The sequence below is a fragment of the Scatophagus argus genome, chromosome 16, assembly GCF_020382885.2.
Source record: "Scatophagus argus isolate fScaArg1 chromosome 16, fScaArg1.pri, whole genome shotgun sequence".
In the NCBI taxonomy this organism is placed as follows: Eukaryota; Metazoa; Chordata; class Actinopteri; family Scatophagidae; genus Scatophagus; species Scatophagus argus.
Window position 1 is genome coordinate 717232 of NC_058508.1, and position 60948 is coordinate 778179.

Sequence of the window (60948 nt, forward strand, 5' to 3'; positions counted from 1 at the left end):
ATCCAGGACTTAAACACATTAAGACGGACTGCTTCCGGATAATATTCCCTAATGGAAGCATGTAGAGAGTGAAAAGTCTATCCATCCATCCATTTTCTATACCGCTTATCCGTCAGGGTCGCGGGGGAGCTGGAGCCTATCCCAGCTGACTACGGGCGAGAGGCGGGGTTCACCCTGGACTGGTTGCCAGTCAATCACAGGGCCAACACACAAAGACAAACAACCACACACTCTCACACTCACACCTAGGGGCAATTTAGAGTAGCCAATTAACCTAATGTGCATGTTTTTGGTATTGTGGGAGGAAGCCGGAGTACCTGGAGAAAACCCACGCAGGCACAGGGAGAACATGCAAACTCCACATAGAAGGGCCCAGACCGGGATTCAAACCTGGAACCCTCTTGCTATGAGGCAACAGTGCTAACCACTGCACCACTGTGCTGCCTCGAGAGTGAAAAGTATTGGCCCTAATACTGAACCCTGAGGTGCACCATAAGTAACTTTATTATACTTGGAGCAGTTATGATTAATGTTAACAAACTGTCAGATAAATATGATTTGAACCATCGAAATGTCATGGTCCAGTCTCTGGAGAAGAATGTTGTGATCAATGATTTCAAATGCAGCACTGAGATCTAAAAGTACAAGTATGGAGACAAGAACTCTATTGGATGCCAGGAGAAGGTCGTTAGAAACTTTCATCAGTGCTGTTTCAGTACTATGGTGTTTAAATTGGAAAGCTTCAAAAAGGTCGTTAGAGTGGAGATGTCGATGTAGTTGCTCTAGGACAACCTTCTCAAGGATCTTGGAGATGCATGGAAGGTTGGATATAGGTCTGTAATTAACTAATACACCTGAATCAAGGGAAGCTTTCTTTAATAGTGGTTTGATGGCAGCCACCTTAAAGGCCTGTGGTACATAACCTGTGACTAAAGAGTGATTGATCTGGTTCAGTATAGAAATGTTAACTAAGGGAAAGTCATCCTGAAGCAGTAATGTAAAGTAATGACTGAAGACAGATTGCATACGTCCTTATATACATCATTTGTATATTGTCTTGATAAAGCTTTTCTAAAGCAATTATTTCTGCTTCCAGCTTATTTATTTGTCTGATACTTTATTTTTTACTTTTAGATGTTTCTGCTATTAATTTTCCTCTTATATATGCCATAGATGCCTCCCACACCAAGTCAAGTCAAGTCAAGTCAACTTTATTTGTATAGCCCATTTTTACAAGCAGTTTGTCTCAAAGGGCTTAACATAACATCAGCAACATCCTCTGCCCTTCGACCCTCACATCGACTAAGGAAAAACTCCCAGAAAAACCTTTAACAGGAAAAAATGGAAGAAACCTCAGGGTGAGCAACAGAGGAGGGATCCCTCACCCAGGACGGGCAGACGTGCAATGGATGTTGTACAGGCAGGAAAGCAATTTGCAACATGAGAAATGACATTACTAAAAAGATAAGCAAAACAAAATCTCAACTGTTTAGTTTCACTTTTTGCTACCACCTCAATATGATTTTATCATTTCACAAGTTATAGGAAATTTATAGTATTGAAAATTATAATGAACTGCTGTAACATTCATGTATTCTTTTTTTTTTTTTTTATGTGATGTTGAGAATCACTATCCTATCAGTTCGATTTCGGCCCGTAGGGAGAACCACCCCGCCCATAGTCGGTACATAGAGGAATGACAGGCAGATGTCAACAATACACATTGGGTTGGTCATAGAGCCGGCTACAGTTCAACTTGAAGATCTGGATGGAGAGATACCTGCAGAAAGATACAGAGAGAGAGAGAGAGAGAGAGAGAGAGAGAGAGAGAGAGAGAGAGAGAGGGAGGGAGAGACACAAGACTACGAGGAGCACTGGACACAGTTAGTGACATAAAATAATGAACTGCATGTTAATCTGACGAGGGGAGAGGATAGAAGAGGAAAAGGAGGAGGGGAAACTGCTTGGTGGATCATGTTTGTGTCCCCCGGCAGCATAGGCCTATAGCAGCTTAGCTATGATAGAGATTTAAAGATTAACAGTTAGTCAGACCTATTCTACCTGTGGCTATATAGCATGAGGTGGGTGAAACTATGCCTACCAGCCCTACACACTTTATTTGGTGCTAACTATATGCTTTACTAAACAGAAAGGTTTTAAGTTTAGTCTTAAAAGTGGAGGTGGTGTCTGCCTGTCGAACCCAGATTGGCAACAAGGCCAGTTTCTCTGTAGTTCCTACATTTAATTAAAAAAAAAAAAATCATGGCTAGGTCCTCAGCTAACTCTTCACAGAGCAACTCGTCATTTAACAGCACAGTGTTCATTCACCATCTCCCCCTCCTTCATGTTTCAGTATCTAAGTCAATTTGAGTTTCAACTGCTGCGTGATCAGATAGTGCTGCTGGACCAACTTTACAATCTATCACCTGTCTAATAACAGATTTGGATAGAAGAAAGAAAATCTCTTTTGGAGTACAATGATTTGTGATGGTGAGGAAAAAAATATTCTTTTTCACATGGTTTCACCAGCCACCATATATCTACCAGATCTAAATCCTCTGTGAGCATATGTAAGGCAGCTCTATCCCTCGGTACCTGTCATGTACAAAATTTGCGCTTATATGTGATAGGATCCAGTACGTGGTTAAAATCTCCTGCTAAGGTAACAAGGTGTCCAAAATTTTGTTTGGCTCAGGGTCTTCAAGTCAGGGTCTTCTTTATTAGGGGCATATATGTTACACAGTACCACTTTCACCCCATTAATAAGGGCATCTGAATAAATGATCCTCACCTGTTGTGGAAAGCCTCAAACTCAGAGGATGGAAGAAAACTCAGGAGATGCTAATGTCTTATGATGAACTATTTAATGACACTTGATCGATGTTATTAAGTGGATTGCCATACCAATTTTGAAGTCTGCTCTTCCTGTCAGGATACAAAAATATTTAACTTTAGATATTACTCACACATCAACATCGCATACCTGTATCCAGTACAGATACTAGTGTCTGTACTGTTCCACATGACGTTGTCACAAAGGTCCAAACAGACTATACACCAAGACAGGTGGCGCCTCAGTGTGCTATAGCCACCCAAATGGTGGTGAACCAGTGCCTCTTGGTACTTCCCAGCACCATTGTACAACTGCAAGCAGTAAACTGATAACAATGAATTGGTGAAGGAACTCTAGGAACTGGCCTTGAGATGACCTGCCCCAGAGATACCAGGAAACAGAGGAACAGAGAAACTGAGGATTTAGTGTCCATTAGTTCAGGAAGAAATAATGCTTTATGAAGGAATGCTTCAAGGCTAAAAAAATGTTCTCCAACACTTCCTTGTCCTTTAATTCCCCAGTACAAAACTACGTTTTTTTTATACATTAGAATCATTACTCCATTTTGTTTGCTATTAAGGAAAGAATAAAAGACTTGACCCACACAGTTTCTTCTAAATTTCAGTACTTCAGCATCTTTAAAGTGTGTTTCCTACACAAATGCAACATAAATCTGTTAACTTTAAGGTATGAGAGGATATTTTTCCTCTTAGTTGAGTTACCACATCTCTTAATGTTCCATAATAAGAAATGAACCATATTCATGTCCTGAACTTCATGCACTCACTTGCAAACACATTTTATAGTAAATTACTTAAATTACTAAAAAAAAGACACATTGCTGTCTCCATGTTCAGTAATTACCAGGGGACTGCAGTAGTAAAGCAACAACAAATAAGCCTTAAACTCACCTATGTAAAAATCAAATATTCCTGCCAGATTAACTAACAAACAGAAACAAACAAAACCCACAAAGAAAAAGAAGGAAGTAAGAAACTCTCAGAAAAAAATCTGGATGTCATCTGGGTACACAAACACAAGTTGGTGAAGGAAGTCATAGAGCACATCTTTAACAAGAGACTAGAAAACTGCTAACCCAATACACAAAATGCTCCTGTGGTCCCCACCTCAAAAGCTGTCTAACTTTTTGTCGGACACTGACAAGATGATTCAGATTTTTTAATCAGAATAAATGCTTTGTTACTATTATAATTTTTAAGCTGAAGGTATTTTCAACATTTATTTTGAATACAACTATGAATACATCATCTGTTTTATTGTAATATTTCATTACATATAAATAGTATTACACTAATATAAGTAACATGTTGTCTAGGGCTTTGGTGCTTCTTTTTCGGTGTCCACCGAATGACTAAAATTGATAAAAATACATGGGTAGTTGGCTTTGCTTTGTTTTTAAAACCCAACTGATTATCAGATCAACCCTTAAAACAAAATGTCAAGTTCATAAATTAACTGACAATTTCTCACTCATTTTTCAATTCACTTACATTTAATCACCTGCATTAATTATTCATAAGGATTTTCATCACTTTAATTTTACATTTACATTTAATTTTAGATTAATTTGGCTTTACATGTACTTTTATGCTGAAACCATTTACATTTATAAAACTTACATTGTAAGTTAATGGAAAAGAAGGTGGGAGTTGTCTTTTTTGGGTTACAAAAAAAAAAAATTCTAGATTTTTTTAATGAGGAAGAAAGGGCAGCTTCCATTTTAAAGACTTTCTGTAATTTTTTCTGCAAAAACCATATCAGACATGTAAAGATATACGTAATGCAGAAGTAATTTTGAAATACTATGTACTTGTTAGTTCTAGTCTATCTAGTTAAGCAAATTTAATGTTTCCATCATTTGACTCAGTGGGTCAACATTTTATTAAATGCAATTGATTTATTTAAAATTTCATCCAGCAAAATTCAAAATTTCAGCAACAACAAACGTAAAATGGTTTTATTTCAAAAATGAGTACACAAACCAAGTGCAGAAGTTGTGAATATAATAAACACCAAATATTCACTTAAATAAATGTCATATAATTATACTATGTTCAATCTCGAGATTGTTTCAAATCATGTGATAAAAACAACCAACGCTTTTCTAATTGTAATTTGTTGAAGGTCATCAAAAGCAGAACTTTTACAGCTAAGATATCATGTTGCAGAAGAACACTTGCAGACACTACCATCAGCTTTTCAACACAGAAGACAGGATTAGGGCCTTGTGGAAACAACTTTTGAGCTGAAACTTGATTTAAAAAAAACCCAAAAATCTCACTTTATAGCCCAAAGATCTGTGAAAATCAGATATCTTCTTCTTTATAATCTTTTATATATTCTTCTGCAATGTTATCTTTAACCTTAATTTAAAAATTCTGTCCTTTCTCAGAATTCTCAACTCTCAGAAGTTTGTTTTTATTGGCTATTTCTGCAGCAAAAATATATTCCAGATCCACAGAAGAGAAAGAAAAAAACATGCAAGTTTTCTGGTAACATCCATCCCATGTGACACTATGCTAAATGAACCCATCATCCTTAACATCCCTGTATTCCATTCATAGTTCTTACACCATTAATGTCACCACCAAGTACAGCTCTTTTACATTTTGAATACGTCTTACAAAATACATGCTGACCTCCTGACGTCACATTCACAAAAGAAATTCTGCAAAGTTTCTAGTGTATGTGCACTAAATTTTGGTGCACTCTTCTGATAAACACTTTCTTATGCACATTAAACATTTTCTTTTATATACAGGTCAACTATCTCACAACTATCTCACAAGAAGGCATTTCTAAATGGAAACATAATGAAACTTGCAGCTGGATATATTCTGGGTCACAGCAGGAGGCAACAAATGGTCTGTCAAGATGACGTTGTTGTACAAAGCAAACCAGCAACGTCTTTATACATTCACTAAGCATCTTGTTTGCTCTGTACAGAAGAATAACCACAACCAACCAGAAAATCATTTTCAAGTTTCTTATGCGCAGTAAACTATTCCCACACTAGAAACTGTCGGATTTCTTTTTGTATGTTATTTCAGGAGGTTCACATATATAGTAGCTTATCAAAGCCTTTATTCAACTGAATATATCTTTATTTAGATTTCCCCCAATTTGGCATGTGTCCATTTTTTGTGAAGTACGACTTAAGAGTTGTAAACAGTTGAAAGATATGTCCTGTGTATATTCACAAAGGACTGCAATCTCTATTTTATGCAGATTCAGGACCTTATAATTTCATTAGAATTGTTACTAATGAAATTATACTTCATCTAAAATAAAACTATATTTTGCTGTAATCTATCAAGGGTTACGAACCAATGGGAAGAGATGGAAGATGGGCAAAGAATATAGTCACCTATGAAATTCTAAAAGTTTCCCTTTAAAAGGTCCAGTGTGTGGAATCTATGGGCAGAAATGAAATATAATATTGTTACAACAATTGTTTTGTGTTTCAATTGTTATGTTTTCATTAGTGTATCACCTGAAACTAAAAAGGTTTTCCTCATAATAAGCACTTTATATCTGCAGTGAAGTGGGTCTTGTTCCACGGAGTCATGTTTCTACAGTAGCCCAGAAGAGACAAACTGAACATTGGCTCTAGAGAGGGTCTTTTGCATTTTCAGCCACTGTAGGGAAAGTTGAGTATGGGGGTTTTCAGTTTTTTTGCAATATGCAGCCACACCATTGGATGGCACTATCTCCTACACGCTGGACTTTGAAAACTGCAGACTTACTGTCACAACAGTGTCTTTGGAAAATACTTAAGCTTACAAGCATTTATTACATGAGAAGCACTTCTAACCAAATCAGCAGCTTGCAATAACACATCCATTTAAAGCTGTTGCTCAAAGAACACAAACACACAAAAAAAGTCAGTGCTAGATGTAAAGTAACAGTCAAGTAGAATCTATTCATCAGATTCAGTCAGTCTGCTTTTTCCACCTTTTTCAGATGACGCTCTGAAAGGTAAAATTAAAAATAGGAAATGCTTATCTATCTATCTATCTATCTACAAGGTCAAAACATCATCTGTGCCCCAGCTCTATTGGTTTACTACTTCTGAGCAGTTTGTGCCTCTCACAGCTAGGTCTGGTGATATTTTATATTTTTCTTATACAATGCCGTTCTTATCCTTAGCATTCTGTGTCAGTATAAAATTATAAAGTATGTCGTTGTCTTGAATACCATTTGTAAATAAAAAATAGCACAGTATAGGACAAAGCATTTGTGAGTAAGGAATTCCTTACTTAGAAACATAATCCCATCTTCATGTGTGATGGTGTGAACAGTCTCCTTGATCCCAACCTTAAAGACTGTAAAGATTTGTAAAACAAACGTACATTTCAAAGAAACTTGTATATCTGAGGGCAGTGAACAGTGAACAGGAGTGAACTATTTATGATAAATGCATACTGAGACCTGGGCTTACAGGAAGAAGCATGGTTGTTCAGGACAGGCAGCACAGAATTGTGTAATTAAATAAGGACGGAGCTGTAGAGTGGGGCACATCAAACCAAATCCTTTGTTCTCATCAACTCTCATATTTAAATAGCCAACTCACTAAAATTCCCCTGCTTGATCTCCCATTTATTCTTGAACTCAGGACGTCCACAGCAGGAAGCCACAGCTGCTGGGAGGAGCAGACAATGTGAGGTTTCTCCTGCAATCAGACCAGCCCAGCATCCTTGGCCATAGAGTAAAAGTCTCCTCTTTTAGCAATGAGATTGGAGGGGGAATCAAACTCTGCCATCTCCCCCTTGTCCAACACCAGGACCCTAGGGAAGTCAGAACAGTGATTACATCCTTTGAATACAAGTAGCACAAAGAATTACTACAGCTGCTTCTTGTACATACACTATATTACCAAAAGTATTCGCTCATCTGCCTTTATACGCATATGAACTTAAGTGACATCCCATTCTTAATCCATAGGGTTTAATATGATGTTGGCCCACCCTTTGCAGCTATAACAGATTCAACTCTTCTGGGAAGGCTTTCCACAAGGTTTAGAACTGTGTTTATGGGAATTTTTGATCATTCTTCCAGAAGCACATTTGTGAGGTCAGACACTGATGTTGGATGAGAAGGCCTGGCTCGCAGTCTTGGCTCTGATTCATCCCAAAGGTGTTCTATTGGGTTGAGGTCTGGACTCTGTGTGGACCAGTCAAGTTCTTCCACACCAAACCTGCTCATCCATGTCTTTATGGACCTTGCTTTGTGCACTGGTGCGCAGTCATGTTGGAACAGGAAGGGACCATACATAAACTGTTTCAATTCAATTCAATTCAGTTTATTTATATAGCGCCAATTCACAACAAAAGTTATCTCTTGAGCAGGTCTAGACCAAACTCTTTTTGAGCATACCAATTCCATGCTCCCACAAAGTTGGGAGCATGGAATTGGTATGCTGAAGCATTCAGAGTTCCTTTCACCAGAACTAAGGGGCCAAACCCAGCTCCTGAAAAACCATACAAACCATAATCCTCCCTCCACCAAACTTCACACTTGGCACAATGCAGTCAGTCAGTCGGCACTTGGTGGCGTATGGCTTGGATTCAGCTGCTTGGCCTTGGAAACCCATTCCATGGAGCTCTCTACACAATGTTCTTGAGCTAATCTGAGGGCCACATAAAGTTTGGAGGTCTGTAGTGATTGACTCTGCAGAAAGTTGGCGACGTCTGTGCGCTATGTGCCTCAGCATCCACTGACCCCACTCTGTCATTTTACATGGCCTACCACTTCGTGGCTGAGTTGCTGTCATTCCCAATCGCTTCCACTTTGTTATAATACCACTGACAGTTGACTGTGGAATATTTAGTGGCAAGGAAATTTCACCACTGGACTTGTTGTACAGGTGGCATCCTATCACAGGATTGGAATTCACTGAGGTCCCGAGAGCGGCCCATTCTTTCACAAATGTTTGTAGAAGCAGTCTGCGTGCCCAGGTGCTTGATTTTATACACCTGTGGCCATGGGAGTGATTGGAACATCTGAATTCAATTAGTTGGATGGGTGAGTGAATACTTCTGGCAATATGGTGTATTACTATCTTTACATTTAGTACTAAAACTTCAAATCTGGCTAATGGACCTGAATATGAGCACACTCCTTCCTTCCTTGGCAATCATCACATTGCTGTATGAACTGGCATACACACATACACAACTGAATATTTGGCTCCTCACATATTAAAACATTCCTGAATGGCTGATAATATGTACTGTATGGTACCTGGTGTAGTCCATGATGGTGTTAAGGCGATGAGCTATCGTCAGGACTGTGCAGTCCTCAAACTGAGAACGGATAGTGGATTGGATCAGGTTGTCTGTCTCCATATCAACAGCTGCTGTGGCCTCATCTAGAACCAAGATTTTAGTTTTCCTCAACAGAGCTCTGGCCAGACACAGCAGCTGTCGCTGACCCACACTGGAGGGAAGACACGGAAACAGGCTTAAACAAACTGAAAGCAGCAAATTGGTAAGTAGGGTAACACTTCTTTCTCAGGATGTATTTGTGTATTTGTGAAGTTTATGTCATTTAAGCTGCTAGAAGGCTTTTAACTACCAAATATCAAGTAACTTCACAGCGAGCTAAAAAAAAGACTGCAAGAAAGAAGCAACTGTAACTGATTAGTGTGTGAGAACAGTGATAAATAGAAAAAGGGAGAGTAGCAGAATAGCTAGTGTGACATAACTATGCTATTATTGATTAGTACTGCGGTGATAACAGGAAAGCACAGATGTAGTGTTAACAGCAAATGGCATTAACATTGAATTAAATGAAGCCAGTTTATTTACTTGGCTGTTTCAAACAAAAGCCTTTTTTTGGTAGTTTACATGGCTGTATATAAAGCACTTATACCTGAGGTTCTCTCCTCCTTCACTACATTCATGGCTGAGTTTGTTAGGCAAGCTGGAAACAAAGCTCTTGAGATGGGAATATTCCAGAGCCCTCCATACTTCCTCATCAGAGTAGTTGTCAAAAGGATCCAGGTTCATTCTCAGAGAGCCTGAAAAAAGCACTGGGTCCTAAAGAGGGGGAGAAGGTTGTGTCTGTACATTAGATTACATCAAACGTGTGCCCCATTTCACAGTGTCTTCCTTAGACAGGGACTGACGCTGCACCTCCACTGCCAAGTTACATGCTTTACAGACCCAACAAAGAGATAGTTCTTCAATTAGTGTCATCAGAACTACACAAAATACACAGTGGGAACACATCATCTATGTGGGTCATCTATGTGCAACGAAGGGAGAGGTGAAACACTGTTTCAAAAAGAGCACATACGCAAACTACTTAAAGGTTAAAAAAACCCACTGCATTTCAATGAGCAGCCATTTAAAATTAGATAGACTTTGGCTGGGTTACTAATCCAAAAACAACAGCACTGATAGGTGGCATAAAATGAACAGAAAAAGAACATTAAATCAGTAATTGCAATTATTTGTCTGACGATTGTCTACTAAAAATTCAGATTTGTAACAGCTCGAACCCCATTCTGTCTCAAAATACAGACTTTAAGTAGGTGTCACTTTTCATTTGGGACAGTGTCTAGTAACATGACAACATTTTTCAGATTTTACCTGGGATAAGCATTATTTTCCATGCTCTGAAGACCACTCATATTAATTCCATGTTTTTCACGTCCCCTCTGCACTGACCTGTGGTATGATGGTGATTCTGGAGCGGAGCTCATGAAGGCCCAGTAGAGCAATATCCACCCCATCAATGAAGATGTGGCCCTCAGCTGCCTCAATGATCCGGAACAGCCCCAGTGTCAGGGATGACTTCCCTGCTCCAGTGCGCCCCACAATTCCCACCTTAAGGGTAGATGTTATAGGCCATAGTTACACTATGCTCATACACAGTCACACACAAGTACACACATCCCAAGTCCATCGTATTGAAAAGGTTAACACCTGTAATTACACTGCTGGTTTCAGTGCAGTGATATAAAGACAAACCTTCTCTCCTGCGTTGATGCTGATGGTGATGTTGCGAATGGCTGGGTCCAGATCGTCGCGATAGCGCAGGCTGACGCCTCTAATGTCTATGCAGCCATCAGTGGGCCACCCTGGGGGGAGGGTGGAGGGCTCATGTTTCCACTCTGCCTGGTGGACAGAGGATGCACATTTAAATATGCATATGGTCATCCCCTACAACTACACAGCCCACGCCAGCACTCAAGCACTTCTATTTCTATGGCCTTTTTGGCTGGACCTGAAAAGAGCTGTACATGTCCCGAGTAAAACTGCAGTGTTCAGATGTGCAAGTCTGACTGAGACTTAACCACACAGACTCAGTGCTGAGTGCTGTCAAAGGTGCATCTACTAAATACTGACTTGAAGGGGGTAAATATTCATGCAGTCATTTATTTTAGATTATATATAATTAATTAATTGACATTTTTTGTAAATTTGTCAAAAGAACCCACTACAAATTACGCTGACTATGATTCAATTTATAAAAGCAATAAAAGAAGAAAAGATCCAAGGGGTGAATACTTTTTACAGGCACTGCATATACCATGAAGGGACAACAAACTTTAGTTTCATTGTACAACTCAATGTTGCACAAGAACAAATAAATTCCCTTGGTTTCTTGATTAATTGATTTGCATCTAGTTACGTGACCACCCTGGTGGCTGGATGTCACTGAGACAAGTCAGAATAAACTTTCCAGCTGTTATCTGACATGTTGTGTAACAATAAATGCAAAGGATCAGTCCAGCACCATGAAGACAAACGGAGCAGTGAAGTGAATCATCTTCTTTGTACCTCTTTCTCTGTGTCACTGTACTCCTTCACTTTCTCCACAGCCACTATGTTGGTCTCCACGTCAGAGGACATCCTCACCAGCCATGTCAGAGAGGCAGTCAACTGCATAAGGGGCGGAGAAAAGAAAGGTGAAGAACTCTAATTTAAATTGAATTGTGCACTAGTACAATTCTTTGTACATTTTGAGCAGATGTCACAAAGGATTAGCAAATTATATGTATGCAGCATAGCATCCCAAAACTGAAATCAGGGTTGTATACACATCCCATAGGATGATGTTTCTAACCCATTACGTCTTTTCTGCCCCTGAAGAAGATATGAACTGATATGAACAAAAGTGATTATGAGCACTTACCTGGAGGGCATAGGAAATAGACAGCCCCATGATTCCTGGACTGAGGCTATCTCTGGCTATGACAGCGCACAAAGCAGCAGATGACACAATGACATTTCCCACAAACTCAAGGCGAACTGCCAGCCACCTACACAAACATCATGAGGAAAGAGGACTATAGTAATGCAACTAGAGAGGAAACTTCACTTGAAGAGAACAAAAGAACTCTTAATTATCTGTTATACTGTCCCTAACCTGTTTGCCACTATGCTTGGGTAGTAAGCCTTCTGATTGTGGTCCACTCGCTGGTCACTCACACCGATGAAGCGCTCTTGTTCACCAAATGCTCGGATGACAGAGATGCCCAGCAGTGTTTCATTGAAGTGGGAATAGATGGGTGAACGGCTAACTGACTCTAGACGCTTCAGCTGGCGAGATGATGCTACGTAAAACCTCTGGATGGAGGAAGGACAGAGACAAAATGAAATGCAATGCAGCCAGAACAAGTAGTAAGACAGTGACCCTTTTTTTTTGAAGATGTGTACATAGTCCCCATGTCGCCATAAAAGAACAGAAAAAAGTAGTTGTTTTACCTTCTGAAATTCCAACTAACCTGCACAAAAACGTAAAGTACACCCAGAACGGGAATGATAACAGCTACTATCGGTGTGGTGATCAGAATGATAGTACAAGCGCCCAGCACGGTGAACATAGAGCCCATGAACATCTTAATAATGCTGGGGATCACTGAGTCAATTGTGTCCATCTCCTTGGCAAACCGGTTGACCAGGTTTCCACTGGGGGTTCGTTCAAAAAAGGACATAGGTGAGCGCAGAACATCATACAGCATGGATTGGTGGAGGTATCGGGATGCCAGGATGCCCCCTATGGACATGGAGAGGGAGTAACCAAAGACTGCTAGACCTGCGAAAGAGCACATAGGACAAGATGTTTTGTGTATGCTGCATATAAATTTCAAATACACATCCACAGAGTGAGGTCCAAAATAAACCCTATTGTGGAGCTGTTGTAGCTGTTTTAAACGTGTCACATGAACTTCATGACAGACACAAATAAGTTGCAGTTTCAGATCCCAATCAAAAACCTGTCCTGAACTTTGTATTTTCAACTCTGAACTGTTAATTATTTTTCTGTCTGCTGGACAGCACCACCAAATACACCTCACACCACGTGACTGGCTGAAAATGAAAGGCTGATTGGCTTTCTCCCTTTTTAAAGCAACATATGTAATTGGCTTGGGAAGGGTTCCAATGCCTTTGAAGTCAGGCTAAGCCAAGGGGCAGTTTGTCATATTACCGTGAAGCAGAGACCAGTACCATAAACAGCTTGTTATAATGTAATATGTGGCAAAAGAATTGTAGGTTGGGGGTGGGGGTGTGAACAATCAACGCTCCCCACCCTCCATTATTAACAGCTGACATGCCCATGAGCAAGGCACCTAATCCCCTAACTGTTCCAGCCGGCACCTGACATGGCAGCCCGCTGCTCCTGTGCGTGCATTCACTGCAGGTAACTTGATGGGTCTTGCATGTGTGATCAACCAAGGAAAATATATATACTGCCAATAAAGCTGATTCTTATTCTTCTTAATATTTTTTTAGATTTTGTTTCCTAATCCTGTACCTTGTTACAGTGACTGGATAGGTGTTCAGTATAATTAAAGAGTTTGGTCTAGACCTGCTCTAATTGGAAAGTGTCATGAGATAACTTTTGTTGTGAATTCGTGCTATATAAATAAACTGAATTGAATTGAATTATTGTTGTCACAGAAACCATGAAAACAGATTCCATATTTTCTGAGTTTGTCGGACTGATTCCCTTCAGCTTTTTTGACTTAATGTGTGGTTTTGTTCTTTCTATATTTCTGTATTGTGTAGCTGCTTCTCATTCCCCTCACCCTGGGACAGGCCAAGAACCCCATACACCCCAAGTCTCATCAGTCTGTTAGGCTGAGTGCCATTAACCACAGGGTCATCAGTCCACAGGCTAAGCCAGTAGTTGGAGAACAGCGATACCAGGTGATGGGTGAGGAACAGCACCAGACTGATGCAGGACAGCAGCACTCCGATGGCTTTCAGATAGGCCCAAAACACAGACAGCTTGACCTGGGGAGGGAGAGGAGGCTGTGGTGGGGGCCATCACATACTGCACATCGATATGCGATAAGGAATTCTTTGCTCTGATGTGGTTAAGCATGTCAAGCCTGTACCTACCCGCCCAGTGCTGGCCTTATCAGGCTCTGTCAGTTTGCCCATCTCTGAAATCTTTGCATTCCTGCTCAGCATCTGACCCTCGTTGCTTGTCTGGGACGGTTTTGACACAGTGCTGACACCTGGACTGAAATTTACACATACAAACAATACAAAGAAACACCCAAGAGATACATGAGCATGCACCATTGTGGAAAAAATGTTTAGTAATAAGCCTCAAATTTCTTCTCAGGGGTGTGAACAAGTGATTAAAGAGAATCTGAATCATTCACCAAATTTTCATTCTAATCAAAATACTTTCATAAGTGGTTCAGACCACTCATTAATATTTGGCTTGACCCTGAATACACTGAATTACTATGAATTCAATGAATTTTTCCTTGCCACTGTGAGTTTTTCCTTGCCACTGTCTGCTTGCTTGGGGGTTCAGGCTCTGGCTTTCTGTAAAGCACCTAGAGACATTTTGATTGTATAAGGTGTTATAGAAAATAAATAAAAAAATTGAATTGAATTGAATTACAATAACCGTGATAATAACTGAGATGAGATGAGATGAGAGATGTAAATTTGTAAGTCTCTCACTTGATATCTCACATCCCTCGCTCCATTCCTATTTTCTTTATGCATGCTCCATCTGGGTCAGTTGTTCAGCAGCTTTCATATTGTGTCATATCAGAATCAGAATCAGAATTCCTTTATTTATCCCCGAAAGGAAATTCTTTTCATTAATATGCTGATGACACACAGATTTACTTCACTGCTAAACCAAATAACCTAAATCAACTGTCCACCCTCCATGATTGCCTGGCCACCATCAAAAATTGGAAGTCACCCAACTTTCTCCACCTAAATCGTGATAAGACCGACATTCTCGTAACTGGACCGAATAATTTTGCCACTGTAGCTGATCAACTTCTTCAACATAATATCAAACCTACTGCAAAACACCTCAGCATCTTCTTTGACTGTTCTATGATAAGCTTGTAGAGTCCTGTTTTCTTCATTTAAGAAAAATCACCAAAATCAGAAACATCTTGTCATCAGCAGATCTCAGCCTTTTAATGCACACCTTCATTTATTCTCATTGAGATTACTGCAACTCCCTTTACACATTTCAACCTTGATCGTGCCTTTGCTCTGGTAGCCCCAACTCTCTGGAACCAACTTCTCCAATTAATTACATCTGCTGATTCTGTGGACTGTTTTATGATGCTTTTAAAACAGACAAGCTTTCTTATAACTCTTTTCCAAAGAGAGTGTTTGCTCGTTTTATTGCAACACATCATATTTCTTTGTTTTCTTGTGTGATGCAATGTGTAATTCTGTCTTTTAAAAGGGCCATATAAGTAATGATGAAGTAATGATACTTACTAACTTACTAACAGAATAATGGAGCCTTGGGGAACACCACAGGTCAGAGGAGATCACAGAAGGGGAGACAATTCAGTGGTCTCTAGGAAAATCACTCTGACAGGTGCCAACTTTGAACAAGTTTCTGTCTAGTTTTATTCTGTTATGAAACATGACTGTGCTGTAATATTCTCTCATCTATTATGTCAGTGTCTGTCATACTCAAACTTGCTCTGATGACAGCTGTACAATTATTTATTCATTCATTATTCAATCATTTCAAGGGACAAATCTCAAGAAGATTCATCCCCCCCTGAAACAAACTGGATTTATCAAACTGAAATGAGTAAGATTCATGATAAGCTGATCCAGTTAGCAGTCAATCAACTCGGAACACTCACATGAGGACAGAAAAAAGTCAGAGATGAACAAAAATGCTCTTTACATTAGGTCTATTCGGTATTATTTTTAGTGTTACCAAATCCTGCGCACTAATATGCAATTTCTGTGTAGCCTGACTTATCTTGTTTCTCTGTGCCACTCAATTCAACTGTTGCCCAGTTTCACTCACCCAACAACAGCAGCGACACTGCCATTGTCTAGTCCTTTGGTGTCACTCTTTTCCAGAGATTCTAAATGTAGGAAGAAAACAAAACAAAGCAAAAAAAACATTCCCACCTGCAAGCCAAGATACACAGTCTGGGTGAAGTGAAGTGCAGTACATCATTCAGCTTTTAGATTATATCTAAAAGATTATATATAAAGGTTGATTGCAACCTTTCAGATATAAATCATAGATGCAAAATTCATGCAAGTATATAAAATTTCTCAAACAAGCAAACTGCTACAAATGCAGCGTTTCACCATCGTTGTCAATGTGGTCAACCGCAGTGTATGTTCGCAGAAACTCGGCAAAGGCTCCGTCTCTGGCCATGAGCTGCTGGTAGGAGCCCATCTCTGTGATCTCTCCCTCCACCATCACCAGGATCAGGTCAGCCTGGGGAAGGTAGCTCAGCCCATGGGTCACCAGCACACGAGTCTGCACACATCCATATACATTTAGCCTGCTTGTGTGTAAAAAGTAAATCATTTTTGTGTTCATTCCCAGTCAGCACATAGATCATCATTTAAAAACCTTCAAAACTGTTACCACATGCAGATATCAAAAGCAAGCAGTCTTCATCTGGCTGACATTATCTGTCCTAGCCACGTTTCTTCAATGTCTGCTGACACTGAAAAAGATCTAATAGTGTTCAACCAATCTATTGACATGGCTCTGGCTTCTGGTTTGTTATCTCTAAGGTGGTCAGTTCACACAGACTGATGTAACTCAGCAACTGGAAACAAATGATAACATGTTATGCAGATAAAACACAATTATACTCATCTATTTAAAACACATGAAACACATCAGTTAAATAATAAAATAAATAAATAAATCACATTATAATATAGATTTATTTTATCTGAAACCTGGTTCCGTCCCAAAAAATGTTAGCCTAAATAAATCCATTCCAGACACCAGTGGAGGAGGTGGAACTGCAGTCACTTTTGACTTAAACAATCAATAAATTCAAACACTACACTCAATTGTAATTCAATTGAAAGCCTTATTCTTAGTCTTTCACAGAGCATTTTTGTTAAATTCAATCAGCTTCTGACAGTTCTGACATAAACCCACTCACTGCTGTAATCACACTCTTGACCTTGTTCTGAAATATGGCATTGAAATTGAACATTTAATAGTCTTTCCACAAAACCCTTTTTATCTGACCATAGAAATTTTTTTTTTAATTTGTATTACTGGTCTACAAGCCACTAGGAAAAAATACACTACACTATGTCCATCCTATAGTGCTATAGCTAAATTTAAGGAAGTGATTCCATTGGCATTTACTTCAATATCATGTTCCAGTACAACAAAACACTGTAAGACAAAGTCAAATTGATCATTTATTTGATAGTGCTGTAAGCTCCCTGATAATGACACTCGACTCAATAGCACTGCTAAAAAAAAAAGAAGAAAACAATAAACTTGAACTGCCATAAATATTATTTATATTGTCAATTTATGTTTTCCATAATATTTTATTTAACACTGTTTATCCTTGTGACTATTTAATTTCTTTATTTAACACCTCGGCCAAGAGGAAATATTTTTGCCCCTTGTTAAGTGACGGATTTTCAACGGTGATGGTGGTGGTTGTCGCAATAAATCACCTATAACTAAGAACTGTGGTCCGTGCCTACCTGACGGGAGTGATGGCATGTGTGTGTATGTAAAAATATATATACTGCCAATGAAGCTGATTCTTCTTCTTCTTCTTCTAAAAAGCACACTCTTGATCCAAAGGTTTTGGGCAACTATAGACACCTTCCCTTTCTCTCCAAGATCCTTGAGAAAGATCTTGCCAATCAACTACGACACTTTCTACATAGTAATAGTCTATTTAATAGATTTTCAGTCTTGTTTTAGAGCCCATCACAGCAATTTTACCAGCACTGCTAAAAGTCACAAATGACCTTCTACTTGCATCAGATGAGGGACATTTGTCTGTACTCGTATTGTTAAACCTTAGTGCTGCATTTTTGGCCCATTGATCTGTTCCCTTCTCTCTCTCTGTTAAACACAATATGGCTTGACGACTATATTTGTTATTGCAGAGCTGCACCCCAATAATGTATTATATTTCTGAGCAACATACAAACCTGATTGCAAAAAAAGTTAGGATGCTGAGTAACATGTAAATAAAAAAAGCAAACATGTGCTACCTAATTTGTCAAATACACTGATTTTATGAATTGATTTTGTGAGGATTCCCCCTTCATGCACTTACCAATTACACAGTTTACCTGCGGAATGTTGCAAAAATGTTGTATCTTTTTTTTGGGTTTTTCAGCTCTTTCTTGCCCCTGTATTAACTTGTTCGAAATGTGTTGCAAATTGGTTAGAAAAATCAATGAGACTGATGACATAAACACATATATTCCCATTGGAATTGGTGCTAAACACAGTACTTATATTCAGCTGGAAATATGTTTATTTTTAAGAGAGGGCTTTTTAATTAAGGGCTCCAAAAATACCTTTCCCTCATTCTGGAAACCCCCCCAATGTATTGTAGCAGTGACATTAATAGCAGTGTGGATAATTAGCAATAAGCAACAAATATAGAGTATAATGCCATACAATGAACCTCCATATGGTGCTTAAGTTTGAGATCATGCGCACCTTGTCCTTCAGTAGTCCCTGCGGGCCAATCACTTGATCAAAGATGTGTTTCCCTACATGAGCATCAACGGCTGACAGAGGGTCATCCAGCAGATACACAGCACGGTCACAGTAGACAGCCCTGGCCAGGCTCACTCTCTGCTTCTGACCACCAGACAGATTCACTCCCTGTACAGAACAGAGACAGAGAGAGAGAGACAAAGACAGAGAAAGAAAACAAGTCAAGAGTACTTAAATAAATCTGTGTAAAATCGACATTTCACAAAAAAGTCTCCTCTCATCTCATCTTCTACCACTTCTGAGTCGTGGGGGCAGCAGAGAATCCCAGACCGTCCTGTCCCCAGCTACTTTCACCAGCTTGTCTGGAGGGACAAGGGAAAGACATAGTCCGTCCATGGTGTCCTGGGTCTGTTCTGGGGCCTCCTCCCAGATGGACATGCCTGAAACAACTCCCCAGGGAGATGTCTGGGAGACATCCTAACGAGATGCCCAAACCACCTCAACTGGTTCCTCTTGATGCAGAGGAGCAGAGGCTTTACTTTGATGTCCTCTCAGATGTCTAAGCTCCTCATCCTATCTCCAAGGCTGAGCCCAGCCACCCTGCGGTGGAAACTCATTTCGGCCACTTGTATCCACAATCTTCCTCTTTCGGTCAGTACCCACAGCTCGTGACCAAGGGTGAGGATTGGAATGTAGATTGGCTGGTAAATCAAGAGCCTCACCTTTTGGCTCAGCTCTCTCTTCACCATAACAGAGCAGTACAGCGTCCACATCACAGTAGATGCTGCCCTGATCCACCTGACAATCTCCCTCTCCATTTTTCCCTCACTTGTGAACAAGACCCTGAGATACTTGAACTCTTCCATTTGGAGCAGCAACTCTCCTCCAACCTGGAGTGAGCAATCCACATTTTCCAGCCTTAGAGGTGCTCATCTTCATCCCAGCTGCTTCACACTCGGCTGCAAACCACCCCAGTGTGAGCTGGAGGTCACTGTTCAGTGATGCCAACAGGACCACATCATCTTAAAAAAAGCAGGGATGAAATCCAATGAAATCTGATACCCTCTGCCACTTGGCTGCGGCTAGAAATTCTGTCCATAAAGATTATGAACAGAATCAAGCCCTGGCGAAGTCCAACCCTAACTGGGAACGAGTTTGACTTATTGTCGGTAATGCGATCCAAGCTCTCATTCTGAAAATACAGAGATTGGATGGCCATAGCAGCAGGGAACTCATCTACCCCTGGGGCACCACAGCTGCAAAGCTGTTTACCTCAGGTCAAGGAGTTTTTATTGTCATTACAACCATGTATGTATACTACATAGAGCAATGAAACAAAGCTCCTCCAGGATGCCACATGGTGCTACATAAAATGAGCACATATAGTGAGTATAAAAATGTAAAAAAAGGAAAAATGAAGATAAAAAGGAAAATATACCCATTTAAACATGAGGTACAAACACTGAGAACAGAAGACGGTGCAAATACAAAAAACAACAGTGCAATAACGCTATAGACAATAAATATAATGTAGTACAATATAACACAATACAGAAAGAGAGAGACTTTGATGGTCATCCGTCCTCACTATCCACTGCAAGGAGTTGCAGTGCATTTCCCAAACCAGGCACTGATACAGCTGCTCAAGACACTCTTGACAGTCCCTCTGTAAAAATCAGATGGGGGGTGGAACTTGGGCTTTCCTCAGGGTTCTCACAAAGCAGAGATGCTACTGGGCTTTCCTGGTGATGGAGCTGGTGTTAAGGGACCAGGTGAGGTTCTCCAAAAAATTTAGTGCACTTGATGAGCTTGATGGGGCGTGGTTGACCCCGGTCTCTTCTGAAGTCAACAACCATCTCTTTAGTTTTGTCTATGTTCAGAGACAGGTTGTTGGTTCTGCACCAGGCTGTTAGCAGTTTCACCTCCTCTCTGTGTCCTAACTCCTGGTTATTGCTGCTGACACAGTCGTGTCGTCGGCAAACTTGATGATGTAGTTCAAGCTGTGCATTGCAGCACAGTCATGAATCATCAGAGTGAACAGTAGTGGACTGAAGTGTCTCAAGGAGAATGAATCGAATGCAACTGGATTTGGCCACATCCATCCATCCATTTTCTATACCGCTTATCCGTCAGGGTCGCGGGGGAGCTGGAGCCTATCCCAGCTGACTACGGGCGACTACGGGTTCACCCTGGACTGGTCGGGATTTGGCCACATATTTGAAGATATTACTTGGCTCCAACCAAGCATCAATGGCCCAGATAACGACTCCACAGAGGTTGAATACCTAGGTTTCCCCACCAGATGGTCATACTAGCATATGTGAGCATGAACTGATGAATCCTCTTGGATGAGAGGGGAAACGTTCTCAACGACTTTTAAACGAGTCCAGTTTCATTTGATTCAATCTTCTTGAGATAGCTATGAGATAGCTGCAGGGGGTCCAGTGAGGGCAGCAGCAGGGTCTTGATGTGCCTCACGACGAGCCTTGATGATGATGATGATGATGATGAGTGTGAGTGCAATGGGACAGCAGTCATTGAGGCAAGACACTAGAGACTTCTTTGACACAGGGATGATGGTCGTGGTTTTGATGCATGTGGGAAAAGCAGCGCTGCTCAGGATGTCAGTGCACATCTGCTAACTGAGCTGCACATCCCTTGAGCATTCTTCTAGGGATTCTGTCTGGTCCAGCAGCCTTTCCTCCCAAAGAACTCTGCATAGTGTTCTTCTTACATGAGCTGTGGAAAGACAGAGTACCTGGTTGCAGGGAAGAAGAGTGGTCTTCCTTACCACCATGTCATTCCATGTCTCAAACTGTAACGTGCAAGTGACTTCATGATGTGAAGTAATGAACTCCTGGTCGTCTCAGAAACTGCTGTCAGCTGTGGAGCTTTATACCTCTTGATCCCACCAAAGGGTTTTAAATGCAACAAATACTAAAAACAAACATTTGTACCACTCTGCAGATAAATGGAATAAGTGATCACAAGTTGATACCTTCTCTCCAATCTCGGTCTCATCTCCAGCAGGAAGGATCTCCAGGTCAGGCTGAAGGGCACATGCCTCCACCACACGCTGATACCAGGCCTCTCTCCTCTCCTGACCAAACATTATGTTGTCTTTGAGTGTGGAATTCTGGATCCAGGCCTGCTGGGGAACATAAGCCACCCAACCCTGCAGAGAGACACAGAACAGCACATAAACTGTAAATTTAACGTGGGTGATGAGCAGCCAGACAGAACACAGTCTTGCTTTCCGGAAGATGACAAAAATTTCCTGTGTAAGGGGTGTGTAAGATTGTTTTAAGCACAAATGTTCCTAGTCACTCACATAAAAGGAAAAAATAACAGTATGACATCATTACATACAGTGTTTCAGCACGCAATGAGGTGGTCATATTAGAAAATGAACCTTGTAAGTATTGCCATTATATTGTTTATGAACCATAAATAATTGTTTACATTTCCTAAGACAAATGTAAACAATGAGGATTCATTTCAGTTGTAACTGTTATTTATACATTTCATTTAGTGCAAGTAATAAGACTTTTATTTTTAAGAGAGCTGTAATTTGTGAAAATTTGGGACCCAGCTGCCATGTTGAAAGGGGAAAATCCAAAACCAAGCACAGCCCAACTGTTATCTCATCCAGCAGCCAAAGCGTTTAGTGGTCCAGTGTGTCCATTCTTTGTTGATTCTACGTCCGTACCTTAAAACTGTTCTGCAAACTATTCTGCAAATGTCTAGTGCTCTTATTAGGCACACTTGTCACATTGTTGTAAATTCAGGTGGACTTCTGGTCAGGATTCTGTAAGACTTGATCACAGTTTTATCAGTAATCTCATTTTTATGTTGATCTACGCGTTAAGAATGAATCAACTTTGGATCAATTTTGCAATGTTTATGCGTATGTGTGCTACATATTTATTAGAAAGTTTAAGATCCAAATGGTGGAGTCGGACAGTCGGACACAAAGTGGTTAGCACACACAAATACGTTTTAAGGAACCGTTGCTGGGATGTTTCCATGAAAAATCAGAATCAGAATCAGCTTTATTTGCCAAGTACATGTGACCATACAAGGAATTTGACTCCAGATTTTTCTCTCCCCTGTGCACCATACAAAATACAAAATAACAAATAATAATAATAAAAAATAAAGTATTTACAAGAAGAAATAAAAAAACAAGATATAAATATATGTACATGTAGTGCAAACAGTGTGATGGTTCACACAATGGCAGGTGGTTTACGGGGAGATCAGGGAGACAGCCTGGGGGAAGAAACTGTTTTTGTGTCTGGTAGTCTTGGCATACAGAGCTCTGTAACGCCTACCAGAGGGAAGCAGATCAAACTGTTTGTGTGCAGGGTGTGAGGGGTCTGCAGTGATGCTTCCTGCCCGTTTTTTGACCCTGGACTGGTATAAGTCCTGAATGGAGGACAGGCCGGCCCCGATGATTTTTCCTGCAGACCCGATTATCCGTTGCAGTCTGTTCCTGTCCTGTTTAGTGGCCGATGCAAACCAGACAAGACAGGACAAGTCAACTTTATTTGTATAGCCCATTTTTACAAGCAGTTTGTCTCAAAGGGCTTAACATAACATCAGCAACATCCTCTGCCCTTCGACCCTCACATCGACTAAGGAAAAACTCCCAGAAAAACCTTTAACAGGAAAAAATGGAAGAAACCTCAGGGTGAGCAACAGAGGAGGGATCCCTCACCCAGGACGGGCAGACGTGCAATGGATGTTGTGCAGGCAGGAAAGCAGTTAACAACATGAGAACATGCTGATGCATGACTACAGTAACTTTAAGTCACAGTGATCGAAGTGCAGAGAACAGACTGGATGATGGAGGTGTAAAAGATGGTCAGCAGCTCCTGAGGCAGGAGTACAACCTCTGCTGGGCCTTTTTCCTGTTGAGGTCTAAGTTGGACTTCCACTTGAGATCCCGGGCGATTGTGGTTCCCAGGAAGTTAAAGGAGTCCACAGTAGACACTGTGTTGTTGAGGATGGTGAGGGGGGGTAAGGTGAGTGGGTTCCTCCTAAAGTCCACTGTCATCTCCACAGTCTTGAATGGGTTTAGCTCCAGGTTGTTCAGACCACACCAGAGGACCAGCTGGTCTACTTCACGTCTGTAGGCAGCCTCATCACCGTCCTTGATGAGGCCAACTACAGTTGTGTCGTCCGCAAACTTAAGTAGTTTAACGGACGGGTCCTCTGAGGAGCAGTCGTTAGTGTATAGGGAGAAGAGCGGCGGGGAAAGAACACACCCCTGGGGGGGCGCCGGTACTGATGGACCTGGTGCTGGACGTGATGCTCCCCAGCCTCACCTGCTGCCTCCTGTCAGTGAGGAAGTTGTAGATCCACTGAGAGGTGGAGGCCCACACTGTGAGCTGTGAGAGCTTCTGGCGGAGGATTTCTGGGATGTTGAACGCAGAGCTGAAGTCCACAAACAGGATCCTGTCCATCTCTTAGCTGTCCTCACTACAGGCTTTGCTGATTTTAACTTCTGCCTGTAGGCTGGATGAGCAAAGCAGCACGGGAAACAGAGCGATAGGAGTCCTTTAAAACAGTATAACAGTGGTCCAGTGTGTTAGCATCCCTGGTGGGACACTTTATCTGTTGTCTGTATTTTGGGAGTTCTTGGCTGAGGATTGCTCTGTTAAAATCCCCAAGAATGATGAGCAGGGAGTCTGGATGTTTAGCCTCCATGTCTGATACCTGGTCAGCTAGGTGTTGTAACACCTCCGTTACACATGCCTGAGGTGGAATGTAAACACTGACCAGGATGAACGAGGAGAACTCCCGCGGTGAATAAAACGGTTTACAGTTTGTGAATAGAGACTCAAGATGAGGACTGCATGATTTCCTTAACACTGTGACATCTTCACACCAACCTTCGTTGACAAAAAAGCACGTTCCACCTCCCCTCGTCTTTCCAGAGAGCTCCGTGATGCGGTCCGCTTGGGAAAGCCGGAAGCCCGTCAGCTGGAGAGAAGCGTGCGGGATGTGTTTGCTGAGCCAGGTTTCAGTGAAACACAGGGCGGCGGAGTTTCGGAGTTTTTGGAGATTAGAAGCAGCAGTTCATCCATTTTGTTTGCCAGGGAGCAAGCATTTGCCAGGTGAATAGATGGGAGCATAACAATAAAATAACATTAATCCACATATTTCTTTGATCCTGAGGCTGGAAGGTGAAGAAGTGAACTGTGTTGGTTGATGCAGGCAACAACAGAGCACTTCTCGCGCTTAGCTCTAACTTCAGACGCTATGATTGCTAGTCCAGCGCCTGCGATAAACAAAAAATAGCGAACCTGTGCAAAGGTAGACCTCAATCTGTGGGTGCAAAGACTCAGGTGGGGGGGGGGGGGCATGATTATGCAAATAAGCAAAATCAAAACGGATCACAGAAGCCCACATTTTCTGATCTAAGCTGCTCACACAAAAGTCACTGGGTTGTCATATTTCACATTTTATGAGTGGGCAGGCACAAATATATGTGTACAAGCACTGAAAAAGTGAGTTTTTCATAATATGTTGCAACTTTTGTTAAGTGCTTGCTTATGGAGGACTACTGGGTCTCTGTCTTAAAGACGAAATTCAAGTATAGTCGAGTTTGGTCTAGACTTGCTCTCTATGGAAAGTGTCATGAGATCATGTTTGGCACTACAGAAATAAATTGAACAGAGTTTAATTAAAGGAATTTACTACTTGGTGGTATTTCATTTACAATAATTCTTTTCATCCTCTGTATTTGTCTTACTCATCCTAATGACAAAAGTGAAACAGATTACGAATAACTGTCCATTAAAATCTGTGTATGCCTGCCATTTACAGAGCAATCAGTAGATGCACACATAAGTGAAAACATTATGTAACATCACATAAAGAATTAACAGAACTTCCATTTCACATACTTATACCTACATCTGTTTATCTATATCTATATCTTAAAATCTCTTAAAATGTGATGGTGTTGGGAAAGCACGAGTGTTGATTTATTTGTGTGAGAGAGTGAGACCAGCCACCTTGACAGTCACAGTTCCTTCTAGCTTGTCCATTTCTCCAAGCAGGGCAGAAAGCAGGGAGGACTTTCCTGAACCCACGTGTCCCACCACAGCCACAAGAGAGCCGTCTGGGATACACACATTCAGCCTGCAGACACACAACGACATTTAACTCAGAACAAACAGCCAGGTTCATTTTCTTTAAGAATTAATTACATAATTATCGATCAATATGCATTGATTGTAAGTCTATATATAGTTACATAGTACAAAAAGCATCACATTTTTCTAAAACACTTCTTTGTGTAATAGTACAATACAAATACACATCAGAATAAAAACAGAAACTAAGGAACTATAGGAACTTAAATATTTTAATACACAAATGATAGGTTGATGACTTGTATGAGGACACTATGATACCTTCTTGCTGTGGAAATCGTGTACTAAAGAAACTCTAACCTTGGATGCTATCTACATGAATATTTCTTGAGGAAGAGATATCAATTGTTTATTTCTGGGAATGTCATTATTGTTTTGAGAAAGGCTTAAAATATTAACCTTGAGGGTAGTGTAAGCAACCCTGTGTTTTGAATAGTTAATTTACTTATTTAGTTGTATCCACAGATGCATACTGAGGGACGATGACACATACTTCTTGAGTGTCGGTGATTCAGTTCTGGCCCAGCTGAAAACTCCATCCACTATGGAGATACTGTATGGTGCTGTGGAAGGAGAGATTATAAATATGCTGTATGTGAAATAGCTCCATATGGAAACCAAAAAAAAAAGAGGATCTGCACAATACGTGGGGATGTCCAATTTTGAGAGTATAACAGAAAGGAAAGCAAAAGAAGAGAACAAAGGCTCACAGCTTGCTGCTACTTGGTGCTCCACACAGTCTTCCTGCAGCTCCTCGTGTGATAGAAACACTCTTAGCCGCTTCAAGGATACACTGGCCTGAAGAAAAAACACACAGTAAGAAAAATCCACAAGGACCAGCACTGACAATTTAAACCTATGTAGTCGGTTGTTCAAATAGCTTAGTTATAGGCACACTGAAACTCAAAAATAATAGAAAGACAGTTTAATTCTTTCCCTTTCTGCTCACTATTATTAACTCTGACAGCATATCTTTTAATCCATCCATCCATCCATCCATCCATCCATTTTCTATACCGCTTATCCGTCAGGGTCGCGGGGGAGCTGGAGCCTATCCCAGCTGACTACGGGCGAGAGGCGGGGTTCACCCTGGACTGGTCGCCAGTCAATCACAGGGCCAACACACAAAGACAGACAACCACACACTCTCACACTCACACCTAGGGGCAATGTAGAGCAGCCAATTAACCTAATGTGCATGTTTTTGGTATTGTGGGAGGAAGCCGGAGAACCCGGAGAAAACCCACGCAGGCACAGGGAGAACATGCAAAGTCCACATAGAAGAGCCCAGACCGGGATTCGAACCTGGAACCCTCTTGCTATGAGGCGACAGTGCTAAATATCTTTTAATCCTCTTAACTTAAAGCAGGCCTGTGTGTGTTACCATCCACTTAACAAACCTGTCATCAGGCCTTCGCAGTACTATGTATATATATATATGATGTATATATATATATATGATATATATATATATATATATATATATATATGATGTATATGTATATATGATATATATATATATATATGATATATATATATATGATGTATATGTAATGGCGACCTATTCTGTTTTCTGTTAACATAGGATAAGATGAGACAAACCTTTACTAGCCCCACAGTGAGGGAATTCTCAATAATGAAATATTATTCAGTCAAAAGAAATGTTGATACAGAGCATATTAGAACATACAAATATTCACCGACAGCATATTATGTGTTTTCTAGAGTATTTAAGTTAAAAAAAACACGATCTTTTCCTAACCTTAACCAAAGTGCTTTGGTTGCCTAAATGTAACCTAAGACCAGACTCTGGACTCAAATTGTGGTTTCTGGAGTCAGAGTCCAACATTTTGCAAGCCTGCCATCAATTCCAACCACCTACCTGCAAATCCCATGCAGCACATAAATTTAATGTTTGATTCAAGAAAGTAAATGTTATCTCAGAACATAATCCAGTTTCAAACCATCACAGACAGGGTGGAGGGCAGATATCTCAGACAGATATCTCAAATCATGAACAACTTTGAAATAAAGTTGTTCTTGTTTGTAATTTAGGTTGACTGGCCCATTAAGACATTCTGAGTTCTGACCTGGATTCAGTCCTCTGTGTGTTATTTCACCTAAACAGCGAGTCTCGCTCAGTGATGGCTAACCACAACTCCCAACTTCTCCACAACTTTTTTTCTTGCTACTTAAAAATCAAATATGAAAGGCTATCAAGTGGATGAATCACAACAGCTGATGGTGACTGAGTACTCAGCATGTACAGAGGCAGACTAACCTGCACCATACTGCTGATGACCATTGGCAGCATGTTGAGCGGAAAACGGAGGATATTGAAGAGGGCCAGTGACACAAAGGCCTTTTGGGCATCAAGCACATTATGTTCGTCAATCAGGACATACACTGTGAATGTGGCCAGGGCAACCTGTACAATGATTTAGTAAGAGGGAGAGAGATCACACAGAGACAAAGAGATCGTAATGAGATTATTTTTTTCAACATTATGAAAATATGCTCTGATTGCACACATTTTTAATTTTCATAAAACGGAATAAATGAAATTTCTCAACATAAGACCTGCAACTTGCTTTGAATTTTAGACACTCTGTGACACTTGTGATCTTGCCATTCTGTCACCTCTGTATAAATGCTGGTGCTCAATCTTAGATGTCTGTACTAACTGACCACAATGATGCAGCCCAGCGTTATTTTGAAAGAAACTATACATTTAAAGTCTTCATTGTGGTACGTGTCTGTCCCTCTGTTCTGGACTCACCAAGAAAGGTGCACAGACCCAGGTGAAGGTGGACACTGCAGCCAGGTAGGCGGCCTTCTTCAGAACCTGCAGCTCACACTCACGAATTTCTGACACCTTGTCCTTGAACGCCAGCTCCCAGGCATACAGCTTTAGCACCTTGATTCCATTCAGTATCTCATTCATCAGCTTAATGCGACTGTCCTTACTCTTCATCTGAGCCACCTGCTCAACACACACATGTACACAATACATATTTAGAGAAACACAAGCAAGCCGCAGAATGCCAACTGACAGGTTTAACTGTAGATCTTCATTGCTTGCATCCTTCACAATTTAACACAATGCAGAAAAACCACTGTCAAATACAAAGAAATACCAGTGACTAAACCAACTTTGTGAGGTAGGGCTCTGTATTTCTTGGGAAAGGCCAAGAAGTTGACTTAGTCATTAAGTTCTGTATGGCTTTACAATTTTCATACATGTAGAAGTCCCACCTGGTAGGTTTTGGTTTTCATTGCGATAACAGCATTAACAGGAACCATAAGAACCATCACAGCCACTCCAGCCAGCACAGATGGTCCCAGGTTCTGCACGGCAACAAATAAGAAAAAACAATGAGAACATATTAAGGAACACTAGCTTTCCACTTCATTACACCCTTCATATTCACTATTCGCTTTATGCAGCACACTGATCTTTAGGACACATACTTCCCACACATTTCTAATATGGTTTCCATGTTTTGCTTACATTTTCGTCCTTTACAGAAAGATGTTCGTTAATGATTAAGGTGATAACAGATTCTTTACTCTGTTGGGACCTCATACCATGTGCTGTGATTAAAACCATAGTGAGGCTCACACGTAGCCCCAGAACACTTTTACATCTCTTTGTTAAACAAGCGCCAAAACCTCAATAATCACACCTGGGCTGTGAGGTTTGGTTTAAATTCAAACTCTGTCCTCTAACTGGATGAGACACACCAGAAACCCCAGTGATCCCGGTCCCTCCGGTGATGTCATGCGGGTGATAAAAGCATTCCCACTGCGCTCCTCCTTTTTCACTGTCGTAACTGTGACAGCTACTACAGGCTTTCCTTGGTGTTCTGGTTATTGAGGTAGTACATTAAATCAAGCTGAATTGTTCCATTTTAAGACTGAGGCCACACATCTTCAACTTGCTGGTTGAGCAACAAGACTTTGTTTGTTTGTTATTCTGTTGTACCCCAATCCAAGGAGATAGCTGCACCAAATCAGCTGATCTTCCGTGGCCCTTGGAGGACGAACAGACATTGTTGAGGAAGGAATAGATTATGCCCTTTTCTCCAGTTGAGTCAACTCTACTGTTTTTCCACTGGTCCTCACCAGAGCAGTGAACAACAGCCCCACCACTTTCAGTCAAGGATTGCAGAAGCCACACCAGTGGAATCCACACGCATACCCCGACTGCCTTGGAGCAACATAAACTAAGAGGCTTATGTCTGAGCAGAGACCTAGTTTAGACCTGTGTATTTAAATCATTATTGTTAATTGTGCATTGTTTTTGTGCTGTGCGCTGTACAGCTTGTTATTTGCTTGCAGTTTGGTTTGTTTGCACTCACCATTTTGTGGCAAGTGGTTTTGTTGAGCCTACCGGCGCCAAGCCATGAACTGAGAATTTACCACCTGACTAGTATCAGGCCAGCCAAATGTCAGTCCGCCTGCCTTGTTACCGTGTGGTAAAATAGCACAGCCTATTGCTCCTTTGCTCCGCTAACACCCCTACACATACTTCAGACATCCACAACTATCTGAGTGTAGGGATCACATGGCAGCATAACTGTGACAACTGCTGGCTTTTAACAGCTAGTGCTTGGATTCAGCGCTTCACTGTCCTTTTGATTAATGTTGCTTGCTTCAACAACTGTTAACCTTTCCAACCTTTAGCTTCCAAGTGCTCCACTCTCAGTCACAAAATGGAATGATAATTGTTTTAATAACAACCAAAGTGTCTCCATTACATCAAATCTTTGATCATATATTGTGTTCTTAACTTATAAACTTAACTACAGTACAGTATAACCTTAAAAGTGAAGTTAACCAAACTCTCAGCTAAACCATGAACTCTGAGTTGATTTGATGTGAGATGGAAAACTCTGAGTTTTCAGTTTCAGAACAGCTGATCTGTGTTAGTTCAATCTACTCCAAGTAGCTGGACTGGAGTTAAGCCTGTGCATCACGACAATAAAAGGCTATCATCAACGGAGCCCTGATACTACGATTCACCATGCAACAGCCAGTGAGAAAAAGGGCCCCCTATTTTTCGTGTGTAGAACTAGATAAATAGATCTAGAAGTCCTCATGCAGGCATATGCTGATTATGAGCATATCTTTCGCTGTAAAAGCAACACGGCGGCAGCAGCAGTGAAGGCCAGAGAACTGGCATGGGGAAAAACTGCTGCTTGAATCAGTGCAAAAGCTTAGTATTTGATCACTCACAGGTGAAAACTGGTAAAATGGTATTGAATCTAAAAATTAAAATGAGGAAATAAAGAATATGGAAGCAGCTAAAAAAGAAATATAAAAACATAATTCAATCAGGTTAGGCTTAAATTTGGGGGCACCAGAAGTGCAAAAAGCAGTAAGTGCCAGGTATACAGTAATTGATGTGCCCTCGAGCAAGGCACTTAACCCCCAATTTTCTCCCCGGGCACTTGAAAATTGCAGCCCACTGCTTCTGTGTGTTCCATTGCATGTTGCATCCAGCTTGGGATAAATAAGGTAAATAAAATTAAAAAATAATTAAATTGTCATTTATCTACTAATCTAAATGACTAAATGCACAAACCCAAACACACACACATATACATATACAGTCAAGCCAAAAATTATTCAGACCCCTGGCAAATTTTGACTTAAAGTTACTTTTATTCAACCAGCAAGTTTTTTTTCTTGTTCGGAAATGACACAGGTGTCTCCCAGACGACAATAAGACAATGTACAAGAGGCATCATTGTGGAAAAAAATAGTTCTCAGCTTCTATTTACATTTGAACAAAGCCGCAGCCGCAGGTCCTCAGTGAGCTCCTTTGTCTTAGCCATGACTGTCCACAAACCAACTGCAGAACTGCTGTTTTTCACCTGTTGAGCTGATTAAAACAGCTTTTCCCAATGAATCAGGGTAATTAGGATGCTTTAGAACAACTTGGACTATTTGGACTGCTATAAAACTTTGGATTTTCCTATAGACTGTGACAATTTGCAAAGGGTGTGAATAATTTTGGACATACCACATTTTGTTCAAATGTAAATAAAAGCTGAGAAATATTTTTTTCCACAATGATGCCTCTTGTACATCGTCTTATTATCTTCTGGGAGATGCCTGTGTCATTTCCAAACAAGAAAAAACTTGCTGAACTTGCTTGAATAAAAGTAACTTTAAGTCACAATTTGCCAGGGATATGAATAATTTCGGCCTTTTCTGCATATATCCTCCTCATCTCAATAAAAGGACATGCCATTCTAATAGTAACTACTTGGTTGGTCTCCACTAAAACGTGCGTGACTGAATGAAAACTCAAAGTTTCCTGAAGAAAACCTGTTCCCAACCAGGTTATGTTCACAGATTAAGTTACCATGGTAACTTACTCTGGGTATAAGTTACCTCTCTTTCTCAAATGGACTTGAGTTACCCCTCTGTCTCGGGTTTGAGTTCTCTTCCTTACTGAAATGATTAACCCAGAGTTTCCCTTATTTCAGACTTAATTTACTCAGAGTTTTCATTAAACTCGCTATCTGAAACAGGCCCCAGCTCATTATTAAAATACAGCTGCAGTTTGTTGCTGGTCAACCAGAAGACATTATACCCTAATTGCCAAGTGCAGTTACAAATGTTTATATTGACCCAAATTTCTCAAATCTGGTCAAGCAAGACCACCGTTGTAAAGAGATGTTAGTGGATGATGAACTTGGACTTGTAGAGTCTGTAGTTGCTCTGTAATCCTACCTGCCAGAGAAAGTAAAGGGCCAGCACCACCTGCAGAGGGGCAGACCATATCATGTTGATGTAAGTGATGAGGTCCATGAAGCGCTGAGCATCTACCGACATCAGATTTACAATCTCGCCCACTGTGGACGTGCGCCGTGCTGCGCTGCTTATAACCACTGCCTGAAAGAGCAAATCAAAGGAGGAAAAAGCCCCTACTAAGGTTAGTCTAAGTATAAATTCATAAAGAAAACATGCACACAACTGACCATGAGTAAAATTAAACCATGAATTAAAAAATGTTACTCTAAGTTTGAATCAACTTAGAATTACTGTTTATGCTTAGAATATCATGATGGTGAAGTTCGTGCTTTTAAATCTTCTGTTATCTTTATAATCAGCAAAAAAATCACTAATATGTAGCATTAAATTTGCCTGTACCTTCCTGTAGACAGCTCCAATGATGGCAGTGCGTAGACGCATGCCTGAGACAAAGCAGACGTGAAAGTACTTCTGAAGAATGAGTGACTGCACAGTGGTACATATGAAGAGCAAAGCGGTGTAGAAGTAGCCCTGCCAGGAGGGGGCGCTGGAGTTGTTGACAAAGTCAATCAGCAGCCTGGACAGGATTGAGTGAAGAAACTGAACATTACAGACATCTTAACACTAAGCCTTAATTAACCCACAAAGTGCTATACATCTGCTTTTCAGCACAACTTCAACCAGACTTTTTACTTTTTGACTCTGTCATTATCCTGTTGTGTTCTTAAGGTTTGTTCATTTTAGTCACTTCTGTAGATTAATGACAAACTATGTCTTTGCTTGCCTCCCGTCCCTTGCCCCCTTGTGAGCACGGCACACTTCAACAGATCTGATACATTTGTACCAAAGATTTGGTACAAACAAAGGTGTGTATTCTTTCAGTAGGACAGGGGCTTTACTCTTGGACTGTCCTGTCAAAGTCACCCAAACAGTCAAAAGTTTTAGTTAGTTAGCTAGTTAGTTGCAGAAAACAAAACTAAAACTCCATTTGGAATCTGTCTCTTGCTGTTAGGGCCAGGAAAAATGTAGTAGGAGGATAATCGCAATGTATGCAACACACCATCTCTATTATGGAAGTCTGCTTCTAACCGTAACTAGCTAGTTAGCTCAGTTAGCTGTGTAGCTAGCAGTCTCATTACTGTTAGTTGACTTTGCCCACACTGAGAGCTCAGGGGACCATTCATGGGGGAGTGTTGGTATTTACACCCGTAGCAGAAGAGTTTTGGTCCACTGAGAAAAGGGGGTTCTCAGGCCTGGGCTAGGGGATGTGATAGTGCCAGTCAAAGTGCCATTGCTTTCAGTTTAAATGCTCATTATTGTATTTTGCATTTTCTCTATCAAAGTGTTATCAATATTACTTTTAACACCGTGTCTCACCGAAGGATCTCGGGTCCAATGAACATGAGGACATCGTGGATGATCTTATAGAGGCAGGAGATGAGGAAGAAGGGCCCAAAGGTCAGGCACAATGCCCGGAACAGGGATGGTTCCTTTGTTTTGCGGGGGGTTTTTACAATCAAGATCTCAGACTCCTCCAAATTTCGGCCTTCTTTGCCCTCAGTGTGTTGGACCTGCTTGGGGGAATACAAAGTTCTCTGCTCTGTCCTGGGAAGAAAGAACATCAGGAAAGACAGACTGCTTAAATATTTTGAAATAGTTTGTTGAAATGATAGTCAGAAATAATTTGCATTCTTCTTTTCTATTTTCACCGTTAGTGAGCATTCCTCTAAAATTCATAATCTAAAACCAGAATACCATTTAAATTCTCAGTGTCATTACAAAATAGCTTGATCTTGAAACTGATCTGAACTGTCATTTAATCACTTCTATTGTACCAAATGAAAGCTAAATATTGCTGTTGCCATGTACATCAAATCTGGTGAGTATCTAGCATATGCAGTTTTATCAAGGTAACAATGTTGCTTTATATGTTCTTGCAGCAGTCATTCTCTGCTGTAATGAGCTCCTGACCTTTTGACCTTTTGACATTCTCTGTTCCAGCGATACACCAGCTGTGGAACCACTCTCTGGGAGCAGTCCTCTGCGTTTAGAGACCACAGGTCTTTTTCCTGCAGTGGGTGTTTGTAGCCCATCACCAACATACTGGTAGAGACAAATAGACGAGGAAGGAGGAGGAGAGAAACCTTACAGTCCAGTGATACCATACACCACAAAGGAATTGGGAATGAATAAAAGGGAATTGGCTATCAAAAGGTCAAAGGTCTCAATTGCTTACATAATGCAGTCACGTGGCGTAGGTGGCACAACACATGCCTCCATCATCAGTGTACTCATCTCTATTCAGTTTCAGTTTGTCAAAAGGGACACACTTAGATAATCTGGCCTGCTAAAAATGATAAATGATCAATGGGTAACTGTAGCTCAGAGGTAGGGTGGTCAGCATGACTAGAAAAGTGCCCTACAAGCTGAGGTTCCTCCTTTGAGATGCTTTGCCTGGCCTTTACGTGATTTGTCATGGACTAATGAGGGAACAGGCCCTAACTGGCCATGAAACTGCGAGTCAGCAATGTGTACCATCATTTATGAGCCTTCAAAAATGTAAGTGGGTGTATGAAAAAGCTGTAATTCCTAAATGGTTAATGCCACGCTTTAGTCACACCTCTTGAATTAATGCTGTAAGTCTCCACTTGACTGACTTCTTGAACGTTTTCATTTAAAATTCTCACAACCCAGATATGAATCATCTGCTCACCTAGTGATCCACCAGAAGGTTGTTCGAGAGAGAAAAGAAGCTCCGGGTTCAGGGCATGGATTCTGAAGACAAGATCAGCCAATTAGCGTTTAGAAAGAAAGAAGCAATCACTGTGACCATATGCTGTATTTGAAGAATGTGAGTCAAAGACACTGTGTAAGCTGAAAGAGGTAGGGGCTTGCAGTTACATTTAGTTACTGGCTGCTGATATGCCCTTTCACCAAGATGGTCAGCAGTTGGAGCTACAACAGCTGTGACACACAGTTCAAAACAATTATTCTCAGAGTCATAATTTCAATTCAATTCAGCTTATTTATATAGCGCCAATTCACAACAAAAGTCATCTCATGACACTTTCCAATTAGAGCAGGTCTAGACCAAACTCTTTAATTAAATTGTAATATAGATACACATAAATTAGTTAAATCAGAATATACAGACAGGATACACATAATTTAAATTTAAAGGGGACATATTATGAAAAACACACTTTTTTTGTGCTTGTGCACATATATTTCTGTATTTGGACTGCCTTCCAACCCACAAAATGTGGGCTATAATAAGACAATCCAGTGACTTTTGCGTTCATTCAAAGTTCAATTCAAAGTTCCAACAAGCTTTACATTCTGGGGGGCACCGATGTCCGATTTTGTTTGTTTGCCCCATTGGAGAGTTCTACATTTGTTCATAAAACTTGAACAATAAGAAATAAGTATCTTATCATCCAACCTACATCCAACAGAGAAATCAGTTTTGTTTTAGAGGAGCAAGAAGAGAAAGAGAAATGTTTACAGTGTGAGGTACTCTCACCAATTCTTTAATAGTCTGGGAGAAGAGAGGCGGCTGGTCAGTCAGGCAGGACAGGAAGAGAGCAACCAGCAGCAGACCATAGTAGATAAAGAAGGTGGTGTACCTCCACACGCAGACCGTCGATTGCTTTTTAAAAAAATGAAGCTTTTAAACCAAGGGAACATGCTATCATAAGATATCATAAGATATTGCTTTGCTAGCAGTACATTTGCTATAATACTGTCTATTCTGAAGGTAACTATGTTTAAGGTCTTGGGAATTTGTTCAAGACTGACCTGGTCCAAGGCCTGGAGGATCTTGGACCTGAAGATGACTGTGGCACACACAAGTGCGAGCAGCCAGTAGATCAGCATTACCCCAGACGACTGAACGCCTTTCATGCGTTCATACTGGATTAACAATGTGGCTAGCAGCTGAAACAAACACATACAAATTGAAACACATTTATAAATCTTATTTGACATAACATACAAATATCACTTGAAACAAACACACCCCTATTACTGTAAGATTGTTTTCCATGCTGTGTTAAAAAGAGAGTCAGTACATATTTTGGAATATAGTCAAGTTGAAAAAGGTTCATCTAGTCTTAGATACACCTACACATTTTTTTTGAACTGTTTGCATTACCTGAATCCCACAGTCACATTTGAGTTTTATGAACATTTGCTTAGGGCTACACAGAAGAACGCATTTCATTTTCTTTAATGGGGGTACATATATATATATATATATATATATACACACACCACACTTATGGAAAACACACTTTGGATTTCTTTTTAATCACACCTTTAATCTTCATAACAACACAATAAAATGAAAGTAAAACTAAAAAAGCCCTCAATTTTACTCATTCACTTCCAGACAAAAAAAACAAAAAACAAAACACTCAGGTAAAATAAATTTGCTTAAAAAACCAAAACTACACTAAGAACTTCTAGGAGCATTCCCAAAATAAATTCTGGCTTTTTTGTATGAAAAAGCCAAACTCTCACCATGGTGAAGCCAAGTAAGGTCGGACTGACAAGGTGAACAGGTGCAGGGACAGTGCTGCCATGACTTCTTTCCCAAAAAGAATAAAAAACATCTGACCAGCAGACAATCCACAGCAGGAGGCCAACAGCCTGTGGGAAGAAGAGCAGCTCATAGCTTTTTGGTATGTGGTGACATGAAAAAAACAAACAAACAAACAAACAAAAAAATCCAACAAAACAATTACATAGTCATGGCTTTCATTTTTTTCCTTTGGTGTTACCATTGTCCATAAAAATGTGAATAGATAAAATTGTATTGATACCAGTGCCATTATCAATTCTCCTTATCAGTCTGATTGTCTATAAACTATAAAAACTAACTATAAAAATTTGAACATTCAGTCACAATGGCTGACTTCTCTTTTTACCTGTATTTAGGTCATGGCATCAAGAACTTTCTTTTTAAGTCTCTGGAGTTACATATGCATACCAAATTTCATACTTCTATGCCCAACATCAAAATTGAAGTGCTAGAAGCGAAGTTGTTGAAGAAGTTTCACCTCTCACCCGAAAGGCTTCTTCAATTTTGAGAATGAAGGGGAGTTCCAGCTATTTAACCTTGTGTGTGGTTGTCACCTTGGGGAAGGTCTTGAGGGTTGTTGACACTCCATGCCATCATGTGACATGTGACTCATTAGTGAGTCGCTGTCCAACTCCATCATTTGAGTCATTAGGGTTACATGAGGAATGGTGCAAATATGGGTTAAACCGTCTGGGAAGAGAGTAGGTGTCGTATGACACCATCTCTGTTCAAAGATGGATGTTCTATCTGGACATAGATGGCCTCTTTCACATCTCTTTCAAACCATTTGTCTTTGTCCAAAATGTGAACATTTGAGTCCTCAAAGGTGTGCCCCTTATCCCTGAGATGCAGCTATACAGCCGAGTCCTGTCCAGATGAGCTAAATCTCCTGTGCTGTGTCATGCATCTGTGGAGTGGTTGTGTGGTTTCCCCTGTGTAAAGGTCTGAGCTCTCCTCACTGCACTTTACCACATCTACCACGTTGTTTAGTTTGTCTGTAGGTGTTTTGTCTTGAGGGTGGACCAGTCTTTGTCTGAGGGTATTTCTGGGTTTGAAGTGTGTTGACATGTTGAGCTTTGAAAAATCTTTCTGGGTGGGTTTCCAATAGACCTCAGCGTTCAAGATTCCATCGTTCTCAACGGGCACCATACTGTCCAGAAATGGTCATGTTTTCCCCCTTAGGATCCTCCCTGGTAAATTTAATGTTATGTTCCACTGAGTTGATGTGTTCAGAAAAAAATAATAAAATCATTTCTGGACTGTATGGTACTCTTTGAGAACGATGAAAACTTGAACACAGAGGTCTACCGAAAACCCACACACACAACCTTTCTAATGAGAAGTAAAACGTCTTCAGCAACCTAAAGATTTCTAGCACTTCATCTACCATGACCCAGATGACTGAGAACCTACATTGACCAAATACAGAAACCTACATCATGTTACCTATGCTCCTCTTGGGACAAGTGTGCCAACTTTCAGAAGTTTTTAAGCATCCCTACCCTCTGAAACACAAATTCCTGTAGCAATACAAAATATACAACATGCTACTTCATCTTGACATTAGGTGGCACTATGACTCAGCAAATATTGTTACATTCTTGTATTCTGGGCAGAAAGGTGATCATATGCATAAAGTTTGAGCAAGATTGGACTCAAAACTTCCTATTTTTTGGCAAAAAATTCTTTCAAGTCCTGTTGTCAAACTTTGATGCCCTGTAACGACCATGTTGTGCAATTAAATACAAAGTTTTTGATAACTTTTGATCCTTAATGTCTTTTGAAAACACTGACCAAGTTTGACATTGATCGGATCAACCCTTTAGGACGATTTTGAAAAACTGGAAGAAATGTGATTTTTGCCAATTTTCGCAGAAAATCCAAAACGGCTGACTTCCTGTGCATCGTAGAGTCAACCCAAGAGAAATTATTGTAATTGGGGATGAGATACATATGTCTGCCGAATTTCGTGCATGTTGGTCGAACGGTTTAGTCCTGCAAACTCATTTTGTATCAAAAATTTCAAGGGGGCGCTACTGAGCCAATTTTTGCAAGCTGTGTCTAAGGACCCATATCAGATCGCAATTTTTGCCAATCCTGACAGGTTTGCTAGATAAAATTGAGTTTTCATCTATGGGAAAGGCCTCGTACTTCAAATAATAATAATAACAATAATAGAAAAATCCTATGAATAACAAAAGGGTCCTTGCACTTTTAATGCTTGGGCCCTAATACAATAAATAGTATGTGACAATTGCACAATTACAAAAATGGTTCAAGATAATCATGGGTCACTTACAGTTTTACTTTTGTTGAGGTGACTCATACATATGTAGCCATGGTCATGGCTGTAAAGATAAATGAGGTAGACAGGGGCACACAACCAGAGGTAAAAGCACGGCAGCCACGTGAGGACAGTGTTCTGGAAGCACTGGGTGAGGTCTGGGTTAGCAGTGTACCATGTACGGTTCCAATCCTGGTAGACACAAAACAAAACAAGAAGTTAAAGTTAAACTAGTAATATCGCCTTCTTTACATGTGGTTGATTTGCAGTCTAATAATAATAATACAGATGCTTATACTCACTTTCTTTGTGAACTCTTTGGGAGACCAAAGAACATAAATATACACATCAAAAGCATTAAAGTGATGCATAAACTTCTGCGATTCACCAGCATTTTATTTATATACATGACTCCTGATGATTGCAAAAACTGTTCAATAAGTTGGTTAACTGTCTTTGTTTGCAAAACATCAGCGTGAACAGGAAGCAGACCAGAACTGAATTGAAACAATGTATCATTTTTTCCCCTTGGTCTGGAAACAAATGAATCAAATCTAGAGGTGTGAAAGCTGCCCAAAGGATAAGTTATCTAGCAACCGAGAAAATGGAAGGAGAGAAATTGTCTTCCCTGAGAATGGTCAGTATTTTCTTTCTTGTTGAATGGGAGAGATTTTAGTTTTATTTGTCTGATTCTGAAGGGTTACTGTGAACAGAACATGCTGGCTGATGGTGATGTTTAGTAGAAGTAGGAGTAGAAAGCCGTGGTTATCATGGTTCTGTGCAAAATAAACAAAATTGAGCGCTACTCCATATGAGGCACATAGACCCACAAACACACACTAGTGTTTCTCATAACAAATCGTCACATTTTCAATTACTGGGCTATGGTAATAAGTATGTGTATGAATAAATATATATAAGAAAATGATAAAAACTCTAGTACGTATTGCCCACATTGTATGAAGATCACGTCGCCAATATGTGTTGGTTTAAAATGCAGACTGCCTGGGGAAAAGAAACTGTTCTTTAGTCTATTTGGTTTTATTTTTGTTTTGAGTAACCTGTAGTGCCTGCCACAAGGTGACAGGTCAAACAGGTAATGTCCAGAGTGTGGTTTGCCTTTGAAGATCCTTATTGCACTGGAGAGGTAGCAAGTATTAGCAATGTCTTCCAGGGAAGAAAGGGAACAGCCGATGATTTTTTTGCGCAGTTTAAATGATGCGTTGTAGAGCCTTTTGTCTGCAGCTGAGCAACCTGCATTGCTGTGATGCAGTATGACAGGAGGCTTTCTGTGGAGGAGCAGTAGAAGGTGACCATCAACTTTTTCTGCATACCATTCCTCCTTAGGAGCCTCAAGTACTTTGTTCAAATTTCCTGAGGTGTTTGCAGACCATATGAGGTTGTCAGATATGTGGGTTGCTAAGAATTTGAAGGTGTGAAGGATTTCCAAAAGTCCCTGTTGATGTATAATGGAAGGAGGTCTGCTCTGCTTTTTCTAAAGTCTATGATGAGTTTGACTTGGCTTGACCCCATCCCTGTGTAGGCAGATTCAACTCTCCCAGAAATGAGTCCAACCACAGTGCTGTCGTTCATGGTACTCAACACGCAGCCTTTGGGGTAGACCTGTCACGATAAGCAATAACTCAAGTAATCGCATGACAAATTAAAATGAGCTCGATAATTTTGTAGGCCGCAATAATTCCCATTTGCATGCTTGTTTGTTTTCCTTGTGTCTCTCTCTCTCTATCAAAGAGACTGGATGAAAAAAGCTTCACTCCAGGACATCGGTCTTGACTGACCCCTCTTGTTTCCTTAGGGCAATGAGGAGTGAACCCTCGTGTCATCAAGCCAGAGAAAACGCTAGTTGAGATTTGGAAAAAATAGAGATGAAATTGGTTTCAAAGCCGAGCACGACAGCTGCAGAGTGGGAGCACTTTGGATTCAAACCGAATGGCCGCGGTGAACCACTTAACCTGTGCGAACCAGGTCCATTTTATTTATTGTTTTTGTTTATTTATTTTAGATATTTAAAACGTCTTCCACTTCCAGTATAAAATGTTCTTTAGAAATTAAAGTTTTTTTGGTCTTTGAAAGGGTGTTACTTGCAGTATTATGTCATTATCATTATATTAGTTGAAAATGGTCTCAAAACAACAATATTATTATTTATTACAATAATTTCTGGGACAATTTATCATCCAGCAAAATTTGTTATCATGACAGGCCTACTTTGGGGAGCAAGTGCTGAGCATGAGTGTGGAGGAGAGGTAGGGGCCGAGCTTCACAGTTTGTGGAGGGTTTGTTAAACAGTCCTTAATGCAGGTTTGTGTGGGGAGGTTTCTCCCATTTTTTCCTGTTAAAGGTTTTTCTGGGAGTTTTTCCTTAGTCGATGTGAGGGTCGAAGGGCAGAGGATGTTGCTGATGTTATGTTAAGCCCTTTGAGACAAACTGCTTGTAAAAATGGGCTATACAAATAAAGTTGACTTGTCTTGTCTTAGGTCAAACTGTTTGTTTATTAGTATGTTAAGGATGACTGTGCTGAACGCTGATTCTGATTGTGATCACAGAACTGTAGTCTAAGAAGAGCATTCTCACATAGCTCCCACTGTGTTCCAGGGAGTTCAGTGCAGTGTGGAGAGCTGTGGCGATGGTGTCCTCTGTTGATCGGTTTGCCCTGTAGCCAAACTAATGCGGGTTGAGGGTTGGAGAGAGGCAGGCTTTGATGTGCCAACACCAGCCTCTCAAAGTACTTCATGACTATGGGTGCGAGTGCAACCGGTCTGTGGTCATTCAGGCAGTCTGTGGTGGGTTGCTTGGGGACAGGGATGATGGTGGATGACTTCAGGCAGGACGGGATGATGGCTCGTGTGAGTGATAAGTTGAAGATGTTAGTGAAGACCGGTGAGAACTGATCAGCACATGCCTTGAGTTTTCTAGGTACTCCATCCGGGTCAGCAGTCTTTCTCGTGTTCACTGTCATAAGCACCTTTCTCTTTTCATGTTTCTGCACAGTGAATGTGGTGGTGGTGGTGATGGAAGGTGGGATCAGTGTGTGTCAGTTGGGTGCCTTAACCTCAGTCCTAGAAAAGAAGCAGTTTAGCTCCTCTGCCAGTGAAGTGGTCCTGTTGGTAATGTGCTGAATTCCCTGACAGACTTGCCTTGTGTGTGTCATTGCCTGTGAAGTGGTCCTCGATTTAACTCTTTTACACCCATTTGGCATCTTTGATACCTCTCTTCAGGTCAGCTCTGCCTGTGCTGTGGAGGGTCCTGCCTTCAGACCTGAAGGTGATGTACCGGGTCCTGATGTGTGTTCATACTTCACTCTTCATCCAGGGCTTCTGGTTGGGAAAAACCCGGATGCATTTCTTCACAGTGACATTGTCAAGTCTGATGTGATTGTGACTAGGGCTGCACAATATATCGAAAATTTATCTTCATCGTGATATTAACATGTGCAATAATGATCAAGAATCCTTGAACTGCGATAATTTCCCATTCAACGCATTTACTTTAATTGCCCTCTGGAGACTAATACATTTTTTTGAATTGACTTTGTTAGAATTAGACAGAGGAGTTCAAAAAAGCTAGCGCTAGCCACTGCAAAAACCAGTCCAGCAGACATCCATTCCTCAGAGTTTTGTAAGCGCCACAACTTATGAAAAACATCAAAGCGCTACAAAGAAATAACGGAGGCCGTCACACGTTACTTGGTAAAGGACATGGTGCCTGTGAACACAGTGAGTAAAGAGGGCTTTGTAAGTCTGATAAACAAGTTGCACCGAAAATACCAGATTCCATCATGGAATTATTTTTCCCAAGTTGCCATTCCAAAAATGTACAATACGTGTCAGAAGATGGTGAAAGATGAGCTGAGTCAAGTTGAGAACTGAAAAACTAATGAGTCATTTCATTTAATGAATTGCTAATGGACAAAACCGGTGGCTTTTCTTGGTCAGATTTGTTGCTTAAGTCAGATGCACTTTTTTTCAATAAAACTGGCTTGTTACAATGTAAATAACCCTTTTCATTTTTTTACTCAGTGTTCATTCACTCTTCACCTGTCAACAGAGCAAACCTAAAGCAGAAATACATTTAAACTAAACTTCAACATTTGTTTATATATTGCGAATCATATCGCCATTGCAATATTTAAATGTGTTATCGCATATTGCAAGATTTCCTGATATCATGCAGCCCTAATTGTGATGTACAACAGTACAGTTTGTGTATGCAAGTCCCATTGTTCGAATAAGGACCATTCAGTTAGTGCTAAGTATTCTTGGAGCTGGTAGAGAGCTCCCTCCGGCCAGATTTTTATAATCCTTGTATCAGGTTTTGTTCTCCAAACAGGGGTGTACGCTGGGACGAAGAGCCGTGAGAGATGGTCACACTGGCCAAGATGTGGAACCAGCACAGCTCTGGATGCATGCTTTATGTTTGAATACATCTGTTCAAGAAAAATCGTCTTTAAGCATGCTTGATTAAAGTCTGCAGTGATGATGTGGACTCCTTCTGTATTAACATTGGAGTGGTTTAATATTTAATATGTTGTTTACAAACAGATAAACTTGGGGCAAGTGGGGTGAGAGGATTAACACCTGTGCAGACATGACGAAAGAAACACAAGACAACAGTTTTCATTATTGATTATCTGTCAGATATTTAGTGTTCTTTAATTATTTATGTAATTTCTGATCTGCTCTGCTGATTAACATACAGCTGATATGATTGTGATTTACATACATCTCCTGCACAGGGCCCTTGCTCACCTGGACAAGCTTGGGAGCAATGTGAGAATCATGTTCTTTGATTTCTACAGCACTTTCAACACTATACAGTCTGTGCTGCTGAGGGACAACTTGTACATCAGGGGTGCACCAGCACCTTACAATATGGCTACTGGACTACCTCACCAACCGCCCACGGTATGTAAGGGCAAGGGATTGTGTGTCTGATATGGTGGTCTGCAGCAGGGGGGGCAAACAGGGAACGGTCCCGGCTTTGTTCCTTTTCACCCTCTACACTGCGGACTTCAGACACAACACAATGGAACTGTCACATGCAGAAGTTCTGTAATGACTACAGAGTACAGATTTCCTGTGGACTGGTGCCAGTGGACCCGCCTCCAGATCAACGCAGGGAAAACAAAGGAGCTGGTGGTGGAATATCAGGGGGCACTTCTCAGGACATTTTTCGACTCTGTGGTGGCATCGGCCCTGCTCTACGGACTGGTCTGCTGGGGCAGCAGCATTTCTACTGCAGACACGAAGAGACTGGACAAAATCATCACAAAGGCCCACTCTATCCTAGGGAGCCCTCTTGACCCAATGCAGGTGGTGGGAGAGAGAGAAGGATGACAGCCAAGTTATGCTCTCTGCTGGAGAGTGACTCCCACCCCCTGCAAAGGACGCTAGCAGCACTGTGCAGCTCCTTCAGTGAAAGGCTGCTTCATCCCAGGTGTGTGTAGGAGCATTACCGCAGATGCTTCCTCCCTACTGATGTGAGACTATACAGACCCCATGCACGCCACAGAAAACTGAATGTCAGCAAATCATTGCACAATAACCCTCCATCTCTTATTACAATACAGTAACTTTTTTCTGATAACTAGATCTCAGTGCTGCCTTTGACACTGTTGATCACAGCATTTATCACACAGATTAGAACATGAGACTAGGATCACAGGGACAGCACTAGGCAGTTTAAATCATATTTATCAGATAGATTTCACTGTGTTCATATTAATGATGTTTCCTCGTCGCACATAAGTTTTAATCTCTGTGTTCCACAGGGTTCAGCGCTCGAGCCCATCCTATACATGCTCCCTCTAGGAAATATTATTCAGAAACATGGCATATGCCTTTTCCATATTGCTGAAATATGTAATTAGATTAGCCCACAGACATAAAGAAAACCAAAACAGAATTGTTCAGATTTCACGTGAGACAAAAAGTATGACAACACTTCGCACTCCTCCTCTACTTGCCATCTTTTCATCAGCCATGTTTCTATTTTCTTTTTTTTGGGGGGGGGGCAATGTCATGTGATCTACCGGCGGCAAGCTCAAAGGGCTAAAACACAGTCGAAAGAAGGCAAAGTAAACCTGGAACGTTTGTCTGTGGACTTGAAGCGAGCTGAACACAAACCACTTCCCAAAGAGGTTTCAGTTCGGTTTCGGTTCACAGGGGTCTGAGTGCGTTTGCTGTGTTCACATACGCACAAAAATGCTGACTAATCGCTCTGAGCTCGTTTGGACGGCTGAATGGAACCAAATGTGAAGATCCCCTAAGGCCTGGGTAAGAGGTTGGCAATATCCTTCTGCAGCATTGAAGTTATACTGTATAACTGAACTGAATTACACAAAGTTACACCGACAAGTGGTTAGGCTGGTCATTCAGGGAATCCAGACTACGGGATAACTCTTTATTTAGCATACTATGCATACTGTTTAAACTAGGAAATATAATTTACCGGAGGCAAGTCAGGTCTGTTTGCATGTGCCAGTCGGTAGCTTATGACAACAACTGCACACGCTTTCAAGATAAGAGAGAGAAACGTGCGAAATAAACTCACCCAAAACGGATCGGAACTGTCCACACTGCAGAATTTGTCAAATCCCATTTTCCGCGACGTGTATGGGAGTTCAAACCCCGACTGATTAATAGGAGGTCAGTTTTGATTTCATAACCCGATTCCAAAAACGGACCCAGTGTTTTGTGGCCGGCGTCTTCTTCTTCTACTTCTTCTTTAATGCTGCTTCTTCTTCTTCTTCTTCTTCTTTGTGCTGTTTGCCAACAGCAGTGGCATGTAGGCACATTACTGCCCCTTCTGAAACGGAGTGTAGCTCTTCTAAACGTAGCTCACGAAACTATATTTTATACTCTTAAAATATAGTAAGTAAATATAGTCATATATCCCACATGCATATGCCCTCAGTTGTAGTTGTAGTTTCAAATGTAGTAATTGTTTTATTTCAAGTTTCTAGTCTGTTTTTAAGAATAAAAATCATGTACATATAATGACAAGAAATGTAAAGTAGTAAGGTCCTCTGAATGCTAAGAACTGTGCAAACTGTCAGTCTCCCTGTTGGTTCCCAGGAGTACATGGACTGTGCAACCCATGTTACAGGACTGTTTGTTCCCAAGGTTGATGGGGCGTTCACCTAAAACTGTTAACATCAGAGATACTGGCATTACAGGATGAACAGGCATGGCATGAATACAAGCACTGATCCTGTCATCTGAGTCTGGTGATTGGTGTGGGTTTTCCTAATGATGCCCGGGGGGGGGGGGGGGTGGTTATGAGAAGGAGCACACAAACAGAGGTGCATAGCAGCAGCAGTAATACCAGAAGTACTGGAATTGTAGATAATGATAATGACAATGAAGTATGCGGAAGGTACTATGATGATTATGATAATAATAGTAGTAACAATAATAATGGTAGTAGCTGTACAGATGTAAGAGAATTAAAATAAAGTATGACCAAACAGGAGCAATCGCGGTAGGTTTCGAGCAGTCGTGGATCAGCGGTTAGGGTGTCGGACCCGTAACCGGTGGATCGCTGGTTCGATTCCCCGTATCGGTGTCCATGGCTGAGGTACCCTTGAGCAAGGTACCTCCCCGGGCGCTGCACGCGGTCGCCCACTGCCCTGGGTTTGCTGTGTGTGTGTGCACGTCATTTGGGTGGGTTAAATGCAGAGCATGAATTTCGTTGGAGTGAGTTTCCTCCAATGACAAAATATGTCACTTTCATCTTTCATCTTTCATCATCCAACCACGATCCATGGGAACCTGCGAGACAAGAAAGCACAAGGGAAGTTGAGTTAGTAATATGCATTAATGGGACATAAATGTGTGCAGAAGGAGAGGGAGAGGAAGAAAGAGGTCGTGGGTGATCCCGCAGTCTAAGCCTATAGCAGCAGAACTAAGGTCCAGCCTCGGCAAGCCCCAATTATAAGCTGTATCAAAGAGGAGGGTTTTAAGTCTATTCTTGACCATAGAGAGGGTGTCTGCCTCCTGGCCCACAAGTAACCCTGTCTACATGTACTTTAATAACCATACTTGTATGTCTTACTGTATTGCGTTGACTTGTCTATGTTATCTCTGTATATAATGTGGAAATTGTTTGAATTTTTTATATTTTTCAGCAGGCCTAACAACATGAGAACGACATTACTAAAAAGACAAATAAAACAAAATGTCAACTCTGTCAGCTGTCAAAAATTTTAAATTTTCATGTCATTCATCCGTTCAGTTTCACTTTCCATACCACCTCAATTTTAACATTTTACGTGAGTGAAATTATAATAATGAAATTATAATGAAATGCTGTATCATTCATGTGTTTTTTCATATGCTGTTGAAAATCACTATCCTATCAATTCTATTCAGTTCGATTTCGGCCCGTAGGGAGAACCACACCGCTGATAGTCAGTGCACAGAAGAATGACAGGCAGATGTCAACAGTAGACATTGGGTTGGTCATAGAGCTGGCTACAGTTCAACATGAAGATCTGGATGGAGAGATACCTGCAGAAAGATACAGAGAGAGAGAAAGGGAGAGAGAGACACAAAACTACGAGGAGAACTGGACACACAGTTAGTGACATAAAATAATGAACTGCATGTTAATCTGACGAGGGGAGAGGATAGAAGAGGAAAAGGAGGAGGGGAAACTGCTTGGTGGATCATGTTTGTGTCCCCCGGCAGCATAGGCCTATAGCAGCTTAGCTATGATAGAGATTTAAAGATTAACAGTTAGTCAGACCTATTCTACCTGTGGCTATATAGCATGAGGTGAGTGAAACTATGCCTACCAGCCCTACACACTTTATTTGGTGCTAACTATATGCTTTACTAAACAGAAAGGTTTTAAGTTTAGTCTTAAAAGTGGAGGTGGTGTCTGCTTGTCGAACCCAGATTGGCAACTGGTTCCACAGCAGGGGTGCCTGATAGCTAAAGGCTCGTCCTCCCGTTCTACTTTTATGAATTCTGGGAACTGTAAGTAAACCTGCACTCTGTGATCTGAGTGATCTATTGGGAATATATGGGACTATTAGATCCTGCAGGTATGATGGGGCTAGTCCATTTAGGGCCTTATATGTAAGTAGGAGAATTTTAAAGTCTATTCTGAATTTTATCGGAAGCCAGTGAAGAGAAGCTAAGATGGGGGAGATATGATCTTTATTAGGTTTTTATGTATAACTCCTCTTTTTCTATGTGATTCAATTAATTTAAGTGGTCGGGGGACAGACACAGTCTCTATGGGATATTGCAGAGAGGCGTGTAGGACTGCAACTCTGCTTCCTGGTCTCAGCTCTGAGTTGTCATGGTTTTGGTTTAATGAGAAACTCGGTCAGATTTCTCAATATGAGAGCCAGCGACTGAATGGTGACATGCAGCTAAACATGTTGGAAAAATGAACAGGTTTGGGGTGAACCGTGGACTTATGCTTCCTCCGTACAGTCACCCAGCCTCCCTGGTTTCCTTGCTGCTCGGGAGCTACCTGGGGCCGGCTAGAAGGAGCTACACTAGGTCGGTCTGCACTGGCTAATGGCGGCTGGCTAATTACAGCAGATAATGACTTTATTATCATGGTGCGGAGCCACAGTTCTAGTCTTGCCTCCAGGGCCACAAATAAACTATAACTATACATGTAACTAAACATGTGACACACTGAGCAGGAGAGCCACAGAGAAAATATCAACAGCAATAGATAATTGTTAGGATTATGGAAATGTACATGTCTTTTTCCTCCCCTCCCCTCCCCTCTGTTCTCTATGTGTTGTGTGAGTGTGGGTGTGTGCTACCTGGAGCCCATCTGGAGCACAGTGGGGCTGTGTTTTTCTCCCATCCGTTCTCCACATCCCAACACACTTGTTCCAGATTAGGCCAATCATCTCCACCCAGCCCCTACTCCATTTAATGAGCAAATATTGTCATTTTACACAGGGCAGAAGGGTGATGAAAAGTCTCAAGTTTGGGCCAGACTGGACTCTGCATGACAGGACAACAGCTGAAACTTTTGATAACTTAAGATCTTTAAGTTATAAACACTCTGGCCAAGTTTGACGAAGATTGGATCAAAGTGTAAGATCTCCAATTTATGCCAATTGTTGCAGAAGAGCCAGAATGGGTGACTTCCTGTGCATCATAGAGTGTCAAAGCAAGAGACATTATTGTAGGTGGGGATGAGTTAGATAAGCCTACCAAGTTTGGCCATGCAAACTGTCTTCTCATCTCACCTCTGCAACATTGCATGGTCATTGGGGACAGTGCCTTTGGAGTGGCACACTGAGGTGGTCCCCTGAGGGTGTGTTTCAACCACAAAGGGATCACACTCCTCAGCTTCCCGGCAAACCTTATGCCAGGGTACAGGAAAGGAGAGTCTGTCTGATAGTCGAACCTCTGATTCAAGGGAAACATTGTGGTTTTCATCCTGCTTGTTTTGTGGCCTTGGAAAAGGCCTTGTCCCTTGAGGCATCCTCTGGGGAGTTCATCGGGAATGTGGGGTGGACGGTCTGCGCTGCCAGCAGTAAGTCAAACTTGTTCCCAGTTAGGGTTGGGCTCTGTGAGGGCTACCCTGATTTAATGATTAAACTTTTGTTATGTTTTAGTTCACTTAAGGCATCCCTTTGATCTTTAGGTAGGTTATTATATATGAAGAAGAAGAAGAAGAAAAAGAATCAGCTTTATTGGCAGTATATATATTTTTACATACACACACTGAATTCGTCTTCTACATTTGATCCCATCCTTAGTTGAACACACACATGCAAATTACAATGCAGTGAAACACACACAGAAGCAGTGGGCAGCATGAGCATATTGGGGGGTTAAGTGCCTTGCTCAAAGGCACATCAGCCGGCTAATGGAGGGGGAGAGCATTTGTCGCATTAATCACTCCACCACACCCAAATTTTTCCTGCCCGTCCGGTGGGGGAATCGAACCGGTGACCCTCCGATCACAAGCTGCTTCTCCAACCTCTAGGCCACGGCTGCCCCTGAACTGAAAGTGGTTTGCATTGAATTGAATTGATGTATGGCTGGAGCAACAATGTGTCTGTTTTAACTTTATCTTTATCTGACAACAGTACATGCATACAGATACTGACATCCATCCATCCATTTTCTATACCGCTTATCCGTCAGAGTCACGGAGATAATGACATCTGATCACAGTAATTTGCATTCACGCTTGCTCTCCTTAAGTGTTATATTTATAATTCCTGTTTTGTAATCACATCTCAGAGTGGAAATATGATATTTTTAAATCCTGACCCTATGTTTACATATTTTAGTGTGTAAATTACTTGTACTTACCAAAGGTTTTGGAATTGGTCCAGTAAATCAGACTGAGATTGTTATTCTAAGTGGAAAGGATCCCTGCAGAGAGACTTTTTGTTAAAGTTAAATTGCTTTTGTTGAACCAAAAACACACGTTTTTTTGAACGTGAGACTGTTGAATTAACACCTGGCAGCATAACGTCCTGCTGCAGTTTCAGATTTTCTCCCCTCCATTTTTCCATATTTCTTAGAGAGGCTTGTTGTCAGATCATGCCTTTCACCTGCACTGTGTGAAATTATCCTCAGCATCCTATTATATAAAGGCAATACATTCTCTTTAACATGCGGCTTAACTAGAACCTCGTGTTCATATTCTCAGATAGTTTTACTTTTGCATAATCACGCAGTGGGGTGAACTTTCACAGGTTTGGCGATTTGATCCCCACCCCCTCTCTATATATGTTTCCTTGGGCAAGACAACAAACCCAAAATTGGTCAGGCAAGCCTATGTGTTAGCTCGCTGCTGTTGGTGTGTGGGAATAGAATAAGTGAGCAGCATGGATCCACACAAGTTCATCCCAGCAGCACAGAAGATATACACAATCGAAACAGGTGGACCTCCAAAATTAGTGTGGCCTATTCAGTATCTGACCAAATGTGAAATATGCTCACAATCTCTCCTTCTGTTGTGATGGTTATGGTGCTGAATAATGGACAGAAAGGGGTTTTTACATCACTAAATCATTCTATCCTATTAGACAATTTGTGGGATATTTTGTTACGATTGATGCGTGAATTCTTGAGTTATGACTAAAAAAATGTATTTTGTGAGGTCACAGTGACCTTTGACCACCAAAACGTCATCATCTTTCAGTCCATGTGCATATTTGATCTAAATCTGAAGAAACTCCTTCAAGGTGTTTCCGAGATATTGCAATCACAAGAGAGGATCAGATGGACCACATGAAAACATAATGTCTCTGGCAGCAGTTTTCACCAGCATGGAGGAATATAAAATATTATACATAAATATACAAAGTAATATCCATTATAGTCATGTGTGTTACTGTGTGAATGTGTGAACCCTTGAAACGCATCATGATACGATCAGCGGTTACCAATGAGCCTGTTTACCTTTCCAATGTTCCAAACTCATCTTTTTTGAAAATTCCATGATTTTTGAAAAAGTCGTTTATAGGCCCTGTCCCGAGCAGGGACGTGTTTGTGGTGGCACCCCCCCCACAAAAAAAAATTTGTTAAAAAAACTTAAATACTCAAGCAATTTAGAACTACGTTTCCATAAAGGTTAGGAGCAAGAGCGAAGTTAGACAAAATAATTACATGCAATTACTTAATTACAATTTCTAGATCACAGATCTTACATTTCCATCACTGGTACTGTATATGCACATGCTTTTCAAAGTCCACAGTTTAGAATCACAGTAAAGTCACGAGTCATTTTCTGAGACTTAGCAAAGCTCCTCAACTGTTTTCACGTGAGTAATGCTAATTATTAGTACACTCTACACAATTAATCAGTGCCACTTTATTCTCTTAATTCATCACGTTTACATTAGATTTGTTGATACACTATTTCACGAGATCCAGCTGTAGCATTACATTTTAACAAAGTAGTGCGAATACACAAAGTAGCGAATTAATTTGACAAAATGTCCAAGGGTCCACAAAGAACGTATTGTCTTGTGATTACTGCAGCAGGTTCTTCTCTCACATCCTGGAGGCAAACTCCTGTCTCCTGACCAGAGACCTTCTCACCTCAGATAGAGAACGACAACCTGAACACACACACACACTTACAATGCTTTTTTATCACATTGTAGATGCCATCGGAATGTGTGTTTCTGACAAAGGCTACTTTTCAGACCAAAGACCCGCTAATTGTGGATGGGTTGTGACACTGGGGATAAAAGCCCCCCCTAATGATTTTGCAATCAAGTGATGAGGGTAAATCTCCAGGAAATAAATGTTACCTGAGAGGGCCATAGCTAGTCGCAGTTCCTCTTTCAGAAGTTCCAGGAGCTCGGTGACCCCCTGTTCCCCCTGATACAGGCACACAATGTGTTTGTTTAGTTGCGTTAGTGTATTTAGTTGTGTTAGTGTTAGATTGTGTAGGTTTGGATCTTAATTTAACCAACATTTTTAAATATTTTTTTTACATGCAAGTCACTCTGTGGTACATCACCTGACAAGCGAGGCCCCACAGCACTGGTCTGCCAATGAAGACGGCCTTTGCTCCCAGAGCTAAGGCCTTCAGGACATCTGTCCCTCGCCTCACTCCACCATCCATGTAGACATCACAACGACCCTGCACTGCCCTCACTACCTCCTCCAATGTATCCACCTTGAAAAAAGAAGATCACCTCTGTTATAACGAACACTACAAAACGAGGCCTGAATCACTTGACAGTACAATAAAAAAACACAGAAGAGGATTTAGTATTAAGTCACTCTTTAGACCTATAAGAGAGAAAGAAAAGGAAGAAAACCTTTTACCAGTCCTATGTATACCAAGACAGTGGATTTGGGATTGAGTGCTAGAAATGGGGAAGTTCAAAAATATTAAGAGAAGCATTAACCCATTGTTAATTTTGTTTTTTAAGGGGACTTGTTGATAAAAAACATTGCATTTGATGACACCATCAAGTACCTGATACCTCAGACATATCCGCGTGCATTTGCACACATACACACACACACACACACACACACACAGACCGTGGCAGGAACTCCATCTAGTTGTCGGGCTCCGTGATTGGACACCAAAATGCCATCGACACCATAGTTCACAGCCTGGACAGCATCCTCACCTGACCACACATACAAACACTGTTGAACAAGTGCATTTTGAACCATATCACGCATACATAATACACTCATCCTCACACCAACGGCAGCATCTAACACATAGGCTTGCCTGAACAATTATGGGTTTGGTGTCTTGTCCAAAAACTAGCTGTTGATTGATTGTGATTTTTATTCTAATATCTTCAGAGATAATTTAAGCATTACTGTAAGTACTTTATGCTGGTATAGCTCTAATTGGGACCTATGTGAGTGGGACAGGTGAGCAACTACCTTACCTTACCAGTTCATGACAGTATTCTTGGGTTTGAAACTGAGACAATGTGGACAACAATTTCAGGAAGGCAAACACCAACAACTTAACAACAATGAACACTGTGTGTGTGTGTGTGTGTGTACCATTAAGTACTCCTTTCACAATCACAGGTAGACGCGTGTGTTTTTTTAACCACGTGATGTCATCCCAACATAGAGTGGGGTCAATTGCTTTCGCAACATAAACAGCCAATCCACTGTCATTGCCATAGTTTCCCTCAGAGAAAGCCAGGGAGGCTGTTGAGAAGTTAGACATACTGGGGACACACAGCACATGCAAGGACACAGACATAAACATGAACAATGAAAAGTTAGGAGAGATGTCACCATACAGTCTGTAGTCTCAGTGTTGGAGTTTAGGAACCAAATAAAACTTTCTTTACTCTTAAAATGATGTTTTGTTCCTACCTTAGATGTGGGGGCAGTTTAAAGCGGTTGCGCATGTCATCCCATCTCCGTCCCAGGTATGGTGTATCCACGGTAACAAAAATAGCCTTATAGCCCGCCTCCTCTGCCCGACGGACTAATGATAATGTGAGCTCTCGGTCTTTATAGATGTAAAGCTGCAACCACAGGACACCCCCAGTGCCCGCTGAGGCTGTCATTGCAGACATCACTTCTTCTATAGTGGAGGTGGCCCATGAGCTCAGCATCATCCCTGTTCCCACTGCTTGGCATGCTGGGTAGACATATAATATTAATAGGTATATTAAGGGTCTCTCCATGCGATTTAACCATGAATCACGAATCACACATTGTCAGCCTTAGATCACACCAAGGAACAACTATATGCCACCTCTGTCATCAAGGAAGCAATTCTATTGTCATTTACTTCAGTATCATGTCCCGGTACTGCAGAACATTTTTTATTATATAAAGAAAAGTCTTATGTCAATTGTGGTCCCTCTCAAATTGCTCAAAATTAATTGAGGATAACAAGCATAATCCCAGGTTTCTCTTCAGCACTGTAGCCAGGCTGACAGAGAGCCAAAGTGCTTTTGAGCCTTGTATCCCTGTGACCCTCAACAGCAATGACTTTATAACCTGTTTTAATGACAAGATTTTAAACATTAGAGACAAAATCCAACACCTGCTGACCTCAGCTGGTACTGATCTAACATCAAACACTGGAGCCTCAGAAACAGCAGTAGAACCAAATAATTATCTTGACTACTTTTCTCCCATTGACCTTCATCAGCTAAATTCATTCACATTTTCATCTGAACAACAATCAACAACATGGCTCTTAGACCCTGTTCCAACTAAGCTGATAAAAGAAGTTTTACCCTTAACTAACACCATATATGATCAATCTGTCCCTAATAACAGGCTGTGTAACCCAGTCCTTTAAAGTAGCTGTAGTCAAACCTCTTAAAAAGCACACACTTGACCAAGAGAGAACAGTAGCAAATCAGCCACGTGACTTTCTACATAGTAGTTTATTTGAGAATTTTCAATCTGGCTTTAGAGCTCATCATAGCACAGAAACAGCATTGGCCAAAGTCACAAATGACCTCCTCCTGGCATCAGACGAGGGATTTATCTCTGTCCTTGTACTGTTAGACCTTAGTGCTGCATTTGATACCATCAATCATTCCATCTTATTACACAGATTGGAACACCTAATTGGCATTAAAGGAACTGCATTAAGCTGGTTTCAGTCTTATTTATCAGATCGATCTCAATTTGTTCATGTTAATGATACATCGTCCACACTCACAAAAGTTAGTCATGGAGTTCCCCAAGCTCGGGCCAATACTATCCACCCTTTACATGCTCCGCGTTGGTGATATTATTAGGAGACACAATTGTAGTTCAGTGAAACCAGATGAAACAAACCAGCCACCCAAACTTCAGGTATGTTTTAAAGACATAAATGTTCTACTTCTAATTGTTGGGTTCTTCATATTACAAAATTCTGGTTCTGCTCTAATTGAAAAGTGTCATGAGATTACTTTTCTTGTGAATTTGCGTTATATAAGTAAACTGAATTGGACTGAACTCAAAAAGTACACAAGCCTTGCAGTAAGTGTTGTCAGGAAGGAGTTTGCTATTCTCTTCATCCTGGAAAGTTGTATTTCTTTGAATAGGGGCCATCATAAGGCTAATATTAATAGTGTGAATATTGTATAGTGTGAATATGTGCAATGGACTGCGCAATCTTTTAAATGATTTGCATTACCTGCTGGACGGCGGGTAATGCTAACCAACTTTTACAGAGAAAATGACATCACAGATGAAGAGATTTACCTGATGGAATTGGTAGAAAAACCCAATTTGTAAATTCTTACCTGCAAGATTTCCTGTCAGATAATGATAAATATTTTATCAGCCCATACACCACAGAGACTCCATCGGTGGGGGTCCATCGTCACTGTGGACCCCCACCAGTACGCCTACAGAAAAAACCACTCCACGGATGACGCCATCTCATCAGTGGTCCACACATCCCTCACCCACCTGGAGAGCAGAAACTCCTATGTCCGCCTGCTCTTCCTGGACTTCTCCTCTGCCTTTAACACCATCATCCCACAGACCCTGATACAGAAACTCTCCACCCTTGGTCTGAGTCACACACTTGGGAACTGGGTCCTGGACTTCCTGACCAACAGACCTCAGACCATCAGGATCCACAACTTCACCTACTCCCCCATCACCCTCAGCACTGGTTCCCCCCAGGGCTGTGTGCTGAGCCCCCTCCTGTTCACTCTGCTGACGTACGACTGCTCGGCGAGGCATCCCAGCTGTCATGTAGTGAAGTTTGCAGACGACACAGCAGTGGTGGGACGCATCAACAACAACGATGAGTCGGAATACAGAGAGGAGGTGGAACACCTGGTGCAGTGGTGCAGAGAAAACAACCTCTGCATCAATGTGACGAAGACCAAAGAGATGGTGGTGGACTTCAGAAAGGACAGGCGCCCCACCCCTCCCCTGCACATCGGAGGAGTAGCTGTGGAAGTGGTCTCCAGCTACAGGTACCTGGGTGTACACCTAACTGAGGACCTCACCTGGAACACTTCCCGGCTGGTCAGGAAGGCCCACCAGCGTCTCCACTTCCTCAGCTGGGCTTGGGAGCTCAGTCCTGAGGAGTTTCTACCACTGCGCGGTGGAGAGCGTCCTCTGCACCTGCATCACTGTGTGGCACAGCAACTGCATCGCTGCTGAGAGGAAGGCTCTGCAGAGGATCGTCCAACCCCTCCCCTCAGGCAGGCGGCTGAGGAGCATCCGGAGCCAGACCACCAGGCTCAGAAACAGCTTCTTCCCCAACGCTGTCAGACTGCTGAACTCCAGCCATGCCCTGTAGTCCCCCCCACCCCCCCATACCCATACACTGTGCACTACAAACACTTTATCCTACAGTGCAATACACAAGTGCAATATTAAGGACTACTTTCTGGACTACCTCATACTTGCACACACTTGCACATGCATACTTGCTGCTATATGCTAAAAGCAGCTTCGTATTTAAACGTTTAGCTTATTTAAATGTCTAGTTTTATATTCTTTTTATATTCTATTTTATATTCTTTTTATATTCTATTTACAGCCTACTTACTGCTCCCGGGACCTGAGTCCTAATTTTGTACCATAAACATGTGAATGTGAGCTGGTATGACAATAAAGTTCCTTGAATCCTTGAATCCTTGAAATATTTACCAGAGAACAGCATATTGGATGATGAGTTTGAGAAATGGGACAGAGATGCATATATAGCGTTGGGAATAGACAAAATATGTAAACCATGTGAAGGATTTGATCTGAAATTGATTATTGACAGAGAAGTTGTTGCCCATAATGCTAGAAAGCAGAAGTTACGGTAATGCAAACAAGGTATTTATTCAAGTGAAAGATAGAATTCCAACATCTGACCTTCCCAGATCCCATACATACATAGAACTTAGATCATCAACGGATTACTATGGTATAAAATTAGTGTAATGCTCCAAACGTCACACCAGTAGAGGACATTTTCCAAATGAGTCTTCTGTGAGCATGACAGTTAAACTGGAAAAACTTCCCAAAGTTCCAAACTTCCAACAGACTGATCCATATCCCTGTGCTTCAAAAGCTCTAGTAACCTCTCCACAGTGATAACCCTCCACAGTGTGCACAGAATCCCAGAAGAAGAACACACTATTTTTTAGTATATACTTCTGATTATGTATCCTGAATATTTTAACAATGCACTTAGCAATATTGCTTTGAAAATCTGTTTTTTTGAAAGGTGCTATATAAATAAACTTATGATTGTTGTGAGACTTACATTCATTTTCTACAGACTTACTCTAATCATAACTATTGCTTGCCTAAATTAAGTGCACAAAACACGGTTCATAAAGACATGGCTGGGTGAGTTTCAGTTCCATGCTATATTAATATGTGTTCGCAAATGACATTCTGTATTATTCCTCCTTAATTCAAATTGTGTGTTTGTGCGTTCATGTGTTTGTGTTTTACCTCTTGCTGTGGCTGTCTCTCCCTCGGGATGAGCCATCCTCTGCATTGCTGTAGCTGCAACACAGATAGGCATGCTGAGCTTCTCGCCTAGCACAGAGACAGACAGATCCACTGTAGCAACATCCCTCAGCACCCGAGGGACAATATACCACCTGCACACACACACACAATGCATCACATGCACTTGTTGTTATAGGTAACACATATTTCTCAATAATAATTTTCATTGCTCTTAAACGAAATGCGTTCAACGGCCACACTCAAACTCAATGACGCAAATTACACCATTACAGTATATATTACTGCACTGTATATCTATATACACAGTATAGTACTAGTTTTGCACACAGCCGAACCATGCTGAGGGCACACAGATAAAATATAGATATAATTTAAATTGCAGCAAAGGTATAATTATGTTTCCATGTAGATTTATTTTAGAGGTTCATGGAGCTTGAAGCCAAGCCAGCAGTGCCCTTATTCATCTTTGTAAACTTGGCCAAAACAATGACGATGAAGAAGTGATTGTGAACAGAGCAACACTAAACAGAATCCCCAACATTTTGTAATTATATTGGAGAATGTGGCAGTTCACCATTTTCTTCTAGAGTGGTTCACGGCTGATGCCAGGATGGTGTCACATTTCTTTAGTGGTGGAATGTAAATGTAAAAATATTTACAGGGCTAAACCTCTGTCACACCTGGGCCAGTTTCGCCACTTGTCCTTGCTCCTAATTCCGGCATACACCCCAATCAGGAAAAGTGTTTCTCTTACATCCATTAAAACATGGCCTGAACATGCCTCTTATGAGCTACAGGACTGCTTTGAAAGTTGGGATGTTTTTGAACACCAGGACCAGAGGGAGTACACTGCAGTTTATACCATGTTCCCCCATAGACCGGTGACCAAGCTGGTAGACTTGGGACAATCCCTCTTTGTCTGCTGCTGCATAAAGGACTTCTTCCCCCAGAGTCTCCCTGTGTTCTCTTTAGTCCATCCACCCCTAGTGTGTTGGTTTGTTCCTGTTCTGTTCTCTAACTCCTTATCTGTGTGTGTCAACATGTTAAGATTTCCCTGAATAACTGTGAGATCTAATTAATAACCTAGGAACAGTAGACCAAAATCTAAAACGAGTCATTTCCTGCTGCCAGTAGGCGGCGCTATAACTATAGCTGATTAATATCCTATTAATCTGTTCAGGTCATGAAGCTCATCATGGTGTGATCAATGAGTGGAAATGGAAAAAATAGGGCAAAATTGCACTTTTGAGCCAAAATACCAGACTTCCAGTTGAGTTTACGTTACTGTTCCAAGAGACTTTGATGCGGGTCCTGATGTGATAACAAGCCTGCCAAATTTCATAAGGGTCAGTGAAATGGGGCCAAGAGGCTGTTTTTTAAAATCAATTTTTAAGGGGGTGCTGTTGAGCTGTTATTTTCTAGTTTCTTGAGTTTTTGAATATGACAAGGCCTCCAAAACGTGACAGAGGAATAACAGAGAAATAAAGTTCCTTGCTTTTTAAAAGGGTCAGCGCACCCACCGTGCTCGGGCCTTAAAAATAAATAACACCCACAAGGCATTAAACAGATGAGACCACAGACAAATGTGCATGTTCATACAAGCAAAAGCTGAATGTCAAGAAAATACACAACACTTGTTTTGAAATACTAATTATTTCTTTGTGGGCCCTCTTGTGCATCATGCAGGCTCTGACTAGTGCTCTGGGCTCAGTGTGTGTGTTACTGTGTGTGTTAGTTGTACCTGTTAAAAGCAGCGACATTGTCGGCCAGTGTGTTCTGTTCATCAGCTCCTGAGCGGTAGTAGTCATATACAGCTTTAGGAAGAACTTTTCTGGCTTCTTCCTCAAAATCCGACACACACACGCACTGCCTTGACATTGCTGTCCACTTTAACACCAAAACACTGAGATGGTTTGAAAACTTTCATCTGACACACAGAGCAGAACAAGCTGTGATAAGTAGTGCCGCAGTAATCATTAACCTGCTGGAGATTTCACCAGCCTCTACAGCCTCGTCTACTTAGTGATGTTTTCTGCTATTCTCAGTTTACACAAGATAAAGATATGAAGGCCAGAACAAACACAGAAGATTGTGTTCATTGTGGTTACGACTCTAAACCAACAAAACCTTTATATCCTGTGTATTTAGACTGTTGTTGAGTTACGAGATGAATGCTGGCTGGCTGTGAACTTTGAATCCTCATGTTAAAGTGTATGTTGATAATTACTGATGTATTCAACCAACAGACAGCCGTCCACATGCAGTGCAGAGTTCGGTGTAAATGTTCCACTCGTGATAGACTGTAAGCGGTGGGGGGGTGGAAGATGATGAAGATGCATAGATTACAACTATGACTCATGGGGGGGCAGCCGTGGCCTCGAGGTTGGAGAAGCGGCTTGTGATCGGAAGGTTGCTGGTTCGATTCCCCCACCGGACGGGCAGGAAACATTTGAGTG

The 60948-nt window shown here is 41.2% G+C and overlaps 2 protein-coding genes across 2 annotated transcripts; both read right to left on the reverse strand.

The window, feature by feature from the left end:
• Nucleotides 1-6475: 6475 nt before the first annotated feature.
• Nucleotides 6476-46342, reverse strand: abcc1 (ATP-binding cassette, sub-family C (CFTR/MRP), member 1). Its single transcript, XM_046414815.1, has 31 exons — nt 46158-46342; nt 39600-39776; nt 37240-37368; nt 36517-36654; nt 36242-36367; nt 35432-35493; nt 34690-34821; nt 34096-34323; nt 33118-33295; nt 32698-32859; nt 29209-29301; nt 28733-28936; nt 28235-28381; nt 26664-26751; nt 26447-26516; nt 25813-25939; nt 21786-21962; nt 18788-18955; nt 16423-16597; nt 16130-16190; nt 14212-14335; nt 13896-14103; nt 12591-12901; nt 12233-12432; nt 11999-12125; nt 11644-11745; nt 10831-10977; nt 10528-10686; nt 9728-9894; nt 9098-9292; nt 6476-7641 (listed from the first exon to the last, which is right to left on the reverse strand). The coding sequence occupies exons 1-31, from the start codon at nt 46203-46205 to the stop codon at nt 7533-7535; spliced, it is 4539 nt and encodes a 1512-aa protein (XP_046270771.1). The 5' UTR covers nt 46206-46342; the 3' UTR covers nt 6476-7532.
• A 6056-nt stretch (nt 46343-52398) lies between these two features.
• On the reverse strand, nt 52399-60453 carry hao1 (hydroxyacid oxidase (glycolate oxidase) 1). The gene is made up of 8 exons (XM_046414817.1): nt 60234-60453; nt 58472-58623; nt 54419-54689; nt 54095-54267; nt 53609-53700; nt 53076-53234; nt 52864-52933; nt 52399-52668 (listed from the first exon to the last, which is right to left on the reverse strand). The coding sequence occupies exons 1-8, from the start codon at nt 60368-60370 to the stop codon at nt 52601-52603; spliced, it is 1122 nt and encodes a 373-aa protein (XP_046270773.1). The 5' UTR covers nt 60371-60453; the 3' UTR covers nt 52399-52600.
• Between the last annotated feature and the right edge of the window lie 495 nt (nt 60454-60948).

Excerpts from the sequence above, each read along its gene's own strand:
- abcc1 (XM_046414815.1), bottom strand. The coding sequence starts at position 46,205 with ATGGGATTTGACAAATTCTGCAGTGTGGACAGTTCCGATCCGTTTTGG. Across the intron at positions 36,655-37,239 it reads CCTTACTTGGCTTCACCATG|CTGCTAGCCACATTGTTAAT; the intron begins GTGAGAGTTTGG and ends TGTTTGTTTCAG. Across the intron at positions 7,642-9,097 it reads ACCATCATGGACTACACCAG|GGTCCTGGTGTTGGACAAGG; the intron begins GTACCATACAGT and ends TGACTTCCCTAG.
- hao1 (XM_046414817.1), bottom strand. The coding sequence starts at position 60,370 with ATGTCAAGGCAGTGCGTGTGTGTGTCGGATTTTGAGGAAGAAGCCAGA. Across the intron at positions 58,624-60,233 it reads AATGTCGCTGCTTTTAACAG|GTGGTATATTGTCCCTCGGG; the intron begins GTACAACTAACA and ends GTGTGTGTGCAG. Across the intron at positions 53,701-54,094 it reads TGTGAAAGGAGTACTTAATG|GTGAGGATGCTGTCCAGGCT; the intron begins GTACACACACAC and ends ATGTGTGGTCAG.